This window comes from Monodelphis domestica, chromosome 3 (assembly GCF_027887165.1).
Source record: "Monodelphis domestica isolate mMonDom1 chromosome 3, mMonDom1.pri, whole genome shotgun sequence".
In the NCBI taxonomy this organism is placed as follows: domain Eukaryota; kingdom Metazoa; phylum Chordata; class Mammalia; order Didelphimorphia; family Didelphidae; genus Monodelphis; species Monodelphis domestica.
The window spans coordinates 519,646,614-519,709,220 of record NC_077229.1 but is presented as its reverse complement, the minus strand read 5'-3'; the positions used below and the strand labels follow the sequence as shown (position 1 = coordinate 519,709,220).

The following is a 62,607-nucleotide window of genomic DNA, read 5'->3' as shown; positions in this document are numbered from 1 at the left end:
ATATACTTTGGTATCTTAATATAAAAAATGGATTAGAATTCTGATAGATAACCCCTTTCTGCTATTCAGAACTCATGGCACAGAGAGCTGACTCTTAAAGTGGCTTCAAGTTCAACCTTTGCTATCTATAGACTGCCTGTGTGACCTATGGCAAAGTTTTTAAAGTCTCAATGCCCCAGGCATCTCTCAAGATTAAAAGTTATAAAGAAGGTGCAGAAATAGAATGGTAGAGGGAGTTTCATTATAAGGTGTTGCCAATAGATTGATAGGTCCCATAAAAAAATTCCCAGAAAAAAATAAGGGGAAAAATAAAATATTCTATTAAAATAAAAAGGAAAGCAATAATAAAATAATTCAGAAATTCAATGTGTTCCCCAAAACAGTGTTCATTTGTCTATGGACTTTTACCTCCAATGCATGTGGCAGGATAGATAGAAAAGAGTCCTTTTCTCCATTTTTTATAGCTGTTGGAGTGGTTAACAATATTTGAAACAGCAAAAGCTGAGTTGCTCCAGTATGCTGGAAATTCTTTATGTACACCTTGTCTCCTGGTTTCAGGTTATGAAGTAAAAAGTCTATTGGTCATGCTTGTCCTGCAGCTCCAAATTTGTGGAGTTCACACAATTTGTGCTGCAATTCCTGTATATAGGAAGCAATAGAATAGTGATGTATATGTGGAAGAAAAAGGCTTAGCCTATATAGGGGGATGTCCAAAAAGCATCTCAAATAGTGAGATGTTTGGATCTCTCCTGATCTGCTTCTAAGATAAAATAGGCCCAGAGTGAGAATTTCAGGCCATTTTAAATGTGTCTCAGTGCATAATCTGCCAATCATAGTTTTAAGTTCTCTGTTCATTCTTTCAACTTGAACTGAGCTCTGGGGATGATATGATACATGGAATTGGGGAGTGATCTCCAAACAGGAATATACCTGAGATAAAACTGAACCGGCAAAATTACTTCCTCTGTCTAAATCAATACATACAGACAGGCCAAAGGCAGGAATAATCTCTTTTAAGAGTACCTTGGCAACAAAAGACTTTGTGGCTCAGGCAGTAGGAAATGCTTCTGGCCATCTGGTCAGTTGATCCACTATGACTAGACAAAATTTATAATGTCCAGCCTTTGCTTAGTTACGAAATCTATTTGCAGGTATTCTAAAGGTGTGTAAGCTAGAGGACACCCACCAAATGCTTTGCCACGAAAAGCATGTTGGTTATATGCTTGGCAGGTAGAGCAAGGTGTACACATTTTAGAGGCTATACTAACTATACCAAGGGCTATCCATACTTTTTTAACAGAGTCCACAGTGCCCTGGGTGCCAAAGTGACCATTGCACAGATTGGCAAATTTGATGATAAAAACTTGTAGGGAACAAGGGTTTTCCTTCAGATGACAACCCTACTCCATTTATCTGTTTAGCCTTAATTTTTTACTTCCATTTCTCCACTTCCTTTTTATTATAGGAAATTGATTAATTCAGGTTCTTCTATGGCCTCTAGCTTTGCAGTGGATCTGCCAGGTCATTTTCCCTAGAGACAGGGTCAGTTCCACCTGTATGGGACAATGAACTATAACTAGTACTTTGGGTAGTTGGAGAGCAGAAAGAACTTCATTAATAATTTTTGCATTAGCTATAGTTTTTTCCAGCTGAGGTTAAAAATCCTTTATGAAACCATAACATATCCACTTCATGAGAAATTCCAAATGCGTACCTGCAATCTGTATAAATTGTTGCATTTTTGTCTCTGGCAATTATACAGGCATGTTTCAGGGCTATGAGTTCTGCACCTTGAGCACTTATATTTGAAGGCAGTGAAGCTTACCACACAGTGGCAAATTCCGTGACTATAGCAACTTCAGTGTAACATATGCCATCCCTCATAAATGAAAAACTATCAGTAAATAAGACTAGATCTGGAGTGTCTAAAGGAGTGTCCAGGAGATTATCTTGAGCCTTGTCAGCCATGGACACTAAAGATTCACAGCTGTGTAACAGTTCTCCTGAAACTGGTACATCAGGAAGCAAGGTGGCAGGTTTAAGAGCTGTACAGCATTTTAAAGTGATTTTGTTGCTTAATAAGGTTACACCATATCTTGTGAGTCTTTGATTCAAAAATGCCTGTGTTCTATGCCTTAACAACAATGCTTCTACTTCATCTGGGGTAAAGGTTAAAAATTAAAGGGTTGGACTAAATATATGAGAAATGTGATTGCCTAAATTAATTACTCAAATCAGAATGACTTTTATGGTAGTTTATTTACAAAATAGAAAGAATAGAAGTAATGGAAATGAGAGAGAGATAATTATACTGTCCTGGCCTGAACCAGGCAGGGCTTCAGAGGCCCCAGCAAAGGGGGACCCACAGGTAAATTAAACAAGGGTTCTAGCTACGAGACCTCCTCCAAGAAGAGGAACCTCTCAAAAGGCTAGTACCTTCAGAAAATCCAGGAAAAGGAGTCAACCTTTTCACTCACCCATGTGGCAGTCCTAAGGAAAGATCCAAGAGCAATCTGAAGTCCCAAGCCGGAGTTCCTCGAGAGCCAAGTTCAAAGGAGAAAAAGCTGGTCACAACAAGTTACCACCATATTTAAAGACAGTTATTTGTGTCACTTGCTTTGCCTTCCTTCCACTTTTACGTCTATCAATTTTAGCTTTTGCATTGCTTCAGACTGCCCAAGGAGCGGTCAGTCGTTTTCCATTTTGTCACTTATTAGCACACGTGGGTCATAGAACCGCCCCCCTTAGGGATTCCTGGTTACTAAAAACTAGAAAATGGACAGGGGAGAGTTAATCCCATCTTCACATAATTGTTAATGGGCATTCCAATACTAGATCAGCAGCTTTTGTTATGTTACATTTAAAAGAGTTAGAGCCATAAACTGTAGCATTTAAAAGAAGTGGATGCCATAAACTGTAACTTTTAAAATAGTTGAAGGCCTTAAATTGTGGCAGTTAAAAAAGTTGGGGTCATAAACTGTAGTGAGTTAAAATGGTGGAAGATATAAATTATGATAGATATAAGAGTGGGTGAGTAAATTTGACCACAGGAAATGTTTTCACTACAGTGTTTTGTTTAAAATCAAATATAAGCTGGTCGCCAGGGAAATAGTCCCAATTATGAAAATACCCAAGTCAACTGGGTTTTATAGATACTTTAATTAATAATACAATGCATAATCAAAGAAAGAGAGAGAGAGAGAGAGAGAAAAAAAAAAGTATAAGTATGAAGGGCCTTAAGCCAACATGGCCTAGACCTGAGTCTTAAGAGAGAGAGAATCAGTCAGTCTTTTATCACTCACCATAAGATTTGTCCAAGTAAAGGATTCAGAGGGACAGAGTCTCCCCAGAGGGAGTTCCAGCCAGAGTCAGCCTCCCTTGAGAGACCTCCTTAGAGAATTCCTCCAAGAGCTCCTCTCAAGCGATCTCCAAAAGAATCTCCTATCAAAAGCCTCCAAAAGCCTCCCAAAGCATCTCTCCAGAGATTCTCCAAAAGGATTGTCCTTCAAGAGATTCTTCTTTTTCTTATATAGGGGGTTTTCTCCTATGTCACCTCCCCTAAGTCCTTACATCTACCAATCACTGTAGACGTTTTCCAAAGGACAACCCATTCTAAAAACACTGCTGGGTCGACAGGAGAAAACCTCTGAGTAAGTCTGAACCAGAGAAAACACAGCTGAGTCTACTAATCCCCTCAAGAGAAAACCTCTGAATAAATTTTCACCTCTTTGCTCCTGGCAAGTTTACAAGTTGCCCAACCTTTATAGGTACCTAGCATCCCATTGTATCAATTCTAAAAACAGGAATGGCTCAAAGAACTCCTTGCCTCACCATAAGTATGGGTCCTAGTACTTTCACTGTTTAGCAAGGAGTTTTCTCCCCTAAAGCAGTCCCAAGTATGGGTGGAGTAGAGGTCCTCCCATTTCTGATCCTGGCGAGTTCTCACAGTCAAAATGGGGAATGTTCCCAGTAGGGAATTGTTCCAATTGAGAATTACCCGATGGGGAAATTTTTAACATTCACAAGTCTGAGAAATTTCAAGATTTACAGTTACTAATAAAGCTGTGGCAGCTATGCCTCTAAAGCGTGGTGGTGCTTTTCTCCCTTTAGTTTCCATTTTCTTACCACTCATTCTCCTCTTGCACTATTACTTCAATCCCCTAGTTTTACCAGTTAAAAAGTTTGCACACTGTTGTCGCATTTGATCATAGATTACTCCCCTTCCTTTAAAAACACTTTTCTAAACAAGAACAAAACCACATTTCTCCATTGGCTTGGGACACAGTCCTTTCCTGATATTCCACACAATCTTCTAACTCCCCTTAACAGCTCTTGCTTGCTCAATTCTGCCCTTTTTTCTCCTTATCATTGTGCATATTTCCCAAAACTCAGTTCTTAGCGCTTGCCTATGCTTTCCCCCCATTAGTAAAGGCATCTCATTCTGTGCCTTCTTCAGCAATTTGCTATTTCTTTTTTACTTCTTTGTTCTAACCATTCAGTTGAGTCCTAATGACATCTACAATTCTAGCACATTGAAAGACCACTGCCACTGTCACAAGTAATGTTACACAGTATCTTCTGATTTTGCCCTGTTATTCAATATTAAATACTTATTATGTGTAGGGGAAGGGGATATAAAGATGATAAAGGACAGGGTACCTACTTATAATTCACTTATAGTCTATAAGGGGAGAGAGTAGGTATATATGCTGATAAGAAGGGAAGTAAATAAGCATTTGTTTAGCACATACTATGTGCCAGGTACCATACAAGGTGTTTTTAAGATATCATTTGATCCTAGTAATAACCTTGAGAAATAGGTGTTATTATCCCCATTTTACAGTTGAGGAAACTGAGGCAAATGGAGAGTAAATGATTTGCCCAGGGATTTGCACATTTGATATCTGAGGTCTGAAATCATATTTAACCTCAAGCCTCCCTGACTTCATGCTCAGTGTTCTGTCCACTGGGATAGTTACAGAGTAGAACATGATGAGGAAAAGGTAATAGATATCCAAGTTTCTCTAGCAAAATATTTAAGAGATAATATTTTTTAACTGGGAAGGGAATAATAATGGAAAGCTTTGTGAAAGATGTGGCACTTGGACTAAAGTTTGAAATAAGAGGATTTTTTAAAACCATGATGAAGTATGAATACATTCTAGGGATAGAAGTTGACATGTGTGAGCATATACAACAGCTGGAAGAAAAGCAATAACGATAATAGTCTTTATAGAATACTTTAAAGGCTGTAAAAACACTTTACCTCTGTACTCATTTAGCCCATGTAACAACCCTGTAACAAAAGTACTATTATTGTCTCCATTTTATAGATAGGGAAATTAAAGTTGAAATAGGTTAACTGAATTGCCTAGGTATATAGCACTAATAAGTGTCTGAGACAGGATTTGAACTCAGATCTTCCTGAATCCAAGTCCAGCATTCTATCCTTTGCATCAACTAGCTATCTCTAGGCAAAAAAACTCTGATTAGGATTAGAAATAGCTAAAGTTTAGTTTGGTTTGAGTGAAGAGAACAATACAAAATAAGGCTAAAAAGGTACTATTCCTATCATTGATGTTACCATTATTCTCTACCACCTGGGTTCAATCCTTCATTAATCTTTATTACAAAAGAAGAGGGTTACCAAGTCCTGTATATTCTTCTATTAAACACCTCTAATGTTTCCCTTTCTATTCACATTTACACTAGTTATGACCCTCATCATGACTTAGGTAGACAACTTCAATAGCATTTGCAGGGAGATGGAAGGATGGAAGACAAGAGAGAAAGAATATAAAACCATATCCCTAATTCTCTGGTATAGGGAATTCCCAAAGAGGAACATCCTTCAACCAATGCAGATCCCAAACTCATCTGTATCATTTTCACTGTGAGGGAGAGAAAATTGATTTCCTTAAATAGGAAGTTAAAAACCTCAGCAGCTTCTTAATCCCTCTTTCTGCTTCCTTGTCTCTTCTCCTATCAGTCTTAGAATAGGTGGAAGAGAGAAATACTGAAGGAAATACAAGGACTGGATTTGCAGTGTTATCTCATGCAAAAAGGAGATAGAACTCTGGCTGCCAATGGTGGATGGGAATGGAATCTCCAGCTCAGAAAAGAAGGGGATCAGTTGGAGATTCAGTCTTTTCCCTTTTGAACTGAAGAGGAAAGGAGCAATTTTCACTGAGCTACAAATCCCTCATTGAACAGAAGAGATCCAGACTAACCATCTGTCTTATAGTGGTTGGATAAAGATTTTTCCCTTTTGGGGAAGGCAATAGCCTATCCATCAGAAGATTTCCTTCAAAAGATATCTCTGTGCCAAGAAATACATCATCTTTAACATAAAAAGATACTAAGATCATCCCTAGACTTGAACCTCAAACTCCTGAAGAAACTATAGGAGGAAAATAGTTCAGGGACTTCCTATTCCCTCTTTCCTAACCTATTATACCAAACCCCTTATCTAAGAAATAGATATTTTAACTAATTGAGAAACCAGATATCTTCAATGTACTAAGGGGATCATAGATACAATCAGCTAAAGAAGAAAATAGTTACAGAGATTGAAGGGGATTTTTCTCTTACCCTTCAGTTCTCGTCAGATCTAACTCCATTTTCTCTAAGACAGCTCTGCCTGGGAGGGAAATAGTGTTCCTCTTTATCTGTTCCCTCCCTCTAAGTTTCCTGTCAATCTTTGGTTCCCGATCCCCTGCTAGTACAGTGTCCCCCAATATTTCTAAACTGTCGCCTATTGCGACTCCGTAGATGTCCCTGGCATGAGGTAGTTTAAGTTACTGGAGTTCTTCGTGTCTCAACTCTAAAGACCAAGTCATAGAAAAGGTGTCAATCACAAAGCAAAGGGGGGGGGGGTAGGGAAGAAAACATACTGAATTTAAAATGATCAATTATATAGTCCTAAAATTGTCAGCCCAGTGGATCACTATTGCCTATAGGATAAAATCTTCACTTTCTCTCAGCGTTCAAGAGCCTCCTTCATTTGACTGCACCCTACTAACCCAAATGCAAGACTGTTACCACCACACTCTATAGTGATGCCCTTTTCCAAAAATCTATGCTCAGGCTCTTCTTTGTCTCCCATGTCTTCCAAACTTACCCTATTCTTTCTGAACTTAACTCATCTTTCACGTCTCACCCACCTCCCCCTGTCTTCTTTTTCAACTCTGAACCATGCTAATATCCCTGCATGTGATGAATGTATCACTCAATTATATTGCTCAACAGAACTGGGGACTCAGAGGGCAGAGACACTTATTCCCTATTCCTACTACATACTTTCTAGGATGGTATGACAGAAAGTCACTCAAATACACTTAAGAAGCTTGCTGACTGCTGCATGCCTAGATTACAGAGCCACAACTTGCCCAGGGCCACTAGGACCTCACTCCAAAATGAGGTAATTTAGAGTGTACCACAGTTAAACCTACATACTCCAAGAGAATAGTCTTTAGGGGTACAGGAGTTTAGATGCTAGCCAAAGGGGAAGGGGAAAGGGGAAGAGAAAAGATGCTTCTTACAAATATAAAGGAAGCAGATTATAGACTGTTCACTCCTTCCTTTTCTTGTGTTCATAAACAATTCCCCAAATCATTCACCTTTTTTTGTTCCATTCCTAGGTCCGTTTCCTTCTTTCCAACTTTTCCAAGCAGATGAATCTCTTTTCTGCCCTCCTATAAACAACAATAAGTATTCTGTAATAAGGTTCAGGAGTGAGAATAGACAAGGGAGGAGAATGATAATCCTAAAACTACTTTATTTCCTAGAGACTGTATGGGAAGGAACCCAGAACTTTTCTAATGGAACAAAGGATCATAGAAGTAAAGGTGGAAGGGACCTAGAGGAGGCCATCTAGTCTAGACCCCTCACTTTACAGATGAGAAAATGGTGATCCGGAGATGATAAATGACTTGTACAAATCATAATAGAAGTACATAAATAGAAAAATGAGAAGTAGGATTTGAACCCAAGTTGCCTGCATCTGGACTGGTGTTCTTTCTACTGTACCAAGGTACCACCTGCTAGACCTCAAATCTCATGGTTCTGATTAGATCTCTTCCAAATGATAATCCATCCACACTACCAAAATATCTAATTTCTCTCTCTAATGAACTTGTGATTGCATCATTTGTTATTTTCACAGAATAAATTAGAAAGTTGTTTTCAGGACATATTTCATGCTATTTACCCTAACTGGGACTACTTGCTGCAGGCAGAGGCTGCCCTGGGTGCTAAAACTTCAAGTTATAGTTCTGTCCACAAGCCTGTTGAAAGGCTCAAAAAAGAGAGTTGAAAAGAACATTTAAATGTTTTTTAAGTGTAAGATGTTCATGCATTTTCTTTTTCCACTCCCCAAACTACTACCACCATCATTAAAAAGTAGACCTAGGCATTCCCAAAGTAAAAACTTACTCTGAGAACATTTCCCTAAGATTATGTGTAGCTCACCTTCTCTCGTGCCTATTATCCGTCTTTTCATCAGCTTCAAAAATATATTCAACTTCATCCAAATCTTTGTCATCATCAATATCATTATATTCTATTACCAACAAATCTGCAGAATCCAGATCAGAGAGACATTCTCTCTTTTTCTTGAGCAAGCGGGTTTTCTGGGAGAGATACCTAGGCAGGGCTTCCTGCTCCCTGCCTTGTTTCATAGGTTCTTTAAGCTTCATACTTGAGCTTTCTTTGGCATCCTGGACAACTACATCATCAACTTCGCCAACCATCATCAGTCCCTCTTCTTCCTCCTCGTTGTCATCATCTTGGATGTCAACCTCCTCCCATTTGGTACCTTCTGTGCTTTTGGCATATTCTTCTCAGGTCCAAAGTCAGTCATGGACAAATTGTCCAGGGAAGATTCTTCCCCTATAGAAGATGACTCCATGGAGGTAACACTTGGCCTCTTTCTCTGTGGCAAGGGATGGATACTGACATCGACTTTCTGAAAGTGAGCCAGCCAGGTGGGAGAGGTAACAATCTCACCCAATTCATTCCTCCAAAAATTGTCTCTTAATTTGATTTGCCCATTGTATTTATTTGGACTGGGGGGCCCTTCACTCAAACCATTAATGGCCTCCATGCTAGAACAAAATGATCCTGCTTGCTGGATCGATTCTTGAGTAGATCTGTTTGGTGACCTTGACACTGACAGTCTTGGACTTGCCTTTGAGTGAATCTTTTTACCTAATCTATTCAGGTCATCAGATTGCCATTGGTTTGATGCATCGAGGAGGTTTGAACATTTCTGAATGGATACACTTTCCTTATCTTTTATCTAAACTTCCTTCCAGGGTAGGTCCTGGCATCTGGATCTCTTTATCTTGAACAGCTTCATGACACTGTACTATGTTCTCTGGTGTTGTTTTGCCATGAGTCAAATCATAAATATGGATGATTTCTTTAGTGGACTTCCAGAGCTGTATCACAGAAGAACCATTTCCATATTCTATTCCCACCTCTTCCTTTTTGAGGGCATAGCTTCCTGGAGGAATGCTTCTGTAAGCCATAGTTGCAGAAGGGGTCTTACTATGAAGCCCCCTCTCTTCTAAAAGGGAAGACAAAACTGCATCTGATTTTTCAGACACAATGTTAGTCATTATACCTTTACTGCTGCTCATATTTTTGCAGCCACTAGTATCTAATTGGACATCTTGTAGTTTTCTGGACTTGCTTTCAGGCTCTTGAGGATCAGTCTGGGTCCCTTTGGTTTCTGTTTTTTTCCCGGGACTGTTGTAATGGGAGAAATGTGTAGCATGTTGGAACGTGGGAAATGAGGGCTGACGATGAAAATAGGGCCTGCTGTTCATTCTGGGGAGCATGGGAGCCTTTGGCAAGATAAATCGAGGATACTCAGGGAAAGCAACTGAATAATAAATAGGGAATGACTGGATTTCCATTTCTAAACCCTACGGAAGAAACAAAAGGCAAAAACATTTACAGGCGAGTTTCTGTAGTGAGTTCTTGGTCAACTCAAATTAAATGTCATCTATGATAGCAATGGATCTACCTTACATTTGGTAGATTTATGGGCCTGGTAAATTAAAGGAAAGGGCTGGGCACTTTCTAGGCTTTTGGTTTTATCATAGAAAATCTACTCACGTAGAGACCACCTGTTCTTAGTCAACAATATTTATTAGAAGTTTGTTCACAAGTGACTGATACTGTGATCAGTATTAACTTGGTAGAAATGCAAGGAGGGTGAATGTTCTACAGAGACAGGGATTGGCTTTAGACATGGATGATCCAAGTTCTTCCCCCTCCTCCAAACAAAGTTGTAATAACAAGTTGGTTGACTGCGTCAACTGATGGCTGTCACTTATACTATTTGGCCCAGGGGACAGAAGATTTCTTGGGATGAAGGCTATTTTGGTTAGTGTGTCTGTGAGAGAAGTTTTCAGAGAAGGAGACCTTACTAGAACTGAAAATATATTAAGTATTATCATGCTACAAGGCATGCTGTGTAGATAACTTTTTGGAAAGGAAATTCTGGCTACAAAATGTTTAGACTAGTTTCATAAAATTACATTTACTTCGTTAAGGAGAATTGATTATGCTTGCCATTCCAATGACTAATATGGCATCATAATTGTCATGGAAAACACTAATCCTTTTTTTTTTAACTGAAATTTTCTTAAAGGCTATTCGGATACTTGTAAGATATAAATAGGTATTTTTAAAGGTAAGAAAAGACATGCTTCCTGATTGCGCTAAAATTCTATGAGTGAGTCAAATGTTTAGATCTAAAAGGAACTTTAAAGCAATCTAATCCTTTCCCCCCCAAACTCTTACCTTCTGTCTTAGAATCAATACTAAATAAGGGTTCCAAGGCAGTAGAGTACTAATGATCATACAACTAGGAAATGTCTGAGGCACTTCCTGAACCCAGGACCTCCCATCTCCAGGCCTGGCTCTCTATACACTGAACCACCTAGCAGAAAGCTGCCTGATCATAATCTCTCATCCGGAAATCCTATTTTAGCTTGTATTTCATTGTTTGCAGGAACCAGGAAGTTATTACTTTTGAGGGATCTCACATTCCATTTTTAATAGCTTTCCTATTAGTTTATCATTACTGAATCAAAAGTTGCTTTCCTAAGCCAGTTATTCATTGTCTCTAGTTCTACCTTCTGAGAAGATACAGAAAAATTCAGATTTTTTTCCCCTATCATGATAGCCCTTCAAATATTTGAAGGTTATTATATTTGTCTCCCAATCTTCTCAAAGGTAAAGGTGTCCCATTCCTTCAACTTAGCCTTAGACAGTTCTTCATCCATTCTGGTGACCTAAAAGTCAACCAGGGTCTTTCCAGTAATATATTAATGAGGACTGAGCAGGTTTTGCACATTTTTTTGGCCAGAAAGAATACAGTGAAGCTAGTATCCTCATTCCTTGAGATGTTATAATTTTATTAATTTAAAGTTTTCAATAGGTGTTATGGGACATTATGAACTGTCAACAACTCCAGTTTCCTTGCTCCTTGTCCAGGCTAAGCCACACGTATTATGGGATCTCTCACTCTATGGCTATGCAGCAACCTATGACAAATTTAGACTTCTTAGTAGCAGAAGAATCGTCTCAGAACTGTTTGTCTCAATTGGCCATTTAAATTTAATAGTAAAAGTTGCACGATTACAATGAATTGTCAAAGCTTCAAGAGGATAGATACTTCTTGTGGACCATTTGTCTCATGGCATTTTTAAGTGATTAGTTTTTAAAATTGGTCATTTCCTCCCCAGAAAGTTACCTACACAATTTATCTTGTAGCATGTTAATATTCAATATCATTTCCGTCTTACTACGGTCTCCTCTTCTCAAGATTCTTAGAAAATAAACTCATAACTTTCTTCTAACCTACATAAACTTCTAACTGACATACCTACCTTCTAATGTACCATGCAGTATTACTGCATTCCCTTTATTCTTTCATATACATACTCTTATTCTGTGAAAGATATTAGCTCTCCTTCCCAGCTTTATCTCAGCCACAAAAAGGACTATGACATCTGTTTTTAAACTGAGACACTGACGAAATTGTTGGCTAGGAGGGAGCAAAGGATAGACTGTTGACATGCTGACAGACTTCCCTCCATTTGACACTGGTCAACATGCTGGGTATTATGGTTGCTCAGAAGCTAATCTACCTAATATTGTCATCCAGATTGGGTTCCAGCTTTTCTATAAGAAAAAAAAGTCAACTGCAGATGTCAGGAATCTTTTGACACATAAAATCTCTTGACCTGACAATTTTTTTTTTAAAACCCTTACCTTCCGTCTTGGAGTCAATACTGTGTATTGGCTCCAAGGCAGAAGAGTGGTAAGGGTAGGCAATGGGGGTCAAGTGACTTGCCCAGGGTCACACAGCTGGGAAGTGTCTGAGGCCAGATTTGAACCTAGAACCTCCCGTCTATGACCTGACAATTTTGATCTATGAGCCAAGGGAAATCACTTCCCTTTGATGGGCCTGATTCCTCATCAGTAGAATGAGTTTCCTTGACTAGATGTCCTCTGAGGTTCTTTCTAGCTCCCAAATCTAAGATTCTAATTTAATAACCAAATAATATTTTCAAAGAATTAGCTTAGATTTGTTCTTAGGGAGCCCACATGGGTATCCTAGTGGTCACAAAACAGCATATGCAGAGCTAAAAGGTGAAGAGAAGAGAAAGGAGGCAGAGGCCTTGATTCATAGACATTTTTAGACTTCATTTATTCACATTTTCTCTTCTTCCTCACAGTCCTTTCTTCCATGTAGCTCTTTTCCCTTTGAAGATAGGTGGTTTCCTCATTTGGGGGGGGGGGGGGTTCTACTTGACAGGGAAAAAGCAAAACCACTTGACAGCTTTGAGGAATGGCAGTGAGCTCTCAAGGAGCCTGGGATCCACTAGAGAATGAAGGTAGTATGGACTAGTATAGTACTTCCCCTCAGTAATCTCTCACTGTGATGGTATCAGGGGAAACCAAACACAAAGACACACACATTTTATTTCATGCAGTTTTCTCTAACAAGTACCTTGGCAAGGCTAAAGATATTCCCTTCTCATAGTTGTGTCCCACTGGTTGGCTAAGAGCCCAAGAATTCCTTTGACCTGCTTAGCTCCTTCAGCACTTTTCTAGCTTTTAATCAACCACCTCTTTGGAGTCATTGTCAGCTGGTGCTCTAAGTCTAAAGAAACCCTCAAGGAAACCTTCACTTTTAAAAATGCTTCTATATTGTGGATATCATTTACTTTTCAATAACTTTTAAAATCTTAATGAGTTTTAAAAATAAAAATGTTTCCAAACTATCTTTGTATTAAAGATTAATCTATTGTTTTTCTCTCAACATCACCAGTGAGCAAAATGAAACAGCAGAAGATTGTACAGGTTAGTCACCTTAGATTTCTATTAGGTAGAAGCTCTAATTGGAGTAAATTAGAATATTCTTTTTTAAAAAACTCTGAGGGGGGGCAGAGTCAAGATGGCGGCTTAGAAGCAGCAAAAGTTCAGACCTCTGAAAACCCTTCCTTACCGATCACAAACTGAATGCTCCTGGGGGACTGCAATTCAAACTTAACAACAGAACAGAGCTGGGGAACCCTCCTTCTGGACTCAAATCAAAAGGTACACCCCCCAAAAGCCGGAATCCTAGAACACTCGGGTCTAAGGGGAAGGCAGAAGGAAGGTCCCAGGACCCCTCCCCCCCAATCCAGAGAGCTGAGCCCCCAGCAGCAGCGGGAACCTCTGGGCCGGCAAAGGTGCTGGTTTGGAGGGTCTACCTTGTGAGCAGTGGGGAGCCAGGCTCCGAGCACCCAGCGCAGCTGGCAGGGAGGCAGCCAAGGAGAGACCAGGGACCCTGCAGCCCCATGGCTGGGTCCTTCCATCTGGCTCCATTCTCACGGGAGGTTTTTGTCTCAGAGCACATCCAGAACAACCCAGTTGAACCTAATCCCATCAGGACTCCTCAGAGCCCAGGGAGACCAGGACCCCTCCCCCCTAGAGTGCAGGGCTTCCCACAAGGACAGGAACTTGGGGAGGGCAAAGGCCCTGGGGAACCTTTCAGGCAGCGGAGGAGCAGCTGGAGAGAACTGGAGAGAGCCTGGGCAGCCCAGCCTTCCAGGAGTCTTCAGCCTCAGAGCACATACAGCCCAACCCAGTAGAACTTAATCCTAACAAAAGCCTCCAGAGGACAGGGAAGCTAAAATTCCTCCCCCAGAGACTGTACCAATAGTAACTTCCAGGTAAGCATGGCAGCCAGCTAAATGTGGCTTACTCACTCTCCCCAACACACACTGACATACAGGGATAAGGATCACCCCAAAAGACCTTAAGAATCTATATCAGAGGAACAGAGGAGCTGTAGAGTGGGGATCAGCAGTGAAGGTGGGTGGGATCAAGGCTTTACCAGCCTATGAGGGGGACAGGGCTTCCAACCAAACACAAACTCAAGTGGATCCAGCCTGCCCTACCCCCACCTATAGGGCCAAAGCCAGGGCCAGCACATGCTGAGAAGAATGAACAAGGGGCACCTCTGAAGCAAGGAGAGGGCACTTCTGCGCCCTTGTGACTTGACTAGGACAGCAGGGGGGAACCCCCCTCCCAAGGCAGCTAGGCAGAAAAACTCAAACATGAGAGAGAGTAGACTTCAGGTGCCCAGAGCCAGCATGCCTGCCAGAGTCAGAGAATAAGACAAGAATCCCTCTGGAACAAACAGGGAGTATTTTTAGGGTCCTTGGGAATTAACCAGGTCTTCTGGGGACCCACCCCCAAAAGTAACTAAACCTGAAACCAGGTGGGCAAGAGAGAGCTCCCTCTGAGCTCCCCCTGGAGGAAAGCACCAAGAAAATCTGCAAAGGACTGAGGAAATCCGAGACCCTGCTCATTAACTCCATACACACACACACACACACACACACACACACACACACACACAAATCCTGCTCAGCAGACTGATTTCTGACTAAAGAGGGAACTGAAAACATCCAGAAAAAATGGCTAACTGTGCACAGGAGCCTCAAAATACCAGCAAGATATCAAAAAAGAAGACTGTCACCCTCGAAACTTTCTATGGAGAAAGAACCCAAGCTACAGAGGAAATACTGGACGAAAGTCAAACATAGGCAAAACCAAGAAAATAAATAAATAAATAAATAAAAATTGTCCACAAGCCCTGGAAGAGTCTCAAATGGAGCTTATCATCAGAAAGACGGAAGCCCTCTGGAAAGAGAAGTGGGAAATGGTGCATAAAGAAAACCAACAAATTATGTTAGAGAACCAAAAAAATTACAGTTGAATGCCAAAAGATCAAAGCAGAAAACCAAGCCTTAAGGACCAGAATTGAGCAACTGGAATCCAATGATCTTGCAAAACAGCAAGAAGTAATAAAGCAAAGTCAAAAAATTAAGAAATTAGAAGAAAACATAAAATATCTCATTGACAAGGTGACAGACATGGAAAACTGAGGAAGGAGAGACAATCTGAGAATCATTGGTCTACCAGAAAAGCAGAAATAAACAGTAATCTTGATATCATAATACAAGATATCATCCAAGAAAACTGCCCGGAGATTCTAGAACAAGGGGGAAATATAGGCATTGAAAGAGTTCACAGAACACCCTCTACACTAAACCCCCAAAAGACAACTCCCAGGAATGTAATTGCCAAATTCCAAAGCTTTCAAGCAAAAGAAAAATTCTTACAAGAAGCCAGAAAAAGACAATTTAGATATAAAGGATTGCCAATCTGGGTCACACAAGACCTTGCAATTTCCACAATGAACAACTGTAAGGCATGGAACATGACATTCAGAAAGGCAAGAGAACTGGGTCTTCAACCAAGAATCAGCTATCCATCAAAACTGACTATATACTTCCAGGGGGAAAGTATGGGCATTCAACAAAATAGAAGATTTCCAAGTATTTATAAAGAAAAGACCAGAGCTCTGTGGAAAGTTTGACATCCAAACACAAAGAGCAAGAGAAACATGAAAAGGTAAATATGAAGGGAAGGAAAAAGGAGAAAAATATTATCTTTTTCTTTTATTCAAACTCTCTTCTTTAAGGACTACATTTATATCAAATTATATATATATTAGTATGTGGGGAAAATGTAATGTGTAACTCTCAAAAATTGTATGCATCATTAGAGTAGTTAGAAGAATCATGCATAGGGAATGATTGGGGCATCAAGACGATATGGAGAAGGGGGGGAGAAAGAAAAAGGGAGGGGAGTATCATTGATGATACCAAGATATACTTCAAGAAATAGAAAAAAACTAAATAGAATAATCTTTGTCACACAAAGATACACATGGGAAGGGGAGGGGAAGAATTCTATAAGAAGAAGAGGAAGAGAGTGCGAATTGGTATTACTTAAACCTTACTCTCAGTGAAATCAACTCTCAGAAGGAAGAACATCTAGATCCATTGGGATCTTGAATTCTATCTTATCCAACAGAGTAAGAGAGAAGGGGAAATTAAGGAGGGGGAAGGAATATAAAAAGGGAGGGAAGGAGAGGGGGGAGGGGAAGGGAACAAAAAGGGAGGGGCTAGAAAGGGAAGCATAACAAGGGAGGGAACCAGGGGGACTGATCTAAAGTAAATCACTAGTTTAAAAGGTTATAGCTAAAGAAGAATGGTCAGATTTAGGGGAGGATATCAAAATGCCAGGGAATCGACAAGTGACAATCATAACTTTGAATGTGAATGGGATGAACTCACCCATAAAACAAAGACAAATAGCAGAATGAATTAGAATTAGAATCCAAAACCCTACCATATGTTGTCTCCAAGAAACACACATGAGGCAGATAGATACTCACAAGGTCAAAATTAAAGGATGGAGTAAGACCTTTTGGGCCTCAGCTGATAGAAAGAAGGCAGGAGTTGCAATCATGATATTTGACAAAGCCAAAGCAAAAATAGACCTGGTTAAAAGGGATAGAGAAGGTAAAGATATTCTGTTAAAAGGGAATACAGACAACAAGGAAATTTCACTAATCAACATGTATGCACCAAATGGTATAGCACCCAAATTTCTAATGGAGAAACTAGGAGAATTGAAGGAGGAAATAGACAGTAAAACCATATTAGTGGGAGATTTGAAACAACCACTATCAAATTTAGATAAATCAAATTAAAAAATAAATAAGAAAGAGATAAAAGATGTGAATGAAATCTTAGAAAAATTAGAGTTAATAGACATAAGGAAAAAAATAAATAGGGACAAAAAGGGATACAGCTTCTTCTCAGCACCACACGGCACATTCACAAATATTGACCATACACTAGGTCACAGAAACAAGGCATATAAATGCAGAAAAGCAGAAATAACTACCTTTTCAGATCATAAGGCAATAAAAATAATGATCAGTAAGGGTACATGGAGAGCCAAATCAAAAATTAATTGGAAATTAAATATGATATTCCAAAATCAGTTAGTTAGACAATAAATCATAGAAACAATAATTTCATTGAGGAAAATGGCAATGGTGAGACATCCTTTCAAACCTTATGGGATGTAGCCAAAGCAGTACTCAGAGGAAAATTCATATCCCTGAGAGCATATATTAACAAATTAGGGAGAGCAGAGATCAATGAATTGGAAATGCAAATCAAAAAAATTTGAAAGCGAACAACTTAAAAATCCCCAGAAGAAAACCAAACTAGAGATCCTAAAAACTAAGGGAGAAATTAATAAAATAGAAAGTGATAGAACTTTTGAACTAATAAATAAGACTAGAAGCTGGTACTTTGAAAAAACAAACAAAATAGACAAAGTACTGGTCAATCTAGTTTTAAAAAAGGAAAGGAGAAAAGCAAATTAACAGCATCAAAGATGCCTCACCTCCAAAGAAGAGGAAATTAAGACAATCATTAAAAACTACTTTGCCCAATTATATGGCAATATATCAATCTAGGTGATATGGATAAATATTTACAAAAATATAAATTACCTAGACTATTTACCTAGACTAACAGAAGAAGAAATAGAATTCTTAAATAATCCCATATCAGAAAAAGGAACCCAACAGGCCATCAAAGAACTCCCTAAGGAAAAATTCCCAGGGCCTGATGGATTCACAAGTGAATTCTATCAAACATTCAAAGAACAGCTAATCCCAATACGAGGGAGTTTTACCAAATTCCTTTTCTGAGACAAACATGGAACTGATTCCAAAGCCAGACAGGGCAAAAACAGAGAAAGAAAACTATAGACCAATCTCCCTAATGAATATAGATGCAAAAATCTTATAGGATACTAGCAAAAAGACTCCAGCAAGTGATCAGGAGGGTCATTAACTATGATCAAGTAGTATTTATACCAGGAATGCAGAGCTGGTTCAATATTAGGAAAACCATCCACATAATTGACCATATCAACAAGCAAACCAACAAAAATCATATGATTACCTCAATAGATGCAGAAAAAGCCTTTGATAAAATGCAACACCCATTCCTATTGAAAACACTAGAAAGCATAGGAATAGAAGGGTCATTCCTAAAAATAATAAACAGTATATATCTAAAACCATCAACTAATATCATCTGCAATGGGGATAAACTAGATGCATTCCCAATAAGATCAGGAGTGAAACAAGAATGCTCATTATCACCTCTATTATTGAACATTGTACTAGAAACACTAGCAGTAGCAATTAGAGAAAAAAAAGAAATTGAAGGCATTAAAATAGGCAATGAGGAGACCAAGTTATCACTCTTTGCAGATGATATGATGGTCTACTTAAAGAATCCTAGATAATTAACCAAAAAGCTAGTCAAAATAATCAACAACTTTAGCAAAGTTGCAGGATATAAAATAAACCCGCATAAGTCATCAGCATTTCTATATATTTCCAACACAGCTCAGCAGCAAGAACTAGGAAGAGAAATTCCATTCAAAATCACCTTAGACAAAATAAAATACTTAGGAATCTATCTCCTGAGGCAAACACAGGAACTATATGAACACAACTACAAAACACTCTCCACACAACTAAAACTAGACTTGAGCAATTGGAAGAACATTAACTGCTCATGGGTAGGATGAGCCAATATAATAAACATCCTACCCAAACTTATTTATCTATTTAGTGCTATACCCACTGAACTTCCAAAAGTTTTTTACTGAATTAGAGAAAACCATAACAAAGTTCATTTGGAAGAACAAAGGATCAAGGATAGCCAGGGAAATAATGAAAAAAAAAAAACAAAGGAAGGTGGCCTTGCAGTCCCAGATCTCAAACTCTATTATAAAGCAGCAGTCATCAAAACAATTTGGTACTGGCTAAGAGACAGAAAGGAGGATCAGTGGAATAGAATTGGAGTAAGTGACCTCAGCAAGACACTATATGACAAACCCAAAGACCCCAGCTTCCGGGAAAAAAACCCCACTATTTGACAAAAACTGCTGGGAAAACTGGAAGACAGTGTGGGAGAGATTAGGTTTGGATCAACACCTCACACCCTACACCAAGATAAACTCAGAATGGGTGAATGACTTGAACATAAAGAAGGAAACTAAGTAAATTAGGTGAACACAGAATAGTATACATGTCAGAACTTTGGGAAGGGAAAGACTTTAAAACCAAGCAAGACATAGAAAGAGTCACAAAATATAAAATAAACAATTTTGATTACATCAAATTAATAAGTTTTTGTACAAACAAAACCAATATAACCAAAATGAGAAGGGAAGCAACAAATTGGGAAACAATTTTCATAACAAAAACCTCTGACAAAGGCTATTTACTCAAATTTATAAATAGCTAAATCAATTGTACAAAAAAATCAAGCCATTGTCCAATTGATAAATGGGCAAGGGACATGAACAGGCAGTTTTCAGCCAAAGAAATTAAAACTATTAATAAGCACATGAAAAAGTGCTCTACATCTCTGTAAATCAGAGATGCAAATCAAAACAACTCTGAGGTATCACCTCACACCTAGCAGATTGGCCAACATGACAGCAAAGGAAAGTAATGAATGCTGGAGGGGATGTGGCAAAGTAGGGACACTAATTCATTGCTGGTGGAGTTGTGAATTGATCCAACCATTCTGGAGGGCAATTTGGAACTATGCCCAAAGGGTGATAAAAGACTGTCTGCCCTTTGATCCAGCCATAGCACTGCTGGGTTTGTACCCCAAAGAGATAATAAGGAAAAAGACATGTACAAGAATATTCATAGCTGCGCTCTTTGTGGTGGCCAAAAATTGGAAAATGAGGGGATGCCCATCAATTGGGGAATGGCTGAACAAATTAAGGTATCTGTTGGTGATGGAATGCTATTGTGCTCAAAGGAATAATAAAGTGGAGGAATTCCATGGAGACTGGAATAACCTCCAGGAAGTGATGCAGAGCGAGAGGAGCAGAACCAGGAGAACATTGTACACAGAGAATGAGACATTGTGGTACAATCGAATGTAATGGACTTCTCCATTAGTGGCAATGCAGTGTTCCTGAACAATCTGCAGGGATCTAAAAAACACCATCCACAAGCAGAGGACAAATTGTGGGAGTAAAACCACTGAGGAAAAGCAACTGCTTCACTACAGGGGTTAAGGGGACATGACTGAGGAGAGTCATGAACACCCTAATGCAAAGACCAACAACATGGAAATGGGTTCGAATCAAGGACACATGTGATACCCATTGGAATCACACGTCGGCTATGGGAGGGGTGGCGGAAAAGAAAATTATCTTCGTTCCCAAGGAATAATGTTTGAAAATGAACAAATAAAATAATGTTTAAAAGTAAAACAAACAAACAAAACTCTTACTGTGTATTGGTTTTAAGGCAGAAGAGTGGTAAGGGCAAGGCAATGGGGGTTAAGTGACTTGTGCAGGGTCACACAGCTAGGAAGTGTCTGACATCACATTTGAACCCAGGACCTCCATTCTCTGTGTCTGGCTCTCAATCCACTGAGCAACCCAGCTACCCCCTAGAATATGCTTAAGATAGGTTGCTGTCAAATTTGGCCTCCAGTCTTTTGGGGTTTAGAAAACACTAGAGGAAAAGGTGGGACAAGTAGAAAATTGTTTGTCTATTTATTTTTTCCAATATGCTCTTAGGAAAGCTGTTCTATAGGTTTTTCGTTGTCATTGGCCTTACCTGCTGCTGACACACACTAAGGACTGTAGATAGAATTCAGGTGCCACGGATTTGGGACCGGGATTTGTACGTGAAAAAAAGGTCTTGCATCGCTTCCTGCAGAACTTGATCCAGTTCCTGAAGCTGGCGAAGCATTCATTTTCCTGGACTAAAACACATTTATGTCATTTTAGAAACTAGCTTTCGACTACTAGAAAGAGCTGCCTTCCGGCTCCAAATCCTCCCTTGTTCCCATAACGCACCCTATTTCCTCCCGTCTCCCCTTGCTGACCTTGTTCCCAATAATTTTCTAGTCGGAGCCTCACTTTCTTCTCCAGTGTCTGGGCTTTATTTCAGCTGGAGACACGCTAGAGTCCATATGAGGTGGGATACATGTGCTCCTCGGCGGCGTATTAGTCACATCTGCTAGATTCACCGTTCATTCCCGCCCATCTTCCCTTTCCCTCATTTTCGTGGGGCGACTTTATACTCCTCGATGTGGAGCGAAGCAGCGCCCACCCCAGAGACGGCTGACTTCGGGCTTCTCAGAGCCCAAGCAAAGCCTCCTCTCCTCTGCCTCACCAATAATGCCCTCAAGGACAGTCACAGAGCATCAGGCTTCTTCTCCCAGTCCGGAACTCTCAGCCTCCCAAACAACTGCCCAAGCTAACAAGGGATTTCGTCCAGACCGCACCCGAGGGGAGAAACCCAGGATGGCAGGCAGGCCCCAACACCTGCGATTCCAGAGCGTGCCCGAGAAGGCTTGAAGAAGCCCAGGCGCAGAGAACCCCCACCCCAGATGCGATTCTTGTTACCCATAAGGCAGAAGGGGGCAGAAGGGCAGGTTTTGCTCGACTTACCTAATTTGGGATGGAGGGAAGGAGAATGAGGAGGCAGATCGGCTTAGGATATACACGAAGCCTGACCAGCTGGGACCTGCCAACCTGGGCAAGGAGAGGAGCAGCCCACTCCCGGCAGGAGGCCGGCGGGCTAGGATGAGGCTAGAGCTCAGAGCTCTCCGGGGCTGGTCGCCTGTCCTCGAGCGTCTTGCTGCCACGTGACCCCGGAACCATCTCAAAGACTTGCAAAGACCTCGGCTCCCGCTCCTTAGACCACTCCTCTTTTCCAGTCGGCCGTTTCCAGGCGAGTTCCTTCCCGCCCCCACCCCAGGCTGAGAGCAGCGGGGAGCTCCTCTTGGTGGCCCGCGCCTGCCCCAACTCTTCCCTCTCGCCATTTAAGTGGCCACAGCTCCTAAGTGCAGCCCGCAGCCCTGGTCCCGGCAGAGCGTGAACCCGCGTCAGGTGCAGCTGCTCAGGGAAGCAATCACAGAGTGCCCTTCGCTTGTGAGCTCGGGAGGGCAGGGAGAAAAGTTTACATTTTGTCCTGGGCTTCTCAGTACGCCGCGCACTTAGGAGAGACGCTTCACCCACTGCTTATGGAATTGAAATGAGTGTTTTGAAGCGTCTCTGTAAGGGTTGTGGAGTCACAAAGAAAGAGGAGTACTTTGACTGGTTTCAGCTGTGGAGCGTAGGCGGACGCAAGAGAAATATGGGTAGAATGAAGCGGAAGAAGTTCTCCTCTGTCACAGGATAGAGCACTTTACTTCTGGACAACTCCAGTGATTAAAAAGTTCTTCCTTGGAGGGGAGCTATTTAGTTCCGTCCCTTCATTTTCCTGGAGAGGTCATAGAGGTCCAGAGAAGTTTAGTGATGTGCTCCAATCACACACAAATAATATTTAAATCCAGAATTCCTGATTCCAAAAACAGTTCTCTTTCCAAGAGGGGAAGAAGTGGGGAAAGTCAATCAGAACATCAAGATTGTGAATTTGAAAACCCAAACAACTAAGAAGGACCTGACTTAAGGGAAAACCTGTTAAGCCCAGTTTGAGACGTGGGGAGGACTTTATTTGTGTACCTCAAAGAAAGACGGAATCGACATCTCTAGCCTTTTCTCTCCTCACCCTTCTTCAAGGGAAACTAATTTCTGCCAGGAAGTTGGGGCCAATAGAATCTTGGCCACTCTCCGTCTCTTCAGAGAGATGAGGTACCAGGCAAGAATCATACCTCTCTGCTTCCTTAAATATTATTAGTCTAGAGGATTTTTTGTTGTTGTTGCTCAATCTAGCTTCTGATCATTGTTTCATTATTAAGGGAACCAGCAAGAAGTTCACAAGGGACAGTGAGGTGACATAGTGGATAGAAAGCCAGGCCTGGAGGAAGAAGACCTCTGTTTACATCTGACTTCATAAACTTCCTCCTTCTGCAGGTCATTTAACCCAGATTGCCTAGCCTTTGTCACTCTTCTCACTTAGAATTCTCACGAGATCTATTTCCCTTTTAACTCGGCTGTGATCCACAGAGTGAATGTACATATTTTCACCAGGTAACAACAGCATTTTTAAAAACAGTAGTATAGCAACTAATGCAGATTCTAAGAAGTAACAAAATCCCCAAAGTCTATGTGATGACAACTGCATACAACCAGCTATCATTAGGATTCACACGAATCTCTATAAACACTTGCTGGATGTCATTTAAAAACATTTGAAGGGGGTAGCTAAGTGGCTCAGTGGATTGAGAGCCAAGCCTAGAGACAGGAAGTCCTGGGTTCAAATGTGGCTTCAGACCCTTCCTAGCTGTGTGACCCTGGGCAAGTCACTTAACCCCCATTGCCTAGCCCTTACTACTCTTCTGCTTTGCAACCAGTACACAGTATTGACTCCAAGATGGAAGGTAAGGGTTGAAAAAAAAAAATCAAACATTTGAAGCTCATGGATATTTGTGAGAAGTTCTCCAGATCTAGCCAACCTTCCAACCTCAGCTGAGATACTTTTTTTTCCCATTTGAATGTTTATTTAGTCAATTTAGAACATTATTCCTTGGTTACAATAATTACATTATTTCCCTCCTTCCCCTCCACCCACTCTTCCCGCAGCCAAAATACAATTTCATTGGGTATTACTTGTGTCCTTGATCAAAACCCATTTCCATGTTGTTGTTTACACTAGGATGTTCATTTAGAGTCTACATCCCCAACCATATCCCCTCGACCCATGTATTCAAGCAGTTGTTTTTCTTTGGTGTTTTTACTCCCACAGTGTTTCCTCAGAATGTAGATAGTGGTTTTTCTCGTAGATTTCTCCAAGTTGTTCAGGATCACTGCATTGCCACTAATGGAGAAGTCCATTCCATTCAATTATACCACAGTGTATCTGTCTCTGTGTACAGTGTTTTCCTGGTTCTGCTCCTCTCACTCTGCATCACTTCCTGGAGGTTGTTCCAGTTCCCATGGAATTCCTCCACTTTATTATTCCTTTTAGCACAATAATATTCCACCACCAACAAATACCACAATTTATTCAGCCATTCCCCAATTGAAGGGCATCCCCTCATTTTCCAATTTGTGGCCACCACAAAGAGTGCAGCTATGAATATTCTTGTACAAGTCTTTTTTCCTTATTACCTTTTTGGGGTACAAACCCTCAGCTGAGATACTTCTAACAGAGTTTATTTACTGCCATCATTCCAAAATTTGACAGGAGAGCCCAGAAAAACCTCTGTATTGCTGATGAAGAACTTTTGGATCTAAAATGCCACTATCCTGGTGGAAGGGTGCAGTAAGCTGAAAAGTTATAAATATAGAAATGTTCAGGGGACACCAAGTTGCATGGGAAATCCTCCCTACTCCAGGATGAGGCTTTAACAGCTATAAAAGGCATGTATTTATATGTCCCATCCATTGTAATGTGCGGTGAGAAATATGATAGTGAAAATCACTTTTTAAGAAAAATTTAAATGAATGTATTTAGTCAATTTAGAACATTATTCCTTGGTTACAAGAATCATATTATTTCACTCCTTCCCCACCCTTACCGTAGTTGACACACAATTCCACTGGGTATTACATGTGTCCTTGATCAGAACCTATTTCCATGTTGTTGGTGTTTGCATTAGGATGTTCGTTTAGAGTCTACATCCCCAGCCATGTCCCCTCGACCCATGTATTCAAGCAGTTGTTTTTCTTTGGTGTTTCTACTCCCACAGTGTTTCCTATGATTGTGGATAGTGGTTTTTCTCATACATCCCTCTGGGATGTTCAAGGTCACTGCATTGCCACTAATGGAGAAGTCCATCACCTTCGATTATACCACAGTGTATCAGTCTCTGTGTACAATGTTCTCCTGGTTCTGCTCCTCTCGCTCTGCATCACTTCCTGGAGGTTGTTCCAGTCTCCGTGGAATTCCTCCACTTTATTATTCCTTTGAGCACAACAGTACTCCATCACCAACATATACCACAATGTGTTCAGCCATTCCCCAATTGAAGGGCATCCCCTCATTTTCCAATTTTTGGCCACCACAAAGAGCACAGCTATGAATGTTCTTGTACGTGTCTTTTTCCTTATCTCCTCTTTGGGGTACAAGCCCAGCAGTGCTATAGCTTGATCAAAGGGCAGACAGTCTTTTAGTGCCCTTTGGGCATAGTTCCAAATTGCCCTCCAGAATGGTTGGATTAATTCACAACTCTACCAGCAGTGCATTAATGTCCGACTTTACCACATCCCCGCCCCCCCCCAGCATTCATTACTTTCCTTTGCTATCATGTTAGCCAGTCTGCTAGGTGTGAGGTGATACCTGTAACAAATTAGTATCTAGTAATAAAAATATTATATTTTTAAGAGATTTATTAAGGATTATTAGAAACCAAGGAATAAAGAAAATACACAATAATAACCATGTGGCATGTGCTTCAAATATAAAATGGAAAGAAAAAATAAAAAACTGAAATAGTATATTGCACATGTAAGCAAAATATAATAAAAGTTTTAAAAATAAAAATATAGCTTATAATCATTGACACTGTGTCAGCTAAGAAAATATAGAATACAAAGGTTTCTCACCAAAAAGGAGAGCCGTTTCCTCTTCATACCTGGCCATGATCCACTGTGAGTACAAGCAAATGAATTTCACAAAGTAACAGGGTTTTTTGTTTTTTTTTTAAAAAGAACAGTAGTATAGCATGTAATACACATTCAAAAGGTATCAATATCCCCAAAATTGTATCCCCAGCTTTGTTGCAGTGTCTGCCTGCTGGTTCCCTCAGTGAACTAGGGCTTCAGGGAGCTGAAAAGCACAAAGCACTTCATTAATGATCACTGCAGTTTGGCTGGTAGTCGAGTGGGCAGGGGAGGAGGAGGAATGGGATGGAGGGGGGGAGCAGGGCCAAAGGAAGGGGGTGGGGCTGGGGCAGGGAGTAGAGGAGGAGACATGGTAGGATGGATGGGGTGGTCAGGGAAAGGAGACTAAGGAGGCAAAGGGGTCAAGCCCTTGTTTGGGTCCTCCCATGAAGTTAGTAGCACTTGATTGGGCTCGAAGGGTACAAAACACCAGCCTTCAACTAAAGATTTGGCCAGTGAAATTCGGCAACAAAAAAGTCACTACTAGGCAGGCTAGTTAAAGAATTCTCCCTCCCCCACACGAGTTAAATAACTTCAAAACCAACAAAAGAACCTGACAGATGAACCAATAAGCCACTAAGCTGGTAAGGTAAATGCGTTTTCCGTTTATTAGTCACATATTACAATTATACACTTAAACGAAATATTGCAAAATTACCTTTTGTTTGGTTTTTTCTCGCAGTCACCCCCCAGAACCGTGCTCGGGTTTTTGGAGTTTTGACACGCCAAGAGGAGGGCTCTGGGTGCAAAGAGGAATGTCTCCCTGGAGCGCAAGGAGGGCCTGGGCCTGGCTGACTTCTATGCCCACCCGGGCCAGTATTTGTACTCGTTGGGGCCTCTGTCGTTAACGGCTACTTCCAAATCTTTCAGGACCTTGAATTCGGAGGAGCCACGCTTGGTCGGCGAAGGGCCGTCTGTGTCCAGGCTTGGCCACATTTCCTCATTCCTTTTTGTCATCCGGTTCTCCTTAGGCAATCCTTGTTGGTTCCTATCTTGTGTAATGGGGAGCCTTAGGGCCCTCTGCTGGTCTTGTGGCTTTAGTTCCCATAAGGGCTCTTTAGACTCATTTGAAGGGAAGCCTTTCCGTCTCTAAGGAAGGTTGGGAAAACAAGCGAAGCGGAAGAATTCTCTCCCTTCCCCTCCCCACCCAGTACAAAGCCAGTGGCCGCAGGCTGAGCCCTGCAGTGACGTCAATGGACACTGCCTGGATGGGCCAGTTACTGCTGAGCCGGCAGCGGCTGCCCGCCATGACTGCAGTTGGGCCGAGCGGAAGGTCTGGTAGGTGGAAACTAGCCGACACAGATAACAACAAAAGCCTGGTTCGTATATTATTGAAGGCAGCAGGGAAAGGAAGGAAAGGACGCTACGGGACAGACAAATTCCCTAATCTGAGAACACTAACTGCATCCCAGAGACGCCTTCGTGCCTGAACTCTCAAGCCTAAACTCAGCCGTCTCACTATTTCGAAGCTTACTGTCCTCATTATCCCCTTAAAAGATTAGGACGCTCTGCCTCCTTGTTCTCTCCCCAGCTAGAGATCAGCCCAGCCCCGGGCACCGGACAGCCCTCAGCAGCTGCTTCTCTCCAGGCCCTGCTGTGGGCCTTCTTCCCTCTGTGGTGGCAGTGAAAACTGGGCCAGTCGGTCCTCCCCGATGGCCTCCTCCACAAACTCCCAAATAGCCAAGCGTCTCCCAAACTGTCACCAACCCTTCCAGGGTTTTCCAGAGGAAAGATCCAGATATCCACCCTGTGGAGGATCCGATCTCAGAGTGTCTGTTCCTTCCAGCAGAGCCCCAGGGCTGCTGGGAATTCTCTTAAGGAACCTCCATGAAGATTCCACCTGACTTCTGAAGGTAACCCTTCAATCCTCTCTTGAGCCAACCAACCTATTCCTACTTACCAAGAATCCCTAATGAGACCAAATAATTAACTATAATCACCCCGAGCACCGTTCTTTAAGTGAGCCCAACATGGCTGCTTGCTCAGGGTACCCTTAATCAGGACTGCTCAGCCCTGGCCTGGACCCTTCTATCCTTAACAAAGACAAGATTCCAACCCATTTTCACAGGCCTGGGGAAGAAATTAGGTTAGAATGAGCTGCGAATCAGGCTGGCCTTGGGGGAGAGGGGCTAAAGGGAAATTATTTCACAAAAATATCCACTCTCCAATATTAGTTTTCCAAATGGCAGAAATATCCATTAATTTCATTGAACTACATTCCCTTGTTTCACTGAGAAACAACAAAGGACAAAATTGCAGATGCTGCAGAACAAATATCAATCACAACTAGAAATGATCATGAATGAGATTTAAAGGCTCTAAAAAACAAGTTACAGACCTGAGGGAGAGTGTTGAAAAAAACAAGCTGAGATTAAATGTTCTTCTAGGAAACTGGAAAGAACTAGAATGCCATATTTCAGCAATACAACGATAGAAGTTATATAACAAGGAAAATTTTATTAAGAAAAATATTAAAATGTCTGAACACAAAATATTTCCTTCAAGCAAACCAACAAACCATTATTTTCAAATTCTTCTTTATGTTTTACAACCATCCATCTCAGGACAACTTCTCAAGTCACTCTATCATAGGTTGTATTTTTCTTTTTTATGAAGAAATATAGAAAAGATGAAGTCAAACACCAGTAGGAGCTGGATTCTTATGAATACAACCAGGGCAGCAATGCAGAGATTCATGAATAAACAAGTCACAGTCCACACAAAATACATTTTGGCACACAGTACAAATATAAACCTGCAATAAAGTGTAGAAGGAGGGGTAGAGAGAGAAAAAAAGTTGAGATTAATTGGCAAATGTTAAGTCCAATACAGTAATTTAAAAAGATATACTATGCCCAGCTAGCTAGGAGTCCCTCTCTCTAGAAGGGGATTAGTTATTCCACTCTTAGTTCTTTATTAATTCTCCCCCTACTTAATCTATTCATTTTATAACAGTGGTAGTTAAATAGTTTGTAGTAATAAAAGTGAAAGCAAAATTTCAACAGGACTCTTACAATAAAATACTTTTAAATGATATTTTAAAAAATTACTTAATAGTAATAATAATATAATTAGAAAATATTCTGGCAATGTAAATTCTAACTAATTTAACATTTATGAAGCAAATTGTGGAATTTTAGTCCCCCCTTAAAATAATAACTAAAGCATTCTACCAAGAGTAAGCAGCCAACTACTATTAAAGTACAACTCATTAAACTTTTCAAAATAACAAACTTTGTTTTCTTCATCCCCTTCCTATTGTTATTTCAAAGTGACCTACGAAACTGAAACCTCAGATATGAACTTTCTCTTACAACAATTATTACGCATCACTTCAGGAGAAATAGTTAGAGAGCCTTCAGTGAGTGTTTAACCTCTGAACTCTCCATCTCCTAACTATGACACCAGTGTGCTGAGGAAAGAGTCATTTAGTCTGGGAATGAACTTAATCACAGTCTGGCCCTTATGTACTTCTCATAACACTCTTCCTAAAAGAGGAATTAAAGACTTCCTGGTAATTAGAAACCAAATTAACTTACATGTTGATCTTTTAATTCTCCTAGGCATCCATGACAAAATCTGGGGGAAAAAATTTAAGTTACTTTAAAAAAAATCACCTCTAAAAAGATATTTTATCATCAGTATATGAAGTACTAAAATTATTATGCTCCTAAAAATTATACTGTTATTTTACTACATCCCAACATTCTAACCACTGGAAATAGTAACAGAAAAATACATTAAACTATAATCAACCGAGATCCTTGATTAGCAAGATTTTGTTGCACTTGGCTTTTAGAAGAAAGACAGAAATAACATCATTAGTATCCGTCAAGAAATAAAAATGAAGGCATTTCGATTGTGGTTTAAGGTTTGCAAAATGCTTCACAGATCTGTCCTTTTGCCCTCACAACCGCCCTACAAGCGGAGTGCTATTATTATCCCCATTTTCCAGAAGACGACACTGAAGCAGAGGTTAAGCGACAGGCCCAGGGTCATCCATATCTGAGGGGAGAATTGACCCCTACTCTTTGACGTCAGGTCCAACATTCTCCACTGCACCCCCTGGTGTTCTCTATCAATTCATCCAAGCAATCAGGCCATAAGCACTCTGTATATCTATCAGTTCCTAGGAATACAAAGACACAAGAAAACTAGGTTCTGTCCTCAAGAAGCTCACGTCCGAACAGGGGCATGAATAGGAACACATAGACACAAAATACACACCCGAGAGGTACAAGAAGCACTATCAGATCGGGGAGGCACGGACGCTACACAGGAGGAAGAGGAGGAGGTAAGCCTTGACGTAAAGCAGAGATTCTAAAAGATGAGGTGAGGGAGGAGCGTGTTCCAGGCAGAGGTGAGTCAGTACAAGGTTACAGAAAAGAGAGCTGGAGCAGAAGAGGTAAGGAATAGAGAGTGGCCTAGTCTGGCTAGACGGTCACTCATATCATTGAGGCCAGAAAGGTAAGCTGTGGCCAAGTTGGTCTTAAATGCCAAGCAGAAGGGCTTATTCTAAAGGTAAGAGGACACGATGGGAATTTATTGATTCATTCTGTCAAAAAACAAATTCCAAGGGGCAGCTGGGTAACTCAGTGGTAGCTCAGTCAATACACAGTATTGATTCCAAAATGGAAGGTAAGGGTTTAAAAAAAAATTTCCAGGATTATCACTTTTACCAGTGTAGAGAAGCAGAGCAGTAGCTGTATGGGGGAAAGGAAGGCAGAAAGAGGGAGGGAGGGCGAGAAGTGTAATAGAGGCTGGCACTAGAGAAAAAGTGCCAGACTGAAAGGTATGTGAAATTGATCACCTCAACGGGGGACGGGCCCCAGGTGTGAATTTCCTGAGGAGAGAAGACTCTGGCTGGAGAGCAGGGAGGCGCTCTCGGTCTTGAGATGTTGAAGAGAGAAGGTGGATAAAGACTTTCTCCTGAGGGTTACCCACTTTTCCTGCTGGTGACTGGAAATCTTTCCCCCCCCCCCCCAACACTTCCCAATTGAAGGGACTTTCTGAAGAGTCTGAACTGTGGGCAAGGGGCCAAACCCAGGGTGAGTCAACCTGACTTTCTCTCAGGGGGCTCAGGCTGCCAAGGCCTGAGTTCCCCCAAAACTCAATGAGGGAGGGAAAGGGTTTAGGTAGAGACAGGGACCCCTTTTTCCCACTTTCCTTTTTCCCATTCTTCCCTGCCCGTTATTCCTTTGTATTATCAGATTGAGTTAACATTAAGTTATCTGTTCCCCAAGCTGAATGTGAGTGAATGGATCAAGGGGAGACCTTTTGGGTCTCAAGTAATGGAGGCGGGACAAGAGGGACAAGAGCGAATTGGGGAGAGCAGCTTTAGCTAAGGAGGGACAGCAGAAGGGGGAAAATCTTCAAACCCCCTCTCCTTTCTCTGAGCCAACCTGTTACATCTGCTGTCTCCCCTGAACCCTGCTTTGTGGGAAGGGGGGTTTTTCTCTTTCCCTCTCTCTCCATACCTCGGGGTCCAAGCCTCCCTTTGGGGGTACATCCCTTCTCATTCTTTTTTTTTTTTTAAGAAAGAGGAAGGGAGGGACGGGGGGAGGGAGGAAGGAAGGAAGGGAGGAAGGGAGGAAGGGAGGAAGGGAGGAAGGGAGGAAGGGAGGGAAAAAGGAAGGAAGGAAGGAAGGAAGGAAGGAAGGAAGGGAGGGAGGGAAAAAGGAAGGAAGGAAGGAAGGAAGGGAGGGAGGGAAAAAGGAAGGAAGGAAGGAAGGAAGGGAAGGAGGGAGGGAGGGAGGGAGGGAAGGAGGGAGGGAGGGAGGGAGGGAAAAAGGAAGGAGGGAGGGAGGGAAAAAGGAAGGAAGGAAGGAAGGAAGGAAGGAAGGAAGGAAGGAAGGAAGGAAGGAAGGAAGGAAGGAAGGAAGGAAGGAAGGAAGGAAGGAAGGAAGGAGAGGTCATCTTTGGCATATGTGCCATAGGTTTGCCATCACAGGACTAAACCAACTTGACTCAATTATTTGACCAAGTATCAGTTTCAGCTTCAAGTATCAGTTACAAATCATTCTTATCTAAACTGAATTTTCCCAGAACCTAGCATAATGTTTTGTGCACAGTAAGTGCTTAACAAATATATATTTGGTTAATTAGATTCTAACCTTTAAAGCAAAACCTCTAACAAAGATTTGGGTACTTTATAATGAACATAAAGCCATTTCTGAAAATAATAAAAGTTTCTTCTAAAATACTCTCTAATTCAACTGTGGGAGTAGAAGCACAGAAGAAAAACAACTGCTTGATCACATAGGTCAATGGGGATATGATTAGGGATGTAGGCTCTAAATGATCACCCTAATGCAAATATCAACAACATGGAAATAGGTTTTGATCAAGGACACATGTAAAACCCAGTGGAATTGCGTGTTGGCTATGGGAGGGGTGGGAAGGAACATGATTCTTATAACCATGGGAAAATGTTCTGAATTGACTAAATAAAATTTAAAATTTAAAAATAAAAATTTTATTTAAAATTTAAAAATAAAACAAAATAAAATACTCTCTAATTCAGATCAACATTCCCCATAACTATTGAGTTTTTAAATCACAAAAGTCATAAAATGCGGTATAGATGTGGACAGCCATAGAGTCATGACTTAATATATGTATTCTAGAAGACCAGATTTGGCAATGGATATAGTTTGAGTTTTCAAGCCTCTTGTTATATTTTAAAAGTATTCTAACAAAAAAGGATGACATATTTGGATCTGGCATTTTACAGCACTACAGAACCCTGCCCCTTGCAACATAGTTAGATAATTAGTGCGACTGTTAACAGAGGAAAGTGTGGAGGCTTGAAGAGGGGAGTGACTTGCCCCAGATTGGTCTTTCTGTCTCTCTCAAATGCACACACACATGCACATACACACACATGCCCACACAAATACACACATAGCAAAGGTTTCATTACTCCAACACAGTCCTTTTGCCACACTATAGGCTCATGAGATCAGAACTGAGATGTAAAAAGGTCCCCTTAGAACATCTGGTCCAATTCCTTCTTTTTAGAGATGAGGAAAGTGAGGCCCGAAAGGTTAAATAATATGCCCAATATTACCCAGGACTTGAATTCACATCCCTTTGATCTAAATCCAGGATTCTTTCCACTAGACTGCACTGTACTCTCTCCCCATGCAGAATCTTATTTTGACAACATTCACCTTCAGCTGACTAAAATAAGGGATCTTTACAAGGTGAACCTTGTTACCTAGTTAAATTTAGAGATTAACAATCTATCCAAATGTTTCCATAGGATTTAAACTTGTAATATATTATAGTGACAAATCAAGTTTACCTCTCCCCATTATATTCTTCCAAGGAAACTTCTTGAAAAGCATCCAAAGGAAAGAGATGATGATAAGACCGTGCCAAATGGGGAGCAGATACCAATGTTAAACCTGGCATTCAAAACAAATAAGTTTAGTCACTGAAAATAAAAGATAATGCTTTCACAATAAGACAAAAATGGAAATATCCCACATATTCTATGATAGCACATGTATAACCTAGATCATATTTCTTGCTGCCTTGGGAAGTGAGAAGAAGAGAGATGGAAGAAGAGAATATTGATCACAAAAATGTCATGAAATGATTATTAAAAATTGTACCTACATGTAAAAAATAAACATTTAAAAAAGGCAATGACAGAAACCTAATTTGATAAACCTCAACTAAGATATGTCCTATCAGTTCTTGAGAACATCAAATTCATGCATCATTTTTAAAGTTTACCTTTGTTATTCACTCATTTCAATTGTGTCCAATTCTTTGTGACCCCATTTGAGGTTTTCTTGGCAAAAATACAAAAGTGGTTCGCCGTTTCTTTTTCCAGGTCATTTGACAGATTAAAGGACCTGCCCAGGATCACATAGCTAGTAAGTGTCTGAGACCACATATGAACTTAGGAAGATGAGTCTTCCTGACTCTAGGCCTGGCACTCTATCCATGCCACCTAGCTATGTCTAATAATAGAGCTTCCACAAAAGTATTCAACTGTATACAATAAATAAGACTCCAAACTCACCATTCCTATTCTTTATAATAACTTTACTTTTGTGACTGTAAAAATTGAATTTTTTTTTTAAATTAAGGACTCTTATTTGATCATCTTACAAGGGCTATCAATTCCTTAGGTAGAGAGGAAAGGAACTCTCATTTCAAAACCTAGTTTACACTTAAGCACCACGGGAGTTATCTTTTGTGTCTAATAGCCTTAATTTAGCATATTTTTCTTTCTTTTTTTTTAAGGTTTATCAAGTGCCTTTTTTTAAGATCCTTTATTTTCCCAATTATATATAATAACAATTTTCAACATATATTTTCCAAAATTATAAGATCCAAATTGTCTCACTTCCCTTTCCCCTCTGAGAGATAGTAAGCAATCTGATCTGGATAATACATGTATTATCATTTACATATTTTTCTATAACTTTCTAAACAATGCACCAAAAACATCATCAGAGCAAATCTGTAGGCAACTGTGATTCTTCCCTAAAATAAACTGAAGAGAAATGCTTGGTTCACTGTATAAAAGCAGACATTATGAACATTATGAACTAAGCAATTTATACAGGCAGGGTAGAGAGAAATCCTTTCTGCTTAGCTCAGAAAAGATACAGGAAGAATGAAACTTTTACATTTACTTAAATCAAATTCACCCGGAAGCCTCAGAGTTCATCTAGTCCAATTGCTTCATTTTATAAATGAGAAAACCAATGCCCACAAAGATTATTTTGCTGATCAAAAGCCATCTAAATAGATAGCAGATCCATGACTGGAAACAATCATGTAGATCACCTAGTTAAATAAAAAGAACTTATGAGTAATAGTGACTTACCACAGATTTTGCATTCAACTGGAAGTTCAGAATACTTTGCCCGACACTGTGGACAGAAGTACCCTCCTAATGTAAGGCCTGGCTCAGTACTGCTATCCAAATGCCTTTAGAAAAAAAGTTTGAATCACCACTTTTTTAAACATAACAAAGAATTTTCCTAAGAATTACTACTAACTAAATGGATGTAACCAAGATACCAAATGTTTAAACCTTGTGCCTAAAATGATATGCTCTTTTTTCTTAAAGAAAATTTTAATGATAGCTTATTTTGACATCACCTACACTTCCCAATACATCCTTACCTTTTCCTTTTCCAGAAAATTGTCCTCAATAATAAAGAATAAAAAAGAGGGGGGAAAAAGGTCAGTCAAACTAACCAACATAACAAAAACTGACATTATATTCAATATTCCACACCCAGAGTCTCTTAACCCCTGTAAAGAAGTGGGATGACATGACTTCTCAGAGTTCTTGGGTTCAAACTTGGACATCATAATTTCACTGAATTCAGTTTTGTTTTGTTTGTTGATACTACCGTTCTTTCCAATTACACTGTTCTAGTCATCATGTAAATATAGTTTTTCCTGGCACTATAGCATTTGCTTGACTTTGCATTAGTTCCTCTATCTTCCCATGCTCCTCTGTAGTCATAATAATCATCTTATAATGCAACATATCCCATTACAATGATATATCAACCTTTTTGGCCGTTGCCCAATTGAAGACCCCATTTATTTTGAGATGCTAAGACATTAAATATTGACCCCCTTAATGTTCAAATACTCTGGGATTGATTCATATCAATTCTAAGAGCAATCAAACATTTAATATGAAAATTAACATTTGGGACAACAAATTATTTTAAATGAACAATTTCATTAAAATTTCATTATCTATTTTGTTCATAATGCAGGACAAAATATTGGATAATGTACATTTCTGTCAATGACAAAAATGAAAAATCTTTACTTACGCCATGCTGAAAGAAGGTTTAGCATCCTGATCAGATAGAGAGGCAATGGTGTGCTGAGGAAAACCTTCAAAAAAGAAAATGAATTAATTTCTATCTCTGAATCAAATGACAATTCTACGATGTGGCTCCTGTATTTTTTTCATATACCAGTACAAAGACAGTTTGAGCAAATTTCTTTTCTAACAAAGGAAGTGGGTAAATTAGCCACCCAATGATGAAAATGAATAGAAAAGAAAGGAGGAAAAATTTATGTGCCAAGTGCTGAGAATACAAATAGAGGGAGACAAAATGAGACAGTCCCTGCTCTCAAGGAGCTTATACTCTAAATGAAAGAGCCAAGACATAAAGGAGGGTTTCATTTCAGGCAGATAAAAAAGCCAAGGGAAACTTGGGTAACGGCAGAGAAAAGAGGAGGTAAAGTGGCAAGGCTACAAGGATCTTAAGGAGCAAAGGTCCAGCAGGTAGTCCTGTAACTGAGAGGATAGTAGGTCCAAGGGTCAAAATGGAGTTCAGCTCTGGGATACCTTTAGCAGGTATAGAGATGTAAGGGGGTGCTATGTGTGTCAGTAACCAGCTGGGAGAAGATAACAAGTGTCTAGTAGGAATTATAATATGAAATATCTGTGTTATGAATTCTCTAAGAATATAGGGACTTAATGCACACATCCAAAGACAATCAGTGAACCATGCAATTATTAGATGACTTTGCTGAGGACCCAAAAGTTAAAGCAAAAAAAGCTTACCTTTGAGTTACCTAGTTAACCTAATAATACAATCAGGAATTCACAAAAAAAATATGCAACTTTACTTCACTTTAGCTGAGTGGATAGAAGTGGTGATGAATCAAAAGTTATTATTATTTAAAAGTTAAAATTCTCAAAAATAAAAATATTGTCACAATTTTCTTACTGTATTTCACTACCTTCAATATGAAGGGCTACTTCATTTACAAAAAAATATTTTTTCCAGTTACAAGTAAAAACAATTTTTAACTTTTGTTTTTTAAAAATTTTGAGTTTCAAATTCTATTCTTCGCTTCCCCTCATTGAGAGGCAAGCAATTTAATATAGACTATACATCTTTAGTTATGCAAAATATTCCACATTAGTCATGTTGTTATAAAAAAAAACTCAGACTGACCCCTTAAAAAAAAGAAAGAAAAAGAAAATAATTTGTACTTAAAAGTAGATATGCCATTTTTACTTAACATTTTTTAAATAAGGGAAACCAAAAACCCCTAAAGCTCTAAATAAAACATGTTAACAAATAAGAGAAAAAATCGGGAAATATACATTTAAGCATTAATTATGTGAGAAATATAGCATCACTTTGTACAAGCAAAGAATTAAATGGCTAATATGGCAAGAAATACATAAGGACATACATGGCAAAAATGAACAGTCATCCCACGAATGTGTTCTATTTCCATTATGAATCCATTCTATCAATGTAATAAAATATTATTGTGCTGTCAGAAATAATATTCTGAGACTTATAATAATACAAAGTGAAATAACCAAAACCAAGAAAATATACAAAACTACTACAATGTAAATGGAAAAAATACACAAAACTGAACACTGCATTTATAATGACCAAACTTGGCCCAGGAAGAGCTGAGAAAATGTACTAGCTTTTTTATGCTGCAAATAACGTCAGATTTAGTTGATTGTTTTCCTTAGTTTTGCTGAACTACTTTTTTTTTTACCATTCTGTGATAGGGATGGTTTGCTGGGTAGGGGAGAAGGGAAGAACAAATATGGAGGTGATGTAAAATACATCAATAAAAAGAAAAGGATTTTTTCCTTTAAAAACTGTAGGCTATACCATTTGATGCATATATGTTAAGTGCTTATATTACTTCACTCTCTATACTGCTTTTTATAGAGAAGTAATTACCTTCCTTGTCTCTTTTAATCGGATCCACTTTTGCTTTTAGCTTTGTCTGAGATGATGGCAACTTCTGCTTTTTTTTTTTCTCAGTTGAAGCCCAATAGATTCTGCTCCATCCCCTTACCTTCACTCTGTTTCTACCTACCTCAAATGTGTTTCTTGAAAACAGCATATCAGAGAGGTCTGGCTTTTAATCCACTCTACTATCTGATTCCATTTTATGGGTGAGTTCATCCCATTTAGACTCACAGTTATGAATACTTTCTGTGTGTTCCCCTCCATCTTGTTTTCCTCCTTTAATTCTGCCCTTTCTCTTCACTCTGACCTTCCACACCAGTATTTTACTTTTGATCACTCTCCCCATCCTCCTCCCTTATATTACTCCCCTCCCCACCATCCCTTTTCTTATTCCCCTTCTACTCCTCTACAGGATAAGATAGGATTCTATATGCCAGTGAATCTGCCTTGTTATTCTAAGTCAATTCCCATGAGAATAAGGGTTAAGTGTTGCCCATCACCACCCTCATCCTCTCTCCTCCATTGTAATAGTTTTCTCCCCGACCCCAACCGAGGTCTCTTTCTGATATCATTTATCTCTCCCCAATTTCTCTCAGTGCAATCCAAAAGGATTTTTAAAAATTAAAAATGGCATTTAAAACAAAAACGAATATCTCAACATTGCCCATGTTGAATTCATTAGTATTAAAGAGGCTGTGGGAAGGTAGGCACACTAATACATTGTTAGTAGAGGTTGGAATCAATATTAACATTTTGGAAAGCAATTTGAAATTACACAAATAAAGTGAATAAAATGTCATTACTATTTGGTCTAGAGATTCCATGACTAGAGACTGAAAATTTCACTAATAGGGATACATCCCAAAAAAAGAACAAAGCCCTCACAGACCTCAAAATCTTCACAGCAGCACTTTCTATAGTAGCAAAGAACTGGGAAAAAAGTAAACATTCATTGCCTAAGGAATGGCTAAACAAACTGAAGTAAATTAACATAATGAAATATTAAATAACAATATGAATTCAGACATGAACTGAGAATAAAGTAGGCAGAATCAAGAAAATAATATGTACTATAATTACAACAATGTAAATTTAAAAAGCAACCACTATAAAACAATCTAAAATGAATGTTAAAAAAGTTACAAAGAAAAAGCATGCCCTTAAAGAAGAGATATGAAAAGATACAACTCTACTCCTTTACAGAAGTGGGACTTTTACAGTCTGAGAACACTTAATTATATTTTAATATATTTTCAGAATGTTCTGATGTATTTTTTCATTTAAAAAATAAATTTTATAGGGGATAGTTCCTTTGGAAAGTGGAGGGATACTAAGAAATTCTGGCAATGTAAAAACAAAATCAATCCATCAAAATGTTTTTTAAAAATAAAAATAAATTAAAACGAAAACTTACCCATACGAATAAGAGAGCATTCAGAACTTGAACTGGCAGGGGGAGGACTCACATGATGGGTTAAGAGTTCTTTATAATGACTTTCATCTAAAATAACATGGTATGCTCCTGAAATTGAGAAATAACGTAAAAAATTCAGCCTTTAACCAGATCAAATGATGTCTTTTATAAAATGCCATTCATTTAGTAATAACAACATAAAATTCCAAATTAAAAAAGCTTTAAGGTAAGTCATCATTAAAAAGGCCTTATTTTCCCAGACAGACATTTGTAGCTAGGATTAAAACGCAGTAAGTCCAATAAAGAAGCTTTCTCAAGAATTTAACATTAAGATGTTTCCTTGTACACTCGGATTTCGCCTCTGAGAAACGCTCCCTCTCAAAGTGCCTTAGTTCTGCAAAGGGCTGCCTTCTAGAAGCCGCCGCCGCCAGTAAAAGGAAGGGCTGCCACTAGTCTGGGCTGTCAGAAAGGCCGCCGCGTACGCACCGCCGGTCTCGCGGGCAAGCACCGTGCACACTCGGACCTCCGCAGACAAGCCGATCACCGACACCCTGATCTTGGCCGCCTTCAGCGTCTTCAAAAGAAACAAGAAAGACAGCGCTGTCACTGGACGTGTCACGGGGCGGAGCGCACAGGCAGGCCCGCCCACTGGCAGGTAAGGGGCGTCACCTTGATGAGGTCATAGATGTTGGACGGGTCGCACGTGGTGAGGCTGCTGAAGAGGACCAGGACCTCCCTGCTTGTGTGCCCCGGCATGTGCCTGAAGACAAAACAGGACGGCAGGGTGAGCACAAGGCAGTCAGGGGGCTTCCCACAGGAGGCGATCATGGCCAATGTTAGACCCTTTGGATGCACCATTTGTAACGCGCTCCACACGGAGAAACACCCACACTTGGAAATGCTTACAGAATGGCAGGAATGTTCCAAGTAATATCATATTTAGGAGGATTTTGCTTACAAAGCAATTTCCTCAAACAACTCAAAGAAGTACCGTCATGTGATTGTAGTATAGATGAGGAAATAAAAGCTCTGAGTGGCCACATGGTGATACAGTAGGTGCCAGAAGGATTCGAATCCAGGGCTTTCTAACTCAATCCAGGGCGATGGTTGTGCAGTAAGGTCAGATGACTTGCATGAGTAATTCAATTCACTTCAGAGTAACTAACAATGACAATTCTGACATTTCGGGAGCATTCTAAGGTTCAGAATTAGTCATTTACAGAAATTATTTGAGTTACAACAACTAGCATAGTATTTCTTTTTAGACCCTCCCCTTCCACCTTAGAGTCAATCCTGTGTATCGGCTCCAAGGCAGAAGGGCGGTCAGGGCCAGGCCATGGGGGTCAAGGGACTTGCCCAGGGTCACCCTGCTGGGACGTGTCTGAGGCCAGATTGGAACCCAGGACCTCCCGTCTCTGGGCCTGGCTCTCCCTCCACGGAGCCCCCCAGCTGCCTCCTCATAGTACGTACTTTAGGTATTATCATTCCCAACTGATGAATGGCACAAGCCACCCTCAGAGAACCCGAGCGAGCTGATGACAGCCAACAGCTGGGAGGGATGACTGGGTCCTGAATTCAGGTTCTGACCTTTCTGCTCTCATCAAAGTCTTAACAAACCCTTTCCAGCTGCCCGCTATCTGCAGGGCACAAAGCTGGGCACTGGAGAAAGGAGAGGAGCTTGAGGAGATGGGTTTAGTGACTCCTATTTTGGCCATGCGGGGTTATTCCTTACGTCCAGATAAACTGGAAGACTGGACTGTGATTGGCAGATGAGAGTGAGGTAAGCCGGGCATATATGAATTTCAGGCAAGGACACGAAGGGAAGCATTTATCATCAATGAAACAAAAATCAAATGATGAATTCTTTTCGTTTTAATCCTAGTATCAATTCTGGGACAGAAGAGTGGCAAGGGTTAGGAAATGGGGGTTAAGTGACTTGCACAAGGTCACACAGCCAAGAAGCGTCTGAGGACAATTTGAGAAATCACCAATTCTTACAGTGACTTTTTAAACCACCAATCAATTGTTTTTAGATATTCATGACACGAAACACATTTATTTTGAAATCGTTTAAATGGTTAATACTTGTCCGTGTGTCCTTAAAGCTTTGTAGCTAACAGTACTTGCCTTCTGAAACCTAAGTGGGGGAAAAATGAGTCTTTTTTAACATCCCCTCCCAATACAACATAAATGCCCCTGTGGTTTCTCTAGTAATTAACGATTTTGTTACAACGGTGATTTTAGAGACCCAGACTAGCACTTTAATCCCTTTAATAATCGGCTTAAAATTTTAAATTAAGCAATAAAATACTGACTTTAGAGTCTGCATAGCCAGGCTTAGGGAATTGTAGAGAGATGGCTCTCCATGGCAGGTCATATCGACTGCTTTCTTGAGAGAAGCTATATGCTTCCTTGGATTTCCTAAAATGTAAATAAAATAATTTGTGTATTTATCAGTTACAAAATGAAATTGTAATAAGATTTCCCCCTAAAATACCTGTATTTTACATAGGTTGCTAACAGGAAGCATTCTTACAATCAACACTCTTCTCAAAAATAATAAACAGAATCCCATTTTCTTTTACTCTGAAACTAGCTCAGGACAAAAATTCTATTTCTATAGGGAAGTGCTTTGCATACCTATGCAAGGTGCTAACAAACGCATTAAGCATACTGATGCTGCTGGACTGAACTTTAAATTGAAGCTGAGGAGATTTCATGAATGGTTCCTTGAGAAGATGCTAAGAATATTTAGGTTGAAGGTTTCGTTTGGCTTGGTTAACTCAGTGGGTGGCGTGGTCCCTTGGCATTCAAATATTGAAAAAACACAATGTAGCTAGCTCATTAATTTATGGTTTATTTTTCTATCTCCTAACGGTACCTACAATAGTACTTTGTATTAAGTCCTCCAATAAATAATTTTATGTAAATTAATCTCTCTCTTTATCACTCCTCAGAAAAACATAAATGAAAGATATTAACATAAAAGAGTTCCTGGAATGAGGCCACAAGAAAATTTAGAAATCTTCTAGACCGAGAGGTCTTGTTATGTCGTGGTCCTTTATGGTAATTGGTGAAGCTTATGGCTATCTCAAAATTATGTCTTTCAATACATAAAACAAAACATATAGAATTACAAATACAATCAATTATGCTGAAACATAATTATAAAAACATTTTTTTAATTAACAGATGCCAGATTAAGAATCCTTGATTCTAGTCCTATGCACTTATTTTACAGATTAAGAAATGACAAGAAGAGTTAAGTGAAATGCCTCTTAGACTAATGTTCTTTCTACAGTATCATGCAAGAAAATTATGTTTTATAGGTACAGTTTCCAATGTTTCAAAGCCCATAACCTAACCTAAACAGCAATGATGAACACAAATGTATATCAAGTGGGACATACCTGACAGTTCTGTCAGCTTTTCAGCTCTCTTACTCTTAGTTACGATTATCCCAATCTCAAAAATAAATCAAAACCTTCTATTAATCTTACATATTAAAAACTTTTATTTTCAGAAGAATTTGAATAAAACAAGAAATTAATTACCAAGAGATCACAATTCATGGGGGGCATTTCTTTATAACACTTTTTGTAAAATAATTTTTGTCTAATTAATTCAATTTTGAGGTTCCACTCTACCCTGATTAATTCCCAAGATTCATTATTTCCTTGATTGTTTAGTCTAAACCAAACACTTAAGATACTGACTGATCCAGGAAAATATGACAATTCATTACTGATTTTTTAAACTCCTACATATTCTTTTAAAAAAAGAACATTAAAGGCAACTGATATAGAATTGATTTCATTTTATAATAATATAACAGCAATTTAGTTTTAATTTCCATCACAAAGGTACATACCTGACTAATAGGATTCTGATCAAAATATTCCTCTACAAAGTATTCTAATAACTGTAAAAACAAAAAGGGGAAATTTACATATTAAATAAATAATACAAAATTTCCCAACAATAGACATACAAAACTTGATAAATACTTATACAGATATCTCTTCCACACTGTGGGATTAGGGGAACAGCGCCCCTGCAATGTGGAAAATCCACATGTAACTTTTTGACCCTCCTTCCGTACCATAGAAGCCTGAATTCTTTCTTTTTCTTTGAGGGGGTATTTACAGTACATTATATTCAATTCTGAGTTTCTAAACTTTTTCTGGGTTGCTAGTTTTTGCATGTCATCTATGACTTCTGCAAAATTCCCTCAAAAACTCCCATTTAATTTCTTATGTCGAAGTGCAATATATGGAAACCACACTGGGAAAGTCATCAAGTAGAAGGAATACCTGTACTTTCTCTTCTAGTATTCTGAATTACATACTACATGTTCTTCAGACTTTTCCAATTCTTTATTTCATTTACAATATAATCACACGCTCTAAAATGATTGCTAAGATTTTTAGTACTGCAGATGTTTTGAAAAATGCATAATTAAAATCAAAAAAACATAACTACTAACTACACTTTAAACTTTATTTTGGCTCTCTTTTTTTTTTTAAAGTTTATTTATATAATTAATTTGAAATGTTTCCCATATTTACATGAATCATGTTCTTTCCCTCCCTTCCTCCTACTCCCCTCCCATAGATTTTGTATCTTTTTTTAAAAAAAATCAAAACTGAATGCTGCAAAATTATAATTAGGAAGTCTAGCCCAAAGAGACATGGCAAAAAACACCTCCCAATTTCTCTGAAGAGATGAGAGATCAAGGATATGGAAAAATGCATAACATGTAAGACTTGCTTGAAAATTCAATTAGTTTTGTAAAATTTCCCCCTTTTTTTTTTCTTCTCCTAAAATTCCTTTCTATAGGGGATGGCTCTCTAGAGGCAGTGAAGGGAGCAATATAATGTAAGTAATACAAAAGCAAAAAATTTCAATAAAACTTTGTTAATGCCTCTCCCCATAGAGCTGCCCTCTGAAACAAAGAAAATAGGAAAAGAACTGAAAATTTATTAACATATGTAGCATTTCACACCCAGAGTTCCTCATCTCTGTACTCTGCATAATTTTAAAAATTCAGAGCAGCATCTAAATCAAAACCTCATCTTCTGATGTATACATAGGTAAAAAATCTAACTACTCAAAACATAAAGCTAACTGAGGTGAAACAAATTTGCAAGCAAAGTACTTCTCAATTACTGAAAGTATTAAACTCTTTTGTCTTTGTTTTCAGAAAGTTATTTATCATTTCTCCACACAAAAATGAAAGGATTTACCAGTCTGGGTGCTCTATTGATAACTGCTAAAAATTAAGTTATATGGATTCTACTGATTTCCAAGAAAATTCGATTATGTATTTAATGGCAAGGTCTGACCCAAGATATGTTTCTCTTTGATTGTTTTTAGTTGAATATATTTTACTCATGAGCTTTTTTAATGAAATCATTTTAGAGGAAGTGTGGAAATGAAAAGAACACTACACATACTTTTTATGTATGTGACCATAAGCAAGTCACCTAACCTCTTTAGGCCTTGGTTTCCTCATCTTTAAAATGGTGGTAATGATGCTTACACTCTCTCACTCCTAGATTATTCTGAGGAAAACATTTTGTAAGCCCCATAAAGCACTACATATGTGTTATCATTTTTAGAACCTGGGAAAGAACTTACGTTTTTCATTGTTTTATATTGCCAAACTTACATACTAAGATATTCAATAAAATTCTTCACTTTTCAGCTAGTAGCTTTTCTCAGATTACAATTATGATTTTAATCAAAGCTGTGAATTCAAAAGTAGATTTCTCTCTCAGCACACAATACAGTCCACCCTCCAGTGTCTGACGTTCTTCCAAGGTTGTTTCCTCAGATGAATAAAATCAACAAAATAAAACTTTACTGAGACCACACTAATTTGGAATTCTTCATAAATCCCATAGGGAGTTTAGCTAACTTTATCTTTGAACTACCAAATATTTACTATTACATTACAATATTTACTAACTAAATGATTAAAAAGGAATACAGAGCAAATGCTTAGCCTATTCAAGATAATAGTCTACTTTCAATTAGGTTAAACCCACACATTTCTATTCTATAAATGAATGTGCTAATTAAAAGTAATTCTCTTTTTTTATTAAAAGGATTATTTTACTTAGCAATACTGCTAACCATAATGCAGTTATAATGTATGCATAAAAACAATAAATAAAATTGCATTCATTCAAAAATAGTACATAATGGAAAGTCTGTCCTTCCTCCAATTAATTTAGAGATTGACCTTTAGAGTGCATGTCAGTCTATTAGGCTTTAAGTCTTGGTCTTCCATAGTTCTTGATCCATCCACTACCACATAAAGGTGTCTCATCTGCAAAATTAAATAAGAGACAAATTTTAAGGATAAATTCTGAGCTTCAAAAACAATTTGAAATTTGACACATAAATCCTACATCGTTACTTAAAAAAAACTTTCAAAGTTTAAGGCTGTATTATTCACTCAACAGGACCATCTATATCATTTAGTCCAGATCCCTGTCACAGTGGAAAAGCCAAAAACATACCATTCCAAGTTGAACTTGTCCGTGGTGCTCAAACACTCTGTAAAAATAGGCAAGTATTTCAGTAGAACACAATGCACTGTCATAATACGAACACTCTGATCCTGTGGAATCACAAGAAATATGCCACATTTTTAAGGACACAATGTGTAGTTAACAGTTTGACTTCTCGTGCAATTGGAAGGCAGCCGCTGGCAGCAGAAAGAAGCCCTCGTTTTCATGTCAGAAGAGACCTTATTAGGCACGTCAGCAAGGCACAGACTTTTAGCCTCCGACCACTTATCTGTAAAGCAGGGAGAACGTTACACGGCCTACCGACCTACCTACGTACTACTGACTCCCTAAAGTTCTTAAGAGGATGAAAAGAAATAAGGTATATTGTTACTTTTGACCAAAAGGACTACGTCAACGTGAGCTAGTATTCATATTCCGTGCCTATCTCAAGTTCCCTAGGTCCCCTTCTAAATACAGCAGAGGTAAGAGAAAGAAGAAAAAAGGAGGAACTTAATTATTAGCACATTATTTTCAACTCAAAAGAAGAGAAAGTGGATCTGAGTTAAATTCATTTTATTCTCCAGATAGCCTAGTTTCTATACCTTCAAGTCAATAAACCAGAGTAGTTCAGTTACAGTTTTGAAAGAATAAATAATAAAAGAAAACATCAGAAACAATTCATTAATATACTCTGAGAAATACTGACTATACAGAGCATAACCCAAAGGTAACTACGCTTTTTGTACCCTTACACTTACTTTGGCACAAAAGCTAATAAATCCTGAAGGGTCAACTCCAACCAAACCTAAGCTAGGCCTTAGTCATAAGCTCATCCAGGGAACGCCTTGCAAACAATTTCCCTAGACTCGAGGGGCTTTAGCAAAAGCCTGAAAAGAATAGAAAAGAATTCTAGGAAGAAAGGGGAGGGAAGCACAAACACTGCAACAAAGGCTTCTCTTAGTGCTAAACATCTCTTTACCTCCCCAGAGAAAGGATCTTCATTCATGCTCTGCCTCCAAAAATAAACCCACGCCAGTGGCAAACTTCACTACAAATATGTCATGGAGGCAACCAGATGAGTCTGTGGATTAAGAGCCAGACCTAGAGATCTTTGGTTCAAATCTGGCCTCAGGCACGTCCTAGCTCTGTGACCTGAGCAAGCTGCTTCAACCTCACTGCCTAGCCCTTACTCCTCTTTTGCCTTAGAACCAATACAGTTTTGATTCTAAGAGGGAAGGTAAGAGTTAAAAAAAGTCATGAAATTCTATATTATCCCAGCCCACTTTTAAGAGGAAAAATACAGACTCCAAAGTCTTATAAGGGACAATAAGACTCCTGCTCTCTTAGCTATTATTAAAAAGTTTATCTAGTGGGCAGCTGGGTAGCTCAGTGGATTGAGAGCCAGGCCTAGAGATGGGAGGTCCTGGGTTCAAATCCGGCCTCAGCCACTTCCTAGCTGTGTGACCCTGGGCAAGTCACTTGACTCCCATTGCCTAGCCCTTACCACTCTTCTACCTTGGAGCCAATACACAGTATTGACTCCAAGATGGAAGGTAAGGGTTTAAAAAAAAAAAAGAAGTTTATCTAGTAATTAATTTCAGTTGAAATCTCTTAAGCCAACACTTGGCTTACCTTTTTCTCTTAGCCTTAAAGAGAATGTCTTCTATGGTAGCTTTAAGTGATCCAGACTCATCTTCTTTAAGAATTTCCCTATAAAGTAGGAACGCAGAATAGTTTATCAGTCAAATCTATGGAAAAGGGAAGAATTTATGATTTAACAAGAGACAGAGGCCATTACAAGATATAAAATGTGTAATTTTGATTATATTAAATTTAAAAGTTTTTGTACAAACAAAACCAATGCAACCAAGAATAGAAGGGAAGCAACAAACTGGTAAAAAAATTTTATAACAAATATTTCTAGTAAAGGTCTCATTTCTCAAATATATAAAGAAGTCAAATTTATAAGAATCGAAGTCATTCCCCAATTGATAAATGAATAGGCAGCGTTCAGATGACAAAATCAAAGCTATCAATAATCACATGAAAAAATGTTCTAATTCACTCTTGATTAGAGAAATGCAAATTAAAACAACTCTGAGGTACCACCTCACATTTATCAGATTGGCCAATATAACAGTAAAGGAAAATGATAAATATTGGAGGGAATGTGGCACTAATGCATTGCTGGTGGGGTTGTGAACTGATCCAACCATTCTGGAAAGCAATTTAGAATTATGTCCAAAGGGCTAAAAAGAATGTGTACCCTTTGATCCAGTAATACCACTACTAGGGTTTGTATCCCAAAGAGATAAAAAAAATGGGAAAACCTATTCGTACAAAAATATTTATAGCTGCTCTCTTTGTGGTGGCAAAAAATTGGAAGCTAAAGGAGATATCCCTCATTTGGGAAATGGCTGAACAAATTGTGGTATATGATCATGATGGAATACTATTGTGCTATAAGGAATAATGATCAGGATAATTTCAGAAAGAGCTGGAAAGATCTACATGAATTGAACGCAAAGTGAAATAAGGAGAACCACAAAAACATTTTAAACAGTGACAACAATACCGTGGAATGATCAACTGTAATAGACTTTTGTTACTAACAGCAATACAATGATCCAGAACAATTCTGAGGGACTTATGAAAAAGAATGCTATTTACCTCCAGAGAAAGAACTATTAGAGTAAGAATGCAGATGGAAGCACATAATTTACTACTTGTTTATTTGGGGTTTTGTTTTTATAAAATTCTTCACTCATAAAAATGAATAATATGGAAACATGTTTTGCCTGATAATACATGTATAACATAGATTAAATACCTTGCAAGCTTGTGGAGTGGGGTAGAGAGGAAAAGAGACAATTTGGATTATATAAATTTGGAAAACTCATGTAGAAATGTATTAAAATTAAAAACATTAAATGGAACAAAATAAGAATTCCCCTAAAGGCAATGATTATTGGGGAGGGGTGTGTGTGTGAAAGGAACAATGATGCTTTAAAAAACTAAACTAAATGATCCTATATTTACCATGTTCTTTCATAGCCCCCTTCCCAACGTTTCGTTTTTTCAGGTTCTTCATCCATTTTAGGTTTGGTGAGGTCCAATTATTAAAAAGTAAATACCCTAGAAGATAAAAAGCATTCAATTTTTATTAGTAGATTTTGGATGTTTCAACACTATTTACCTTCAAGTATATCTAAATGGAAAAAAAAAAAGATATTAACAGGGAGAAAAACTCACAGTCATTTAATCTAGACGATTGAAGCCAGCTAACATAAGGTCAGCTCTCTTCCTTTTCAACTCAAAAGCTCTTCTATTTTTTCTTTCTGTCTGGTTTCAGAGGGAGCCCTTCTCCTGTGTACTTGACACTGTTAGGACTTACACAAAACCTACTTATAAACCAAAAACAGTGCAGAGAAAAACTAGACAATGCCTTTTCTGCCATAAGAAAGGACCCCTGATTAAAGACTGTTTTCTGAAAAAGAAATATGAAGTAAACAACAAAACCACACAAGCTAGATACAGAAAGCAAAATTCCACTTGCTGTTCTCATTGTAAGCTAAAATCCATACAACAGGCAACTGATTTACAGGAAATGCAAAAGGCTATTAAATCAGGAGCCAAACCAAAATATTCTAACATGGTTAGGAGAGAATTATGAAGCCATCACTATAATATATGTAGTTTGGTACATGGATATAGAAGAAATGGTGAAAAAGAGGCTGCTGTTAAAATTAGGAGAAAAAAGATGAGAAACAATGAAAAATTTGTGCAAGAGAGTGAATCTGTGAGTGATAGAAAATTCAATAAATCAAGATGCAGGCAGAGACAAATAGAACTGCTAGATGCAGAAGTTGAAGACATCATATCTCAAATAGCAACAGAGATAAGAGACTTGGAGAAAGGCTGTATAGTAACCACATGGGGAAAAAGTGCAAATCAAGTCAAAATATTCTTGGAGAACTTTTTTCAATGTAGAGTGGGCACTGGGATTGAATTGTGCAAAAGGAAAAGGCAGACAAAGTCACAAAAAATGAAGCAGGAGTTATAGATACAGAGAAACAAAATTTCAATTGCCTACAGGTTACTGTTACTAGAGATATAAATACTTTGAAATCATTCACAGAATTGCATGACATCCCATCAAACTCAGTTAATTCTTCAAATAGCTATATGGCACAGATACCCTTAGAAACAACATCTACTTTGAATTCTGAAGCTGAAACTTTCCATCCAGCAATGACTGATTTAGATAATACAAAATTTACTGAAAAGGAAGCTGACATTACATTTGAAAATAATAATCCTTTTCAAAGTAATGGAAGTGACATAACAGTTGAATCTGAAAAGAGGAATGGAATGGAAGTCTTAGTAACTGAAAGAACAACCAAGGATTCAAATGGCAGACTTGAATCCAACATTCTAAATGGCAGAGGGGAATCTGGCCAAATAAATAGCTATAATTTAAATACATGTTCCAATGTAGTAGAGGATATACTACAATCAGCCTCATATGAAGACTTCATAGGAAATAATTTAAATCAAAAAGAATCAACTGATCCAAACATACAGCTGGCAGAGGGTAGCAAAGAAATGAATGGTAGCTCAGTAACTATACACACCTTAGCTACACAGCCAGAAACATATGTATGTACTACTGTGGGAAAGAATGAAGGCACACATTCTACTGATGCAGGGGAAAATGCAGATGTATTAAACTTATTCCCAGAACAACAAAACATGGAGGGAAAGATTTCTATCTCTACACAGTCAAAAGAGAGTGAAGATGAACTATAAACCTCAGACTGATGATAGAGTAGAATTTATGAATATTAGTAACACCGTTGAATATCTGCAAGAAGAAACTAACCCCATACCATAAAGTTTACCAACTCAAAACAAACATCTAAAGCTTAGCAATGAGAAACAACCATATACTGATTTGGAAAATATAAAAGCTGGTGACATAGGCTTAGATCAACACACAAAGCCAGAGTTAGCAACATCTGACACAAGTTTACATGGCACTGAACAAAATCCAATGAATAACTTAAGGATTGCTGATTTCAGTGAGTCAGATTCAGATACAGAGTCAGAAGGAATACCAGAAGGTGTAATAATAATGGATGAAGATGATTTAGAACAGATGCCTTACCAATTTTATAAGCTTTATGAAGAGGAAGACGAAGAAGGGGATGTGTGGAAAACAAGTGAGAAAATTGAATACCTGAAACCAGTACAATCAAAATCTTACTAAGATTATGATGATGAAATGTTCTTTGGGCACAGAACAAGTTGAATACCATTAAAAGAACTTTATGCAAGATTAGGGGTTGATAATGAAGATGTCTTTATGGAGAAGTTGAATCACATGGCTTGTACAGATATGGATTTTGAATTTGGAGGATATCAAGGAACATATAAAAGAACTGGAGGAGGAGAGATAGATATACAAGTTCACCTTTATTCTCTAACTTTAAAAACATTACAAATACTCATGCAGTAAGAGTGAAACCAAGATTAGTTGAAGTTCCATAGGGTAACATACTACACAAAACCTTATGATAATGAAGATGAGTCTTAGGTAGAAAAGAAAATATTCCAGCAATAGAACAACTAAGTAATTCAACAAGAACACTCTTAAGTTTGTAGCAGAAAACTCCAACTTCATAACTATGATAGACCAAACACCTAGAATGCTATGGAAGCATTCACATTAGATGAATTTGCTATCAAAGACTTTAACATCAAGTTATAATTGAGAACTGAAACAGGTTATCCATCTCTCTCAACCTTCATCCTAAAACAATCTCTACCAGGGGAAGGAAGAGAGGGAGGATATACCATGAAGATATTACCTCATAGATTCAGATACCTCACAAGAAACAACAATGTGATATCATCAATGAAGATACATACAAATGACATCTGATAATAAAAAAGCCCTAGTCATGAGCAGCAACACGAATAGCCCTAGAAGAAATCAATAGCAGTTCCTATGAATGAAAGCCTGTGTAAGGAAAACAAAGGAAAGCACACACAAGACTACGGTATCAACAGAAATTATAGACAAGAGAGCATTGCACATGTTAAAATGATAACAGGAAAGCACCCCTGAAGCAAATAGAATAGTTCCAGAAAGAAATACAGCCAGTAACACAGACAAAAGGAAAATATGCATTTAAAAGTTTAGCAGCCATAGAAAAGTCTCTACATAGTCTTTACAAACTCTCTGCCTACAATAGCAACAGCAATGAAAGTATCAAAATTATCTCAAATGAATACGTAACTCCATGACCAAACGAATTACTTTATATCCAAATTCTATCTCCAAGACATAGCTAAAGAAAACATACAATAAATCTCCTTGTGAAAAAATTCAAACAGCAAGATAAGAAAAAGTTCAAATTCATATTCTTAATAAAATTCTAAGAACCTATGCACTATATTACACTATTATGCTTACACACACCCATGAAGATGAACATAAGTAAAGCTTACTTCCATGCATGAGGATGAACACCTGTAATGCTTACTTTCAGACATGAAGAATTACTGATGAAAGGAAACAACAAATTGGGAAACAATCTTCATTACAAAAATCTCTGATAAAGGTCTAATTACTCAAATTTATAAAGCGCTAAACCAGTTGTACAAAAAATCAAGCCATTCTCCAATTGATAAATGGGCAAGGGACATGAATAGGCAATTTTCAGCCAAAGAAATCAAAACTATTAAAAAGCACATGAAAAAGTGTTCTAAATCTCTGATAATCAGAGAGATGCAAATCAAAACAACTCTGAGGCATCACCTCACACCTAGCAGATTGGCTAACATGACAGTTATGGAAAGTAATGAATGCTGGAGGGGATGTGGCAAAGTTGAGACATTAATTCATTGCTGGTGGAGTTGTGAATTGATCCAGCCATTCTGGAGGGCAATTTGGAACTAGGCCCAAAGGGTGCTAAAAGACTGTCTGCCCTTTGATCCAGCCATAGCTTTGCTGGGTTTGTTCCCCAAAGAGATCATAAGGAAAAAGACTTGGACAAGAATATTCATTGCTGCGCTCTTTGTGGTGGCAAATAATTGTAAAATGAGGGGATGCCCTTCAATTGGGGAATGGCTGAACAAACTGTGGTATATGTTGGTGATGGAATACTATTGTGCTAAAAGGAATAATAAAGTGGAGGAGTTCCATGGAGACTGGAACAACCTCCAGGAAGTGATGCAGAGCAAAAGGAGCAGAACCAGGAGAACATTGCACACAGAGACTAATACACTGTGGTATAATCGAACATAATGGACTTCTCCATTAGTGGTAATGCAGTGATCCTGAAAAACTTGGAGGAATCTACGAGAAAAAACACTGTCCACATTCAGAGGAAACACTGTGGGAGTAGAAACACTGAAGAAAAACAACTGCTTGAATACATGGGTCGAAGGGATATGGTTGGGGATGGAGACTCTAAATGAACATCCTAGTGCAACCATTAACAACATGGAAATAGGTTCTGATCAAGGACACATGTAATACCCAATGAAATTGCATTTTGGCTGCGGGAAGAGTGGGTAGAGGGGAAGGAGGGAAATAATGTGATTATTGTAACCAAGGAATAATGTTCTAAATTGACTAAATAAATCTATTCAACTGGGAGAAAAAAAAGAATTACTGATGAATTCTGACATGTACTCATGAAGAACTCATAGTTTACTTCCATGCACCATGAAAATTTCAATCTTACATACATGCACATGTAAAAATCTTATACGCATGCATGCTCCTGATTATTCCAGTATGTTCCTGATTGTTCCAGTTTGTCCCTGAATTGAAGAACACAGGACTACAATCAAGAGTGATAGCAGACAAGAGTGGTATGTTGACCAGATGACAAGAGACTTACAGAGTTTCTACAATCAACATCAAAGGACATGGAAGGACTTTGAAAGTTTGGACTTGTGATCGTGGGGTTATGTAAGAATGAGACATATATGTTAACATCACATATATGCATACACATGCTACATAAAAATATAATGTAGGAAGATATTTCATGGATTGGATAAGTATACAACATATGCATAGTTGCAAAACACAAAAGTCACACTGATATATAAATTTCTGTGAAAAATTCAAACAGACAAAGATATTTCTTTGAGTTTGCACAGCAATCAAGAACAATGTATATGGATATACATATGTAAATCTGTATAAATATAATCTATGTACATATGTAAATACTAATGTACTAACAAACTGACTATATTAGAATAATTCATTCCATGTTCTAATGACTAAAACTATAGGGACAGTTTAGAAAATTTGTTCAAAGTCTCAGGGAAGTAGGGACAGACATAAAACTACTTAAGTATAGAAGTTAGACTGCATTATGATTTTAGGTTATCAATTGTTAGTAATAGAAAATTTTACTTAGTTGAATTTATAGTGATTAGGAGATAAGACAGTTGCATATTCAAAATGCTGTGGAAATTGTTGGAATTGCTTAAAATTGTTACATGAGTTATTATGTCAAAACCATGTTCATGTAAATCCCTATTACCTAAACCATGTTCCTATACCCAAACTTAGCATAGAATTAGATAGACAGAATAGCTAAGATTAGAATTTGTTATTTTGGGAGGGTAAAGGAATATTTAAGATAGACCAGGGTTAAGAATTAGATAGTTGGAAATATAACAAAATGTATCCAAAAGGTAAGTATCATTAAAAAAATGCTGGGTGCATTTTTTAAAAAAGACAAAAAGGGAGGAATGTCGGGAAGAGAGAAATTACAAGAAAATGTAGCAAGACAAGAAGCTGGAGATTGATCATCTGTCAGTCAAATGAAGCTTCCATTTGGAATGTAACTGGGAAATAGTTGGAGGCAAGAACCAACTGCTTGACTGGAGTTGAAGGTCTTTGGGCTTTCTGGCTAACTGAAGGAAGAAGTTGGTTTTATCTCTGGGACTTGGGATAATCAAGTTGGAGGTGACCTGGCTGATTTGAAGGAAGAAGAAGGACAATAGTCCTTACATTATATATATATATATATATATATATATATATATATATATATATATATATATATATATATATATATATATATATATATATATATAAGCACTTGCTTAAACATTTTTTCTGCTTTCTTAGGGATTGTAAAGTTCAATTTTTTTAGGGGTATCAATCTGTAATAGATGATATTTATGCAATAATGCAAATCTGTGTTATCTAAAAAAGGCAATAGAGGATCTAGTAGAGGCAATGAAAAGTTTTTCAAAAAGACCAGATACTTGGGGACAATTTGAGAAATTGAAAGGAAATTAGAACAAGTTTGAACTTTCTGCCACTGTGTTGGAACAAGCAACAGTGGGAATATTAGAGAGAGAAGAAATTGACAAGACTGACAGTTGGTGGGGGAAGGGGCAACTAGGAGTGGCAGTTGATCTTGTGACTACACTTCCTTCCTGGCATTGGAAGTGGGAAGAGCTTTCCTTCCCAGTCTCTGGATAGATGTGCCTCTATTTCTTCAGCCCGAAGAGACAGGCCTAACCAGCTCTGAAAGTCAGAACTTTTCTTGTGGCTTGCTGTCTAATGCTAAGATTTGAAATTAAGAAAACTAGCACAGATATAATGTGGTCGGGAATGAGAGAAACCCTCCACCAGTCTGTGAGGCCTGGCCTCAACTCCAAAGCTGAGAAAGACTCCAACCTTTTATTTAGGGACATCCCTCTTCCCTTTTCCTTGATACCTCTCCAATCCGAACTGGTTATTAAAATTTATCTTATTTGAATATTGCAATCAGATAAGTGGACTATCTTTTCTGGGACACAGAGGGAGCTGAACCTCAGTTCAGTCATCCAACTACAAACGGTCCTTATCAGACCCCTGCTGGGTGACCAAAGTCTGAGGAAAGGCTTGTCCCTCAGGAGGGTCCATGTTTACCTGCTCTGGGGCATCTTCGGCATCAATCTATAGAGAAGACATCCCCGCAGGCTATCATAAGTGGTTCATTTCTTGAACACCCCATTTTGTTCAAAAATAGCCTTTCAGCAAGGGGCATCTCTCTCCTTTGCCTCACTGGCAGACACATTCCCTCTCTCCCTTCAACTTCTCTATTCCCTGCTACAAACCTTCCATATCCCCTGTTTTTCATATCCACCCACATTCTTTCCCCTATAAATATTACACCATCTACACTGGGACCCCATTGTATCAATCATCCATTTTCTCTCAAGCATATTAAATTTCCTTCTCTCTCTCTCTCTCTCTCTAGGCTTCTTCCCTTCTATCTACAAACCTATTGGAAAAAATCAATTTTACTCCACCTTCTCATGCTCTCTCACTCTTTTTCCTCCCCTTCAAGCTAGTTCCCACATCACAGATTTTGAGGCTCTCTAGATAGAGATTCCTAACTTGAGAGTCAATGGAAAGATTTCAGGAAGTTCATGAATGTGGATGGGGAAAAAAACATACATCTGTATTTCAATATAATTGCTTTCCTTTAAAGACTATGGATTTAATTTTAGGTATTTAGAAATATTATTTTGAGGAGTCTATGACAGAAACTTCATTTCACAGACGAGTAAATTGTGGTCCTGACAGTTTTAAGACTGGCCCAAGTTGAACTACATAATAAGTTACAGAGCCTTCTGACCTCAAATTCTAAGGTTGCTGGGGGTTTTTTCCACACTGTCTGAATTATGCAAATAAAATAATTATATACATAAACATAATCTCCCCTTAATAGCAATTTCACTTTCCCTGGTTTCAGTTATCCAACAAGAGGTCCACTTTCACTTTTTAAAAGTTTTTTGTTGTTCTTATTCAGGGCAGAGCATGATGCTGAGGGGAAGGAGTAGGGAGAGAGCACATCTGATGGGATCAAGAGGTGTTCCCTTATATCTACATAGGTCTTGAAATCTATCCTCCACATACAGAGATCATACTATATAATCTACTTCCTCATAATCTATTCCTCACTCATTTGATACCTAGCTTCTATCCTAACATTACAAAAATATTCTTGTTTCCATAGCTTTTTTTTTCAGTTGCTTTCCTCCTTGATGTCTCTATTATTTTATTTTGTTGACCATAAACTACTTTTTCAATTGCTTCCTCTTAACTTTTTGTTCCTCCTCCTACACTAAAAAAACATAAGCATGCACTTAAACTTCTCTCTAAGATAACATCTTTATCTTAGAAATATAATCTACTGCACTAGTTTCGATTATCAGCCTCATGGAGACACCTCTTGGGTCTCTTTCTTCAGACCCCCATGTTAACACAGCATTTCCAAATGCCTATTAAATATCTTCCTCAACTCAACCAGCTTAATCACTTAAAGTAATATGTTAAAAACAAAATTGAATCATCTTTGCTCCATATCTGCCCACTTCTGAGTGAGTGAGTGAGTGAGTGAGTGAGAGAGAGAGAGAGAGAGAGAGAGAGAGATGAGAAGGCCAGAAGGAAACATAAGCAAGGAAATTTTGAAAATTGTATGTTGAATTTGCGTAAAAAGAAAAGTTTTGTAGGATGGAGTTTCAAAGTTTCATGTCAAATTTTTTTCTTACTGTCCTAAGATATATACGGAACTGATTTTTTTTTTCCGGTGTTTACGCTTACAATTTTTAAAAGTAAAAAGAAACTTGCCTCACTCCTAAATTCCTGACCCCAAACTAGGAGTGGTCTTTGCCTCTTCCCTCTCCTCCCATCCCTACCTATATGAAATCAACTGCCAAATTCCTATAAATTCTGCCTTCTCAGTTTCTCTCTCATTATCTTTCTTCTATTCTATTTCTCCTTATTCCTTATCTTCTTGCCTCTATGTCTCCTCTTCTAATGAAGTCTAAACATTACTACTGGAATAATATTCCTAATGTACAGGTCTTCTCTAAAAACTTCACTGTCTCCCCCCCATAGCTACCACAGGCTATACCAATTTATTAAACCTGTAAAAGAGGCAATGATTATAAGCATTATCACCTTAAAGAATAGCAAAGTGCTAAGAAAGAGAAAACAAATCTTCAGAAAACTTGTGAGACTCAAATAAGCCATGTTAGCTCAAGAGTATATTGATAAATCAAATAGGAAGGACAATAAACAAATGAAAGACAGTATTCCTGTAAAAAAATATTTCCATTACTAACAGTAGAACCATAATCTTTGGACTCAATTACAGCTAAAGAAGTCAAAATGACTTTTTTTGTTTGTTTTTCAAATCCTTACTTTCCCCCCTTAGAATCAATACTGTGTATTGGTTCTAAGGCAGAAAACTGGTAAGGACTGCTGGGTTTATACCCCAAGGAGATAATAAGGAAAAAGACTTGCACAAAAATATTTATAGCCTGTATCTTTGTGGTGGCAAAAAAAAAGTTGGAAAATGAGGGGATGCCTTTCAATTGAGGAATAGCTGAAAAAATTGTGGTATATGCTGCCGATGGAATACTATTGTGCTGAAAGGAATAATGAGCTGGAGGAATTCCATGTAAACTGGAATGACCACCAGGAATTGATGAAGAGTGAGAGGAGCAGAACCAGGAGAACATCGTACACAGAGACTGAGACACTGTGGTACAATCTAATGTAATGGACTTCTCTACTAGCAGCAATGCAATGATCCAGGACAATTCTGAGGGACTTATGAGAAAGAATGCTATCCACATCCAGAGAAAGAACTGTGGGAGCAGAAACACAGAAGAAAAACAGCTGCTTGATCACATGGGTTGATGGGGATATGATTGGGGATGTAGACTCTAAACAATCACCCTAGTGCAAATATCATAATATAGAAATAGTCCTTGATCAATGACACATGTAAAACCCAATGGAATTGCGCATTGGCCATGAGAGCGGGGTGGGAGGAGGGAAGGGAAAGAACATGAATCATGTAACCATGGAAAAATTTTCTTAATTAATAAAATTTAAAAATTTAAATATAAAAAAAGAGTGGTAATAGGCAATGGGGGTCAAGTGACTTGCCCAGGGTTACAACCTAGGATGTGTCTGAGGCCAAATTTGAGCCCAGGACCTCCTATCTCTGGACCTGGCTCTCAATACACTGAGTCACCCAGCTGCCCCCAAAATGACTTTTTAAAAGATTAAAGATGGACTGATCAATATGTCCATGTCATAGGAGAAACCTATGCTGGAGGTGATATAATTTTAAAAGCACTAAGGGATCAATTTTCAAAATAAATGAGTAGCTAATTATCACAGAAAGATCATCAAAAGGACATCAGTAAACAATGCCTTTTTCTTCTGAACAGGATTTTAGGGAAATGATATAAATAAATATGAGAATATTTTTGATAAAAACATGAGAAGGGGGCAGCTGGGTGGCTCAGTGGATTGAGATCCAGGCCCAGAGACCAAAGGTCCTGGGTTCAAACCTGACCTCAGACACCCCCTAGTTGTGTGGCCCTGGGCAAGTCACTTAACCCCCATTACCTGACCCTTACCACTTTCTGCCTTGGAACCAATACCCAGTATTGACTCCAAGATGGAAGGTGAGGGTTTTAAAAGAAAAAAAAAACATGAGAAGAAAACTGACAGGTTTTTGCCATCAATTTTCTACATCTCCACTATTATGGAAACTGGCTGAAAAGTATAGCGAATTTAAGCTCTCACTTTGTTTATTACCAAAAAACCAAATGACTCACTACACAAAAATGCATCCTTAAAAGGTTCTCCTCTAACAAGATGTTTCCTATGGAATGAATTAACCTTAAAAGTTAGTGTCAATCCAATTCAATTGAAAATTTTAAAAGAAAATAATACAGAGAACAATAAGGAGAAAAATGGCGGGTCTCAGTAGGTTAGTCCCAGTTTCAATGAGAAATTTCAAAAAGCAAGACTAAAAGATGCCAAGAGAAAAATGAAAATTTAGATTTTTGACTGTGGTTTCTGTAGGAGTATAAATTAGGGATAGAGTGGTTTCAGGGATTGGGTAAAAGAAGGGAATTTTGATACAAGCACTGGGAGAAGATTCTGGAAAGAGCAAAACCTCCCTCCAGCTTGGTGGAAACCCAGGCAGAGTAAAAACCTCCTTCTAGCTCAGAGGAAATCCAAGAAGGAAGTAAATCAGTTATTGTCAGTTCAAACTCCCACACTTCTTCTCTCCTTGCCAGAATCCTCTCCCAGGGTTTATATCAAAATTCCCTTCTTTTACCTAACCCCTGAAACCAATCTATCCCTAATTTATATTCCTACATTTCTCCATTCAGCTCATTATAGTACTTTTCATTTTTATCCCAACACAGCAAATATAGAAACCCAACTTTCACCCATTATTTGCCCAGAACATATTATATTAGAACTAAGTAAAAGTAAAATACCAATGTTTGGTGTCTATATAAATTCAAGTATCCTTTGCAGGTAACTTAGCTGGGAAGACATATCAGTGTAGTGCCAGTGAATATTTTGCACTCAGGCACTTAAGTGCTTATATTCTTTTGTGGCTTTATGATCTCATGATTTGGGTATTCTAGCAGTGATGCACATTGAAATTCCCACCTGCCCATTCTAGGTAACTCTTATTCATGTCCTAACATAAGCTTTACATTGAGGGCTCACCCAATAAGCTAGAAATTTACTTCCATTTCTCATGATCTTCAAAGATACCCATAGAGAATGCCAGCTTCTACTTGTCATCCTTTATCCTCATGACAGCCTATCTTCTCTATCATACTATGACTAAGAAAGATTTAGTAAATAGCTCATGGTCACACAGTAAGTGGAACAATTTGAACCTGTCTTTCTAACTCCAACATCCTACTCGCTACCTCAGGCAGATGTTGAATTATCTTCTAATCCCTCTCATTTTTCAAGATGAGGACTTTCAGGCCCAGGGAGGTTAAATGATGTGCCTAAACTAGAGGTCTGACCTGAAACGTTCTTATGTCCAAATCAGGGACCTTTACACTACACTAGTGGATCAAACTATCAAACCATCAAACTATCCCAGGATTGCCTTTTTGGAGTTCCAACACCAAACAGCAGCTGGCTGACATAACAGTAAATAGGAATGTTAAGCCAGTGCACAGTAATAATAATAATTAACATTTATATATAATAACATTTATAAATAATTAACATTTATATTAAAGCTTGCAAAGCACTGTTCACCTTTGATTCTCACAATAATCTTGTGAAGTGCGTGCGTGAGGTGATAATAACAATTCCCACTTTACTGATGAGGAAATGACTTGCCCGGGGTCGGTTGTTCATACATTATGAAGTGTATGAGGTGGAACTTCTTGACTCCCAAATCCATTCATTCATTCATTCATTCATTCTTCTTCTGTGCCAGGGTCGGGTCGAACACTCTTCACCAGCCTTTAATTATGGATGTCGCTCCAAGCCACCCCTTTCCTCAGAATAAAGTTGCTATCTCCAATTCCTGTACTCCCATTGCCCATAGTTAAAGGGCCCCGGCTCCTTTCCTTCTCCCTTCCCCTCCACCTCAGCAATTCACAAGAGCCCTGCCGGTTCCGGCTTAACAGAGACCCCTCCCCACCACCAGAGATTCATCCACCCATCCACCCACCCACCCTAGGTTGGGCCTCTCCCCTCTCCCGGGGCGGCCTCCTTCCAGACCCTTTGCCACTCCCCGCCCCCAGATTCCCTCTTCACCTCTCTTCTTCCTCCTCCGCCGAGCTCCCAACACCGGGCCAGATATTCACCGCAGTCCCCAAGAAGGCCAGTAGAGCCGGCCACTGCTAGCCAGATGACTCGAAGCGCGCTAACTGCGCATGGCACTACGGTCCTCAGCCCTAATCTCTCCCCGGCACACCAAGGGCGCCGTGGTGGCGAAGAAACGTTCCGGCAGCGCAGAGAGGTTCCGGAATGCGAAGCGTCTATGGTCCGCCAGATGGCGCTGGATGCTGAGCACCGATGGGCACGTGGAGCAGGTGCATGCTAGAAAGAATGGGTCTGAGCGTCCTGAGGAGCCCCGATTCCCCGAAAGAGCACTGGACTGCCCCGGGGTTTGCTCGCGAATGTTAGTCTATAAACAGTAATAGTGGCTTGCATTTACAGAGCGCGCTAAGGTTTGCAAGAGCTTTACTGCGATCCTTTCATATTTCAACCTATTCTATTGTACATTTTGCATCGCGAACCCCATTTTACAGATAAGGAAACTGAGATAACTGGTAAGTGTCTGAGGCTGGACATGAACTCGGATTTTTGTAACTCCAAATCCAGGGTTCTCTGCACTGCGCAGCATACTTTCCAGAATCAAGGAAACCTCGGATTTTCCAGTGCCCTCGCCCTGGATCGCAGGAAATGTTTGTTGTTGTTTTTTTTATTGCTGGTTGTGTGGGGGTTGGTTTGTTTTTTTTTAAAAGCCCTTACTTTCGGTCTAACAATGCTAAGACAGAAGGGTATGGGGTAAGGGCAAGGCAAATAGAATTATTTAAGTATTCTATGTCCTCTTTTGTTAATCGAGTCATTTAATATTTTTGTAAATATTCATCCATTTCACCTAGATTATCATAATTATTGCCATATAATTGGGTATAGTGGCCCTTAATAATTGTTTTAATTTCTTCTTCATTAGAGGTGAGATTATTTTTAATACTATTAATTTGATTCTCTTCTTTCTTTTTTATTAGATTTACCAGTACTTTATCTATTTTATTTGTTTTTTCAAAGTACCAACTCCGGGACTTATTTATTTTTATTAAAATCCTTACTTTCCATCTTAGAATCAATACTATGTATTGATTCCAAGGCAGAAGAGTGGTAAGGGCTAGGCAATGGGGGTCAAGTGACTTGCCCAGGGTCACACAGCTAGGAAGTGTCTTGAGGCTACATTTGAACCCAGGACCTCCTGTCTCTAGGCCTGGCTTTCACTCCACTGAGAATAGGCCACCCAGCTGCCCCCCCCCC

The 62,607-nt window shown here is 38.8% G+C and overlaps 1 protein-coding gene across 6 annotated transcripts; it reads right to left on the bottom strand.

The window, feature by feature from the left end:
* Positions 1-28,476: 28,476 nt before the first annotated feature.
* GTF2H2C (GTF2H2 family member C) lies at positions 28,477-61,500 on the bottom strand. 6 transcript variants are annotated; one of them, XM_001364875.5, is made up of 16 exons: positions 61,351-61,500; positions 48,747-48,842; positions 47,340-47,417; positions 45,717-45,753; positions 45,437-45,523; positions 43,061-43,111; positions 42,600-42,654; positions 41,505-41,610; positions 39,859-39,949; positions 39,676-39,763; positions 39,190-39,297; positions 35,865-35,928; positions 34,892-34,995; positions 33,350-33,452; positions 29,583-29,622; positions 28,477-28,798 (listed from the first exon to the last, which is right to left on the bottom strand). In XM_001364875.5, exons 2-16 carry the CDS (start codon positions 48,800-48,802, stop codon positions 28,679-28,681), a joined length of 1,188 nt encoding a protein of 395 aa, XP_001364912.1. In that variant the 5' UTR covers positions 48,803-48,842; positions 61,351-61,500; the 3' UTR covers positions 28,477-28,678. The 6 variants fall into 6 exon arrangements, with proteins under 6 accessions (XP_001364912.1, XP_056680924.1, XP_056680923.1 ...); XM_056824946.1 differs by lacking the exon at positions 61,351-61,500 and adding an exon at positions 60,909-61,156; XM_056824945.1 differs by lacking the exon at positions 61,351-61,500 and adding an exon at positions 60,844-60,864.
* Between the last annotated feature and the right edge of the window lie 1,107 nt (positions 61,501-62,607).

Coding starts and splice junctions, on each gene's coding strand:
- GTF2H2C (XM_001364875.5), bottom strand. CDS start 48,802: ATGGATGAAGAACCTGAAAAAACGAAACGTTGGGAAGGGGGCTATGAA. Junction 47,418..48,746: donor GGGGGCTATGAAAGAACATG/GTAAATATAGGA, acceptor CCTACTTTATAG/GGAAATTCTTAAAGAAGATG. Junction 43,112..45,436: donor GACTGACATGCACTCTAAAG/GTCAATCTCTAA, acceptor TTGTTTTTACAG/TTATTAGAATACTTTGTAGA.